General features: G+C 43.2%; 3 protein-coding genes across 4 annotated transcripts; all 3 read left to right on the forward strand.

Moving 5' to 3' along the window:
- The first annotated feature begins 6,641 nt into the window (after positions 1-6,641).
- LOC115117550 (oocyte zinc finger protein XlCOF6-like) lies at positions 6,642-25,530 on the forward strand. The gene is made up of 3 exons (XM_029646018.2): positions 6,642-6,912; positions 13,054-13,503; positions 19,973-25,530. The coding sequence occupies exons 1-3, from the start codon at positions 6,747-6,749 to the stop codon at positions 21,715-21,717; spliced, it is 2,361 nt and encodes a 786-aa protein (XP_029501878.1). The 5' UTR covers positions 6,642-6,746; the 3' UTR covers positions 21,718-25,530.
- On the forward strand, positions 25,504-41,253 carry LOC115117553 (zinc finger protein 892-like). Its single transcript, XM_029646023.2, has 4 exons — positions 25,504-25,682; positions 28,032-28,478; positions 36,366-37,121; positions 37,965-41,253. The coding sequence occupies exons 1-4, from the start codon at positions 25,517-25,519 to the stop codon at positions 38,405-38,407; spliced, it is 1,812 nt and encodes a 603-aa protein (XP_029501883.2). The 5' UTR covers positions 25,504-25,516; the 3' UTR covers positions 38,408-41,253.
- A 9,590-nt stretch (positions 41,254-50,843) lies between these two features.
- On the forward strand, positions 50,844-69,476 carry LOC115117555 (zinc finger protein OZF-like). 2 transcript variants are annotated; one of them, XM_065025229.1, is made up of 4 exons: positions 50,849-50,881; positions 51,015-51,104; positions 52,644-53,090; positions 66,451-69,476. In XM_065025229.1, the coding sequence occupies exons 3-4, from the start codon at positions 52,922-52,924 to the stop codon at positions 67,677-67,679; spliced, it is 1,398 nt and encodes a 465-aa protein (XP_064881301.1). In that variant the 5' UTR covers positions 50,849-50,881; positions 51,015-51,104; positions 52,644-52,921; the 3' UTR covers positions 67,680-69,476. The 2 variants fall into 2 exon arrangements, with proteins under 2 accessions (XP_064881300.1, XP_064881301.1); XM_065025228.1 differs by having other exon boundaries at positions 50,844-51,104.
- Positions 69,477-72,089: the final 2,613 nt, after the last annotated feature.

Consider the following 72,089-nt stretch of genomic DNA (forward strand, 5'->3'; position numbering starts at 1 on the left):
TACTGTGAGACACCAAAGACAGCGCTACAGGGAGACATGATGGACAGCTGATCGTCCTCGCAGTGGCAGACCATGTGTAGCAACACCTACACAGGATCGGTACATCCGAACATCACACCTGCAGGACAGGTACAGGATGGCGACAACAACTGCCTGAGTTACCAGGGATGCACAATCCCTCCATCAGTGCTCAGACTGTCCGCAATAGGCTGAGAGAGGCTGGACTGAGGGCTTGTAGATCTGTTGTAATGCAGATTCTCACCAGACATCACAACAACGTCGTCTATGGGCACAAACCCACCGTCGCTGGACCAGACAGGACTGGCAAAAAGTGCTCTTCACTGACGAGTCGCGGTTTTGTCTCACCAGGGGTGATGGTTGGTTTATTGTCGAAGGAATGAGCGTTACACCGAGGCCTGTACTCTGGAGCGGGATCGATTTGGTGTTGGAGAGTCTGTCATGGTTTGGGGCGGTGAGTTACAGCATCATCGGACTGAGATTGTTGTCATTGCAGGCAATCTCAACGCTGTGCATTACAGGGAAGACATCCACCTCCCTCATGTGGTGCCCTTCCTGCAGGCTCATCCTGACATGATCCTCCAGCATGACAATGCCACCAGCCATACTGCTCGTTATGTACGTGATTTCCTGCAAGACAGAAATGTCAGTGTTCTGCCATGGCCAGCAAAGAGCCCGGATCTCAATCCAATTGAGCACGTCTGGGACCTGTTGGATCGGAGGGTGAGGGCTAGGGCCATTCCCCCCAGAAATGTCCGGGAACTTGCAGGTGCCTTGGTGGGAGAGCAGCAAGAACTGGCAAATCTGGTGCAGTCCATGAGGAGGAGATGCACTGCAGTACTTAATGCAGCTGGTGGCCACACCAGATGCTGACTGTTACTTTTGCTTTTGACCCCCCTCCCTTTGTTCAGGGACACATTATTCAATTTCTGTTAGTCACATGTCTGTGGAACTTGTTCAGTTTATGTCTCAGTTGTTGAAAATTGTTATCTTCATACAAATATTTACACATGTTAAGTGCGCTGAAGATAAACGCAGTTGACAGTGAGAGGACGTTTATTTTGAGTTTATATTCGGAGAGCCTGTTTCTGTCCTGCCCTCGACTTTGGTGCAGGGCACGTGATATCCATAGCCTCTTCGTCGCAAAACTCCCTGATCTTCTCAAAAACATTGGGCGTGCAAAATTATTCAGCCCCCTTAAGTTAATACTTTGTAGCGCCACCTTTTGCTGCGATTACAGCTGTAAGTCGCTTGGGGTATGTCTCTATCAGTTTTGCACACCGAGAGACTGAATTTTTTCCCCATTCCTCCTTGCAAAACAGCTCGAGCTCAGTGAGGTTGGATGGAGAGCATTTGTGAACAGCAGTTTTCAGTTATTTCCACAGATTCTCGATTGGATTCAGGTCTGGACTTTGACTTGGCCATTCTAACACCTGGATATGTTTATTTTTGAACCATTCCATTGTAGATTTTGCTTTATGTTTTGGATCATTGTCTTGTTGGAAGACAAATCTCCGTCCCAGTCTCAGGTCTTTTGCAGACTCCATCAGGTTTTCTTCCAGAATAGTCCTGTATTTGGCTCCATCCATCTTCCCATCAATTTTACCCATCTTCCCTGTCCCTGCTGAAGAAAAGCAGGCCCAAACCATGATGCTGCCATCACCATGTTTGACAGTGGGGATGGTGTGTTCAGGGTGATGAGCTGTGTTGCTTTTACGCCAAACATAACGTTTTGCATTGTTGCCAAAAAGTTCAATTTTGGTTTCATCTGACCAGAGCACCTTCTTCCACATGTTTGGTGTGTCTCCCAGGTGGCTTGTGGCAAACTTTAAACGACACTTTTTATGGATGTCTTTAAGAAATGGCTTTCTTCTTGCCACTCTTCCATAAAGGCCAGATTTGTGCAATATACGACTGATTGTTGTCCTATGGACAGAGTCTCCCACCTCAGCTGTAGATCTCTGCAGTTCATCCAGAGTGATCATGGGCCTCTTGGCTGCATCTCTGATCAGTCTTCTCCTTGTATGAGCTGAAAGTTTAGAGGGACGGCCAGGTCTTGGTAGATTTGCAGTGGTCTGATACTCCTTCCATTTCAATATTATCGCTTGCACAGTGCTCCTTGGGATGTTTAAAACTTGGGAAATCTTTTTGTATCCAAATCCGGCTTTAAACTTCTTCACAACAGTATCTCGGACCTGCCTGGTGTGTTCCTGGTTCTTCATGATGCTCTCTGCACTTTTAACGGACCTCTGAGACTATCACAGTGCAGGTGCATTTATACGGAGACTTGATTACACACAGGTGGATTGTATTTATCATCATTAGTCATTTAGGTCAACATTGGATCATTCAGAGATCCTCACTGAACTTCTGGAGAGAGTTTGCTGCACTTTTATTTTTTTAAATTTTTATTCCACCTTTATTTAACCAGGTAGGCTAGTTGAGAACACCTTTATTTAACCAGGTAGGCTAGTTGAGAACACCTTTATTTAACCAGGTAGGCTAGTTGAGAACACCTTTATTTAACCAGGTAGGCTAGTTGAGAACACCTTTATTTAACCAGGTAGGCTAGTTGAGAACACCTTTATTTAACCAGGTAGGCTAGTTGAGAACACCTTTATTTAACCAGGTAGGCTAGTTGAGAACACCTTTATTTAACCAGGTAGGCTAGTTGAGAACACCTTTATTTAACCAGGTAGGCTAGTTGAGAACAAGTTCTCATTTGCAACTGCGACCTGGCCAAGATAAAGCATAGCAGTGTGAACAGACAACACAGAGTTACACATGGAGTAAACAATTAACAAGTCAATAACACAGTAGAAAATAAAAAAAGGGGGGAGTCTATATACAATGTGTGCAAAAGGCATGAGGTAGGCGAATAATTAAAATTTTGCAGATTAACACTGGAGTGATAAATGATCAGATGGTCATGTACAGGTAGAGATATTGGTGTGCAAAAGAGCAGAAAAGTAAATAAATAAAAACAGTATGGGGATGAGGTCGTGAAAATGGGTGGGCTATTTACCAATAGACTATGTACAGCTGCAGCGATCGGTTAGCTGCTCAGATAGCTGATGTTTGAAGTTGGTGAGGGAGATAAAAGTCTCCAACTTCAGCGATTTTTGCAATTCGTTCCAGTCACAGGCAGCAGAGTACTGGAACGAAAGGCGGCCGAATGAGGTGTTGGCTTTAGGGATGATCAATGAGATACACCTGCTGGAGCGCGTGCTACGGAAGGGTGTTGCCATCGTGACCAGTGAACTTAGATAAGGCGGAGCTTTACCTAGCATGGACTTGTAGATGACCTGGAGCCAGTGGGTCTGGCGACGAATATGTAGCGAGGGCCAGCCGACTAGAGCATACAAGTCGCAGTGGTGGGTGGTATAAGGTGCTTTAGTGACAAAGCGGATGGCACTGTGATAGACTGCATCCAGTTTGCTGAGTAGAGTGTTGGAAGCCATTTTGTAGATGACATCGCCGAAGTCGAGGATCGGTAGGATAGTCAGTTTTACTAGGGTAAGCTTGGCGGCGTGAGTGAAGGAGGCTTTGTTGCGGAATAGAAAGCCGACTCTTGATTTGATTTTCGATTGGAGATGTTTGATATGAGTCTGGAAGGAGAGTTTGCAGTCTAGCCAGACACCTAGGTACTTATAGATGTCCACATATTCAAGGTCGGAACCATCCAGGGTGGTGATGCTAGTCGGGCATGCGGGTGCAGGCAGCGATCGGTTGAAAAGCATGCATTTGGTTTTACTAGCGTTTAAGAGCAGTTGAAGGCCACGGAAGGAGTGTTGTATGGCATTGAAGCTCGTTTGGAGGTTAGATAGCACAGTGTCCAATGACGGGCCGAAAGTATATAGAATGGTATCGTCTGCGTAGAGGTGGATCAGGGAATCACCCGCAGCAAGAGCAACATCATTGATATATACAGAGAAAAGAGTCGGCCCGAGAATTGAACCCTGTGGCACCCCCACTGAAAGTAAAGGGGCTGAATAATTTTGCACGCCCAATTTTTCAGTTTTTGATTTGTTAAAAAAGTTTGAAATATCCAATAAATGTCGTTCCACTTCATGATTGTGTCCCACTTGTTGTTGATTTTTCACAAAAAAATACAGTTTTATATCTTTATGTTTGAAGCCTGAAATGTGGCAAAAGGTCGCAAAGTTCAAGGGGGCTGAATACATTCGCAAGGCACTGTATATCTGAAACTGTACCTAGATTCCAATTTGACAGAAAAGCCAGGTAGACGCTACACCATTCTCTGCCAGGAAGCACGAGGGGCTTATGTAACAGTGTAACTTTAGACCGTCCCCTCGCCCATACCTGGGCGCGAACCAGGGACCCTCTGCACACATCGTTACCCATCGCTCCACAAAAGCCACGGCCCTTGTAGAGCAAGGGGAACTACTACTTCAAAGTCTCAGAGAAGAGGGAGCAGGAGGAAGCAGGAGAGTCATTGTCACACTTGGATTATGGGGATGCAGTAAAGTCTATAGCTAGTTAGATTGCTCCTTTCCCCCAATTTAGCTATTCCGTTTATAATTAGACTTTAGCATGTTCCAAATGTTCTAATTTACACCAGCCAAGAGTTTGTCTCGTCAAAACTTTGACTCCTTTAACACAATTTAGTTATAGTCACGGCCGTCATTAATGCCTTTAATGACCTAAACGATCTTTCTTAACCTTTCCTCTTTAGTAACTCCCTCTGTTTAAGAAGTGCAATTACATTTCTTATCACATATTGTGATAAAAGCACTGAAAAGTTTTGCCACGAGGTAGTGGTTATTGATACATTAAAAAAAATATATACTTTCCTGAAAATGTCCTTCCATCTTTCAGAGTATTTCTCATCCATTTTGTCTTAATGCTGCTCATGTAACGGATGTGAAATGGCTAGCTAGTTAGCGGTGATGCACGCTACTAGTATTTCAATCGGTGACGTCACTTGCTCTGAGACCTAGAAGTAGTGGTTCCCCTTGCTCTGCAAGGGCCACGGCTTTTGTGGAGCGATGGGTAACGATGCTTCAAGGGTGACTGTTGATGTGTGCAGAGCGTCCCTGGTTCGAGCCCGGGTCGGGGCGAAGGGACGGACTTAAAGTCTATACTGTTACACTCATTCATGATATTGTCAGAACAACATTCTTTATCATTTTTCTTGATAACTGCATTCTTTGGTTTTAGTGCAAGCTGTCACATCAGTCCCAAGCGGTTACAGTTGTCAGAAATCACCATTGTTACAATGTTTTGTCTTTTAATTTAGTTTATACACAAAATTATCATTGTAGATCACCATGTGGTTTATTAGAACTGTTTCTCTCATTGTACACTGAACAAAAATATAAACGCAACATATAAAGTGTTGGTCCTGTGATTCATGAACTTAAATAAAAGATCCCAGAAATGTTCCATATGCACAAAAATCTTATTTCTCTCTAATTTTGCGCACAAATTTGTTTACATCCCTGTTAGTGAGCATTTCTGCTTTGCCAAAATAACAGTTGTGGCATATCAAGAAGCTGACTAAACAGCATGATTGTTACACAGGTGCACCTTGTGCTGGGGACAATAAAAGGCCACTCTAAAATGTGCAGTTTTGTTACACAATGCCACAGATGTCTCATGTTTTGAGGGAGCGTGCAATTGGCATGCTGACTGCAGGAACATCCACCAGAACTGTTTCCAGATAATTTAATGTTAATTTCTCTACCATAAAGCAGTCTCCAACATTGTTTTAGAGAATTTGACAGTACGTCCAACCGGCCTCAACAGCAAACTATGTGTATGGTGTCGTGTGGGCAAGTGGTTTTCTGACGTCAACGTTGTGAACCGAGTGCGCCATGGTGGCGGTGTGGTTATGGTATGGGTAGGCAAAAGCTACGGACAACAAACACAATTGTGTTTTATCGATGGCAATTTGAACGCACTGGGGTACCGTGACAAGGACCTGATGCCCATTGTCGTGCCATTCATCTGCCGCCATCACCTCATGTTTCAGCATGATCATGCACAGCCCCATGTCACAAGGATCTGTACACTATTCCTGGAAACGGAAAATGTCCCAGTTCTTCCATGACCTGTATACTCACCAGACATGTAACCCATTGAGCATGTTTGGGATGCTCTGGATCGACGTGTACGACAGCGTGTTCCAGTTCCCGCCAATATCCAGCAACTTCGCACAGCCATTGAAGAGGAGTGGGACAACATTCCACAGTCCACAATCAACAGCCTGATCAACTCTATGCGAAGGAGATGTGTCGTTCTGCATGAGGTTCATGGTGGTCACACCAGATACTGACTGGTTTTCTGATCCACGCCCCTACCTTTTTTAAAGGTACACCACATGGGATATTTTGTTTCAGCTCAAGAAACATGGGACCAACACTTTACATGTTGCATTTTTATTTACTGTTTGTCAAATTATAATTATTGTATTCATTTGTTGTATTCAAGTTGTATTCAAGTTATATAACAACATTCTAACCTTCTTGACAATTATCTAGTGCAAATATGGCATTATTTCACTATTTGTATCCGTTTGGATGAGTTTCAATTGGGGACTTTTATTTTGAATGCGAACCGGAAATTCCACTATTGTGGTTCATCCTTATTGTGGCTAGCTTCCGGATTGGAGGTGAATGTTTTGATTTCAAACACCCTTTTTTTGTGGAGTAAACAAAGACGTACTGACTGACCTAAATAGGCTAACCAACTCTGTCGTCTAAAATATGTCTAAACTACAGTCGTTGCGTGTGTTTTTAAATGAGCGTTTAACGGCTGCTGCTGTGGAGATTTTCGGGGCAGTTGAGAAAACGGTAGTGGAGTACCAGGAGGAGAATGATCGGCTACGGAGACTGCTGCGGAGGACACCGGTCATACCTCTATGTAGAATAGGTTCGTATTTAGATATACTGGTAGCTAGCTATAGTTATACTGAATTAATAAACTGGTTAGACAAAATCACAATTTTAACCATTTTTAAAACGTATTTAAATGTTTTACTTTTGATTATTTACCTACCTATCTGGATGGCTGGCTAGCTACTGTAGCTAATAATTGTTCTCTCCATGTTTTTCTATTGGTCTATACATCAATTACGCTTTTAGCTGCGAATGTGTAGCCTACCAGATGTAATAAACCATTGAAACAATTAACAATTGTTATGTATGATTCAATAGTTGTCTGCATATTTGATTACTTATCTAAAGATAGAGATACAGCCAGGCACAGACCCACAGATCGGTCTGATTGATTCAATTGATTGATAACCAGGAAGGGAAGGCTGTCTCTCTCTGTACTCTATTAGCCAAACGGCTCATATTGAAATTTTGGAAATAGGAAACTACCTTCCTTTTGAAATGGGATTTAGGGAATGTTATACATGTGGAGAAGATACGATACAATACCTCAATAGAAGTCCAATGTTTTACAAAATATGTCAGCCGATACTGGATAAATGGTCTAGTCCCTCTTCATAACTGGGTTGACGATCTGCTGCCACTCTGTGCTGTACTCCATTCTATATGCTTAACTACATTGCTTTGAATTTATTTTGGGGGTAACTGACATGTACAATGTGGACCCATAGGATATCACTTTAAAAGTATTAAATTAAAACGCTTGTTTCCTGAAGTGGTCCTCAATGGTAAAAACAATAAAACACACAATGATTCAAAAAGGCAAGACAAAATGACAAACAACCATAAATACATTCATTTATATTGGCATCCTAAAAAAGGGGCACCTTCTCACTGCACCTTAAAAATCAACCATATTCATTTCACATTAAAACAATCCATTAATTGCACATACCTATCGTACCTATATAGAAAATGGCTCTGATAGATAGGGCAGCCGTGCATCTAGCCCTTAGGCAACTTTGCAGTAATTTATAAAAATAAAAAAAGTGTTATACAGGCATTGTGGGTCTCTCTCTGTTGCGCTACACCCGTGATAACATTTACGTGACCAATCAAATGTGACTTGATTGAAGTAAATACACCTGACCAGCAGTAGGAGTCACTAGGGGCAGTGGAATGTTTTCTCTTCGACAACCTTGTCCAAATGAAAACCTTTTCCTACATTTTAAAGATATTTCTACTTTGTCTTTGCTCGATCTCCAAGGGGAGGCTATTCCATAGACACATGCCTGTATAGGAAAACATCCTCCTCGCAGGACTGTTTACTCTTGGGATTTTACAAGACATGACACAATAGCTCTGGTATTGTGACTGTGTTGGTTATAGACCATATCAATGTGGTTTTTCATGTAACCTGGGGAACGATCATTTAAGATGTCAAACATATGATTGAGTTTAAGTTGGTCCACTCTGGACTCCACAGGCAACTAGCCCACCTCCCGGATCTCCTGTACCCCTATGTGGGTCCTGGGGGAACATTCAGCATATACCTGATAACATTATGTGGATCCTAGGGGGAACATTCAGCATATACCTGATAGCATTATGTGGGTCCTGGGGGGGGGGACATTCAACATATACCTGATAACATTATGTGGATCCTAGGGGGAACATTCAGCATATACCTGATAACATTATGTGGGTCCTAGGGGGGGGGGGGCATTCAGCATATACTGTTATCAGTATAAAAGACACCTGTCCACAACCTCAAACAGTCACACTCCAAACTCCACTATGGCCAAAACCAAAGAGCTGTCAAAGAGCTGTCAAAAATTGTAGACCTGCACCAGGCTGGGAAGACTGAATCTGCAATAGGTAAGCAGCTTGGTTTGAAGAAATCAACTGTGGGAGCAATTATTAGGAAATGGAAGACATACAAGACCACTGATAATCTCCCTCAATCTGGGGCTCCACGCAAGATCTCACCCCGTGGGGTCAAACTGATCACAAGAACGGTGAGCAAAAATACCAGAACCACACGGGGGGACCTAGTGAATGACCTGCAGAGAGCTGGGACCAAAGTAACAAAGCCTACCATCAGTAACACACTACGCCGCCAGGGACTCAAATCCTGCAGTGCCAGACGTGTCCCCCTGCTTAAGCCAGTACATGTCCAGGCCCATCTGAATTTTGCTAGAGAGCATTTGGATGATCCAGAAGAAGATTGGGAGAATGTCATATGCTCAGATGAAACCAAAATATAACTTTTTGGTAAAAACTCAACTCGTCATGTTTGGAGGACAAAGAATACTGAGTTGCATCAAAAGAACACCATACCTACTGTGAAGTATGGGGGTGGAAACATCATGCTTTGGGGCTGTTTTTCTGCAATGGGACCAGGACGACTGATCCGTGTAAAGGAAAGAATGAATGGGGCCATGTATCATGAGATTTTTAGTGAAAACCTCCTTCCATCAGCAAGGGCATTTTTATTTTTCCTTTATTTAACTAGGCAAGTCAGTTAAGAACAAATTCTTACTTTCAATGACGGCCTAGGAACAGTGGGTTAACTACCTATTCAGGGGTAGAATGACAAATTTGTACCTTGTCAGCTCGGGGATATGAACTTGCAACCTTTCAGTTACTAGTCCAACACTCTAACCACTAGGCTACCCTGCCGCCCCAGATGATGAAACGTGGCTGGGTCTTTCAGCATGACAATGATCCCAAACACACCGCCCAGGCAACGAAGGAGTGGCTTCGTAAGAAGCATTTCAAGGTCCTGGAGTGGCCTAGCCAGTCTCCAGATCTCAACCCCATAGAAAATCTTTGGAGGGAGCTTTTTAGTCCGTGTTGCCCAGCAACAGCCCCAAAACATCACTGCTCTAGAGGAGATCTGCATGGGCCAAAATACCAGCAACAGCGTGTGAAAACCTTGTGAAGACTTACAGAAAACTTTTGACCTCTGTCATTGCCAACAAAATACTTTTTTGCCCCACTGTGTATATATAATTTCATGGTATCCAATTGTTTTAGTAGCTACTATCTTGTCTCATCACTGCCGTACAGGCACGGGAGAGACGAAGGTTGAAAGTCATGCGTCCTCTGATACACAACCCAATCAAGCCGCACTGCTTCTTAACACAGCGCGCATCCAACCTGGAAGCCAGCTGCACCAATGTGTCGGAGGAAACACCATGCACCTGGCAACCTTGGTTAGCGCGCATTGCGCCCGGCCCGCCACAGGAGTCGCTAGTGCGCGATGAGACAAGGACATCCCTTCCCGGCCAAGCCCTCTCTAACCCGGACGACACTAGGCCAATTGTGCGTTGCCCCACGGACCTCCTGGTCGCGGCCGGTTACGACAGAGCCTGGGCACGAACCCAGAGTCTCTGATGGCACCCGGGAGGCCCTATATATATATATTTGAATAACTTTCCTATATGAAAAAAAAAACATTGACATTCACTGTAGTGTTGAATGGAATCACAAATGTAGAGAAACAAAACATCACATATTCAGAAAAAAAAAAATCCTACTAGTATTACTAGGTGGTCCATATTAAAGGTCGACGGATTAATCGGCATGGCCAATTAATTAGGGCCGATTAATTAGGGCCGATTTCAAGTTTTCATAACAATCGATAATTATCATTTTTGGACGCCGATTATATATGTTTTAAAAAATCTGCATATTTAAAAGAAATTCATGTTAGCAGGCAATATTAACTAGGGAAATTGTGTCACTTCTCTTGCGTTCTGTGCAACAGAGTCGGGGTATATGCAGCAGTTTGGGCCGCCTGGCTCGTTGAGAACTGTGTGAAGACTATTTCTTCCTAACAAAGACCGTAACTAATTCGCCAGAATTTTACATAATTATGACATAACAATGAAGGTTGTAAAATGTAAGATCAATATTTAGACTGATGGATGCCACCCGTTCGATAAAATATCGGAATGGTTCTGTATATCACTGAAAAAATAAACGTTAAAAATGATAGTTTCTGGATTTGACCCTATTAATGACCTAAGGCTCGTATTTCTCTGTGTATTATATTATAATTAAGTCTATGATTTGATATTTGATAGAGCAGTCTGACTGAGCGGTGGTAGGCAGCAGCAGGCTCGTAAGCATTCATTCAAACAGCACTTTCCTGCGTTTGCCAGCATCTATTCGCAATGCTTGAAGCACAGCGCTGTTTATGACTTCAAGCCTATCAACTCCTGAGATTAGGCTGGCAATACTATAGTGCCTATAAGAACATTCAATAGTCAAAGATATATGAAATACAAATGGTATAGAGAGAAATAGTCCTATAATTTCTATAATAACTACAACCTAAAACTTATTCATTGGGAATATTGAAGTCTCATGTTAAAAGGAACCACCAGCTTTCATATGTTCTCATGTTCTGAGCAAGGAACTGAAACGTTAGCTTTCTTACATGGCACATATTGCACTTTTACTTTCTTCTCCAACACTTTGTTTTGGGGCGGCAGGGTAGCCTAGTGGTTAGAGCGTTGGACTAGTAACCGGAAGGTTGCAAGTTCAAACCCCCGAGCTGACAAGGTACAAATCTGTCGTTCTGCCCCTGAACAGGCAGTTAACCCGCTGTTCCTAGGCCGTCATTGAAAATAAGAATTTGTTCTTAACTGACTTGCCTGGTTAAAAAAATTAAAAAATTGCATTATTTAAACCAAATTGAACATGTTTCATTATTTATTTGAGACTAAATATATTTTTATTTATGTATTATATTAAGTTAAAATACAAGGGTTCATTCAGTATTGTTGTAATTGTCATTATTACAAATACCTGTATATATATTTATATTACCCCGTGTATATAAATCGTCCGATTAAGTGGTATGTTTTTTTTGTTGGTATCGGCGTTGAAAAATCATAGTCGGTTGACCTCTAGTTATAAACAGTCAGCTGATCGTCATAAAGCCACATTGACTCAGTACTGGTACCCTGTGTATAGAGCTATACTGGTACCCTGTGTATACAGCCATACTGGTACACTGTGTATACAGCCATACTGGTACCCTGTGTATACAGCCATACTGGTACACTGTGTATACAGCCATACTGGTACACTGTGTATATAGCTATACTGGTACCCTGTGTATATAGCTATACTGGTACCCTGTGTATAGAGCTATACTGGTACCCTGTGTATACAGCCATACTGGTACACTGTGTATACAGCCATACTGGTACACTGTGTATATAGCTATACTGGTACCCTGTGTATATAGCTGTACTGGTACCCTGTGTATACAGCCATACTGGTCACTGTGTATATAGCTATACTGGTACCCTGTGTATACAGCCATACTGGTACGCTGTGTATATAGCTATACTGGTACCCTGTGTATAGAGCTATACTGGTACCCTGTGTATATAGCTATACTGGTACCCTGTGTATATAGCTATACTGGTACCCTGTGTATAGAGCCATACTGGTACACTGTGTATATAGCTATACTGGTACCCTGTGTATAGAGCTATACTGGTACCCTGTGTATATAGCTATACTGGTACCCTGTGTATATAGCTATACTGGTACCCTGCGTATAGAGCTATACTGGTACCCTGTGTATATAGCTATACTGGTACCCTGTGTATAGAGCTATACTGGTACCCTGTGTATGCAGCCATACTGGTACACTGTGTATAGAGCTATACTGGTACCCTGTGTATAGAGCTATACTGGTACCCTGTGTATACAGCCATACTGGTACCCTGTGTATAGAGCTATACTGGTACCCTGTGTATACAGCCATACTGGTACCCTGTGTATATAGCTATACTGGTACCCTGTGTATATGTGAGAGCCAGAAATCTTGCTTGTTTGTAGGTGACCAAATACTTATTTTCCACCATAATTTGCAAATAAATTCATAAAAAATCCTACAATGTGATTTTCTGGATTTTTTTTCTAATTTTGTCTGTCATAGTTGAAGTGTACCTATGATGAAAATTACAGGCCTCTCTCATCTTTTTAAGTGGGAGAACTTGCACAATTGGTGGCTGACTAAATACTTTTTTGCCCCACTGTATATAAAAAAAATGTCTGAGTCAACAAAAGCATTTTGAAATGGCGTTGTGCACTCAAGCATGTCTAAAGGCTGTATATAGGTAACCTCTGCTCCTCCTCTCCTTCCCTCCAGACTCCCTGCAGCTCTCTGTCTCTGAAGAGGAGGTTCCCCCTGAGCAGCAGCACTGTGAGCTGGAGTGGAGCCCCAGTCTGGGACAGGAGGACCCAGAGACCAAACAGATTAAAGAGGAACAGGAGGAAGTCAGGACCAGTCAGGAGGAAGAGCAGCTTCAAGGGCTCTTTGATACCAAAGACACCATATTCACTCCTTCCTGTGTGAAAAGTGAATGTGATCTGGAGAACCCATGTCAAGAAGCCGTAGTAGCTGAACACCCAACTCTCAGTCCACTGAAAACGTCTAAACTACAGTTGTTGAGTGTGTTGTTAAATGAATGTTTAACGGCGTCTGCTGCTGTGGAGATTTTTGGTGCGATTGAGGAAACAGTAGCAGAGTACCAGGAGGAGAATGATCGGCTACGGAGACTGCTGCGGATCACACCGGAGATAAAACTATGTAGAACAGGTTTGTACATAGATCTACTGATAGTTAGCAATAGTTATTAATAAACTGTTTAGGCTTTGTGATCACCATTTTTAAAAAATGTAAGCATTTTAATTTATTTTTAATTTTTTATGCTGAATGGATGATAATAGCCACGACATGTCAATGCTTGGACAACCTAGGGGGGGGGGGGGGGGGTTACTGGAAAGATATGTCCAGGTTTAGGGGGGACTTAGACAGCAGCTTCCAATTTGTCCAATTACAAAAATCTATATGTCCCCTGACTGTCACGAATGTTGAGTAAAATTATATTTGAACTTTCCCGGAAAGTTGGTCTTTATTTTGCTTATTTTAATTTAATATTTTAATTATTTATTTCTAACTGCAGTGCTACATGGGAGATATTCAACATCCCTTTTGATAGCTGAGGATGATTTGGTGAAGTGTTAAACATTTTTAATCGACAAACAAGTTGATCCTTGATTGTGATAGTTTTGTAAACCTTGAACACTCAACTTAATTATCATCCAAAAATAACTTTACAAATTGCAAAAGATACACTTACTGTTAGCTGTTTAAAAAAAACAGATTTCCACAGAGTTTCTTCTTTGTATTCTCTCCCGAGTTTCCATTAGCGCAGGAAGCGTCGTAATTCAGGGTAACGTGCAACTCAAAACACCTCTGTGGTAATGTGTTATATTTGTCCAATTATTTTGCGGTGCACAGGAGGATGGTGGCACCTTAATTGGGGAGGATGGTAATGGCTGAAGTGGAATTAGTGGAATAAATCATGGTCTTCATGGTGTTTGATGCCATTCCATGTGCTCCGTTCCGGACATTATTATGAGCCGTCCTCCCCTCAACCACCTCCTGTGGTACGGTGATATGAAAGTTAAGTTTCTAAGGTTTTTAAAATAGTTGTTATTAAAAACAGCCAGTTTCAGTCAGCTGATTCTAGTTATTCCTTCTGGTTAGTTCTAGTCAAGCAGCTGACGAGCCCGGGCGCGCACTTGTGTCCTAGTGCACCATCGTGCGCACGTTGATTTTTGTCTATCCACATCAGACGCGATCAGGACATGCAGGTTGAAATATAAAAATGAACTCTGAACCAACTGTATTAATTTGGGAACAGGTCGAAACACATGAAACATTCATGGACATTTAGCTAGCTAGCTAGCTTACTGTTTCTAGCTAATTTGTCCTATTTAGCTAGCTTACGGTTTCTAGCTAATTTGTCCTATTTAGCTAGCTTACGGTTTCTAGCTAATTTGTCCTATTTAGCTAGCTTACGGTTTCTAGCTAATTTGTCCTATTTAGCTAGCTTACGGTTTCTATCTAATTTGTCCTATTTAGCTAGCTTACGGTTTCTAGCTAATTTGTCCTATTTAGCTAGCTTACTGTTTCTAGCTAATTTGTCCTATTTAGCTAGCTACTGTTTCTAGCTAATTTGTCCTGGGATATAAACATTGGGTTGTTATTTTACCTGAAATGCACAAGGTCCTTTTTTTTCTGGATCTTTGTAGAATTTTGACCCATTTTGAGTCACACAAAATCGTGTGTTTCTCTACTCTGACAATTAATCCACAGATAAAAGGGGAAAGCTAATTAGTTTCTAGTTTCTCTCCTCCTTCAGGCTTCTAGTAATCTCTCCTCCTTCAGGCTTCTAGTAATCTCTCCTCCTTCAGTCTTCTTCGTCTGTGTACTTTTGGCGGTTGGCAACCAACTTTAACGTGTGTTACCATCACCAACTGGACTGGAATGTGGGCCTCAGTTCATCTTTCACTCTCTGACGTGGGTATATGCTCTTAAAAACCAACGAGGAGATGGGAGAGGCGGGACTTGGAGTGCGTGAAGCGTAAAATATAACCAAGTTATATTGTAGCGCCTGGCTACGCAGATGCGCGAGAGCAGTTTGGATGAAATGATTGAATAACATGTATGTGCACACAACGTGGGCAGTGTGGTCATCATGTTAGTCTCCCGTAAGAAGACCACCAATTTCATTAAGGTCTTATTGGTCAAGGTCACACCAGTCAGTATTATGTAAGCCTATCAGCAGTCAATATTCCCAGGATGTTCATTGTAGGACCCCAGCAAGAGCATACCAAAAACAGTACAGTATGAAGATAGGCAGAAACTGCTTCTCCAATAGAAATCCCCGATCACACTTGTAGGGGACGTTGGCTAGCTAAGCTCATGCGTAGGGGACGTTGGCTAGCTAAGCTCATGCGTAGGGGACGTTGGCTAGCTAAGCTCATGCGTAGGGGACGTTGGCTAGCTAAGCTCATGCGTAGGGGACGTTGGCTAGCTAAGCTCATGCGTAGACCCAATGACGTGTTTCTAACGGTCATCTCGTGACGAACTGTGTCGGCCGGCAAATCAAAAGGCACTCCTTCGATATAAAGTTGTTTTTGACGAAAATTAAAACGTGTCAGTTAGTCACTTTCACGAGGTTGGAGTAATAACATGTTCAACTATTTAAGACATTGGCTCAAATCTAGGTTGTGCCTTTAATATTTCAAGAAAATTAACAGCTAAGGAAGAATTTTTCACTTCTCTCATTGCCTTCTCAAACCCCTGCTTGGTTTGTTTTGCAAGCGTTCCCAGAAGTCTTGTCATGTTGGGTCTCTGGGTTTAGAAACTCTGTGAGCATATCACAGACAGAAAGAGAAACCCAGACTAGTCGTTGGGCCTGTCCGGGGGTATCGTCGGACGGGGCCACAGTGTCCCCCGACCCATCCCTGTCTCATTCTCCAGTATCTATGCTAAAATAGTCTATGTGCCTAGGGGGCTAGGGTCAGTCTGTTATATCTGGTGTAATTCTCCTGTCTTATCTGGTATCCTGTGTGAATTTAAGTATGCTCCCTCTAATTCTCTCTCCCTCTCCCTCCTGGAGGACCTGAGCCCTAGGGTCATGCCTCAGGACTACCTGGCCTGATGACTCCTGGATGTCCCAGTCCACCTGGTTGTGCTGCTGCTCCAGTTTCAATTGTTCTGCCTGTGGCTAGGGAACCCTGACCTGTTCACCGGATGTGCTACCCTGTCTCAGACGTGCTGTTTTCGACTCTCGCACCGCACCTGCTGTCTCAACCTCTGAATGCTTGGCTATGAAAAGCCAACTGACATTTACTCCTGAGGTTGACCTGTTGCACCCTCAACAATCACTGGGATTATTATTTGACCCTGGTGGTCACCAGTGAACGTTTGAACATCTTGAAGAACAATCTGGCCTTAAATGGCCATGTACTCTTATAATCTCCACCTGACACAGCCAGAAGAGAACTGGCCTCCCCTCAGAGCCTGGTTCCTCTCTAGATTTCTTCCTAGGTTCCTGCCTTTCTAGGGAATTTTTCCTAGACACTGTGCTACTACAGCTGCATGCTGTTTGTGGTTTTAGGCTGGGTTTCTGTATCAGCACTTTGTGACATCTGCTGATGTAAAAAGGGCTTTAAAAATAAATTTGATTGATTGACTTCACAGAGGAGGCGTTCCCTAACGGAAATATGCAAATACATTCTACCACGCGCCAATAGGATCTCGCTAGCTCGTGCTTGGCTCTGCCCCCCTGCTTGCTTGTTCTGACCCTATGCTTAATTTGCTCCCACTAGTGATGAGGAAACGAAGCATCCTTAAGGTTTTCCAGCCAATTGTGCCGAAAATAGGTAAATTATTCGAGGCTTTGATCAACCGTGTACAGTAGTGGCACCTGCTGGTGATTTTTTTTTAGAGCAGCCAAATTATATAAAAAAATTGTTACCCCTTTTTCTCCCCAATTTCGTGGTATCCAATTGGTAGTTAGTCTTGTCCCATCGCTGCAACTCACATACGGACTTGGTAGAGGCGAAATCAAGTCGCACTGCTTTTTGACACAATGCTTAACCCGGAAGCCAGCGGAGGACCTGTGCACTGCGCCCGGCCCGCCACAGGAGTCGCTAATGCGCGATGGGACAAGGACATCCGATGCTGGGCGAATTGTGCACCGCCCCATGGATCTCCCGGTCGCGGTCTGCTGCGACAGAGCCTGGACTTGAACCAGGATCTCCAGTGACACAGCTAGCACTGCGATGGACCACTGTGCCACTAGGGAGGCCTGAGCAGCCAAATTATTATCTATGACGTCCCCGTAAGGCATTCGCTGCGTAGCCTTTTTTTTCTTCTACCAAACCAATCAGGTGGTTGTTCGACGAAACGAAGCTTCGGACGTCATTGATCACGTGCTTCTGATAAAGTGATACAAGCATGTGCACACCGCTTCGAAGTACACCGCTTATGTCTCAATCACACCTCAGCGTCATCGCGCAAAATGTTACGCAGCATAATCTGGATATGTATGCAGCAAAAAGTTCAACATTCACCTTCTGCTGCCATTTCTGTCAAGCCATCTACGGCATACTATTTGATGGATATGTTCGATAAATCCAACGTGTTCAGAGCGCACTGCAACTGCCTCTTCAACGCAATGCTGCAAGGCAAACGCAGCGTTTCAGTGGAAATGAATGTACATCTGGTGTACCAAAACGGCAATGAAGCTGTCGGTGTGATCGAGGGCGTTTGACTTCGGCATCAAACGTAACATCACTAGCTCCCACTGTAAACGACACAGGTGAACTATCTTAGGGTTAGTTAGTTAGTTAGTTAGAATTATCTTTGAGCAGAGCAGATATGAGAAATGTGCTTTCTGGAAAGGGAGGGATACCTAGTCAGTTGTACAACTAAATAGGATTCAACTGAAATGTGTTTTCCCCTTTCTATTTCTCTCCCGACGGCTACTACATGTTCCCTCTCCTGCTACTACTTGTCCTTCTGATGTCACAGACCTCTGCTGTTGATTTTTTAAGCAGCTTAACTTCAGTTCCAAGAGATATTTTGTCTTGTGGGTTTGGAGCCAAGGAGCATCTGTTGTAAATAATTATACTGTGTTGAGCTCGTTGTCGGCCCTGCTACACTACAGACATTGAGGGAATGCTTCCTTTGACATCAATGGGATTATGCTGAGCCGTGGGGTATCAGTCAAAGGCCCACATGTCTTGGTTCGAAAGCGGGGAGGGAGGAGATCCCTTCTTTTTTTACCATCAAATAAATGTTTTGAATTTTCTTAGTATTTTCCATTTTTGAAGAAAGATAAATCGTTTTTAATCAAAAACCAATCCCTTCTGCATGGTAAAACACAGAATCCTGCTAATTACTACACGTGCTTAATTACATCATGTTTGTTTTGAGCCAATTTAGCCATGGAATTTGAACAGGGACCCTGGCTCAACCCAAGGAGGAAGCCCGGTTCCAAATCGAATGCGTTCAACTTTCTGCCGAAGAAAAACACGCCTACACGGGCGCCCGGGCAGGATTAATCAAACCCCTCAATGAAAGATGATGAAAGCTAATGTTGCGTCACGCCACGCCCAACGGCAGTATCCAAACGGAAGAATCGATGAGGTTCCCATTTTGGAAGGCTGACAGGCACCTTCATTCTATCTTGTAAATTGAAATAATGAGAAATAAAGTTAATTTAGGTTGCATTATGGTCTCCACTAGACACCACTGGCTATTTTACTAAACTTGATAGAAGTCAAGAAGATACTAACTAGTAGAAACTCAACTAGTAGAAACTCTAGATTACGTTGACAATGTTCACAATGTAAACAAAAGAAACGTGTAATTAGAGGATTATTTAGTACAGGGATCATCAACTAGATTAATCCGCGGGCTGATCTTTTTCTTGAGCAGATGGGAGCCGGAACATAATTGCAAATAATAACCCCAAACAGATATCATATTAGACTTAAAACATAATCATTTCAGATTTAGCTTACATTTGTATATGATCGCCTGTCTTTATGTTATGAGTTGGACATACTTGGGAACAGATTTGAATCACTTGGAGCTGATTTCCTGGTATTTTTACAGTCTTCAATGTCCAACAAATAATTTACACAAAAAAATTGAAAACTTGGGGGGGTCAAATAAAAACCACTAAATTCGACACAGTGGGCTGCCAGTTCGTGAACCCTGATTTAGTACAACCACTAGCAACAATATAAGAGTGCTTGCTAAAAACTGGACCAAAACTATTGTACTGACACATAACGGATGATTATGGTACAGTAGAGGGAATTAGAATAGCAACGTTTTCCCCCTCGTTCTCAAAACAACACGCTCTGTGTCGCTGGTAGAACGCGATGTTGCTGGCATTGTAACGCGACGCTTATAGTGGATCTAAAGCGTTAGCTAGCTCACACACTCCCGTTAGCGTTAACATTTGTATTAAGAATGAATGGACAGTTTGTAACGCTGGTTAGCAATGTTAGCCGTTTCCTTTAATTAAACCCCCGTAACCAGGACATCTCTTCCCATTAAACCCTCCTTAACCCGGACATCCACCTCATCCCTGTTCTGATCAGACATTAAATTAAAAGTCATAGAGATCTATAATTCATGATTGATTCCAAATTCTGTTATAAATAACATCTGTTCCTCCTCTCCTTCCCTCTAGACTCCCTGCAGCTCTCTGTCTCTGAAGAGGAGGTTCCCCCTGAGCAGCAGCACTGTGAGCAGGAGTGGAGCCCCAGTCTGGGACAGAAGGACCCAGAGACCAAACAGATTAAAGAGGAACAGGAGGAAGTCAGGACCAGTCAGGAGGAAGAGCAGCTTCAAGATCTGGAGCCTGATATCATAGAGTTCAATTTCACTCCTTCCTGTGTGACAAGTGAATGTGATCAGGAGGACCCACTTTGGTCCTTGACTCTTCCCCAAACCCAGACTGTGGAGAACAGAGAGAGTGACTCTAAACCAGTGGATCTCAAATCTTTTGTCCATGTGACCCATTTAAATGGTCTTGACCTTCCAGATAATGACAGCAATACCTCAAGCCACAGTACAGCCGTAAGCAGCGACACAGTGGGACTTGACAGCGGCCCACCATTGGAGAAACACTGTTCCAAACTCAGCACCACGTCTAGAAGAACTCACCACTGCCGTGACTGTGGTGCAACGTTTCCTCTGAAAGCTGACCTGCAGAAACATGTGACTCTCACCAAGAAGAGACTCAGTGAATGTAGATTCTGCAGAAAACGCTACAACTCCACCTGTAAACTGAAGGCCCATGTCCGACGCTGTCACAGTGGGAAACACTGCACATGCCCTGTTTGTGGAAAGACCTTCAAATACAAAGGCTATCTTTCCAAGCACTTAAGGATTCACACAGGAGAGAAACCATTCAACTGTGGTGACTGTGGGAAAAGCTTCACTCAGAAGGGGAACCTAACCGAACATGTACTGACTCACACAGGAGAGAAACCTTTTAGCTGTGGTGACTGTGGGAAAAGCTTCAGTCTCAAGAAGACACTAACGGATCATATACGAACTCACACAGGAGAGAAACCATTCAACTGTGGTGACTGTGGGAAAAGCTTCAATAAGAAGGGACACCTTTCCGTGCATCAACTGACTCACACAGGAGAGAAACCTTTTAGCTGTGGTGACTGTGGGAAAAGCTTCAGTCAGAAGGGGAATCTAAGCATTCATAAACTGACTCACATAGGAGAGAAACCTTTTACCTGTGGAGACTGCGGGAAAAGCTTTGGGCTCAAGCGACACCTAACCATGCATAAACTGACTCACACAGGGGAGAAACCATTTAGCTGTGAAGACTGTGGGAAAAGCTTTAATCGCAAGGAGGTCTTAACCATGCATATACGGACTCACACAGGAGAGAAACCATTTATCTGTGGTGACTGTGGGAGGAGCTTCAGGCATAAAGGGTCCCTTAAGATACATATATTGTCTCACACAGGAGAGAAACCATTTAGCTGTGGTGACTGTGGGAAAAGCTTCAATCAAAGGGGTAACCTTAACATGCATATACGGACTCACACCAGAGATAATTCATTTTGCTGTGGAGAATGTGGGAAAAGCTTCAATCAGAGGGGGAACTTAACCACACATATACGGACTCACACCAGAGATAATTCCTTTCGATGTGGTGACTGTGGGCAAAGCTTCAATGAGAAGGGACACCTAACTGAACATATACGGACTCACACAGGGGAGAAACCATACAGGTGTGGTGACTGTGGGAAAAGCTTCATTCAGAAGGCGGACCTAAGGAGGCATATACTGACTCACACAGGAGAGAAACCACATGGCTGCTCCGTCTGTGGTAAAGGATTCACTCAGAAGTCTCATCTGCTGAGGCATGTGGATAAAATCCACAAAGGAAGAAAACAGGACAGAAACTGAAAGAGGAAAGAACATTCGGACAAAGAGATTATCTGTCAGGTTAGTGAATAGAAAGGCAGGATGTGGACAAATCTCTTAGGAAGCAACAGTGATGTGGCCTCATCAAATATGCAGATGACATGGCTCTGGTTGCTTGCCTGGAGGTCAAGTCCATCTCCACATACTCCCAGTCCATTGACTGCCTCTTGACGTGGTTTGACAATATCTTAGGAGCTCAGTCTGGGTCTCAACTTACTATTAAGACTCAGAATAGTAGAATACACCAGGTCCAATTTAGACATTTGGTTGTGCATCAGCAGTTTGTTTGTCACTGACAGTCACTCAATTAGCGATTTTAGATTGGAAGTTAGTCTAGCCAGCTATCTAACCTTAGTAGTAATCACTGCTGAATACCGACCAGGCAGGGAATGTGCCCAGGGGCCCATATTAACATGGAATAAGTCATTACTGCAGGGGGGTGGCAGGTAGCCTTGGGCCAGTAACCGAAAGGTTGCTAGATCGAATCCCTGAGCTGACAAGGCAGTTAACCCACTGTTCCTAGGCCGTAAATGCAAATAAGAATTTGTTCTTAACCGACTAACCTTAAATAAATGTTAAATTAAATGTTAAATTAAAAATTACAAAATGTGTAGAATAGCAGGAAATTATTTTTAAAACATACATTTCTCTTCACCATCAGAGGGGTACTCAAATGTTTCACCACGAGGTGGGGGGCACCCCAACCAAATCTCTCAGGGCCCCAAAAGGCGGGAGCCGGCCTTGGATTTACTTTTGTAAAACACATTTATTTGGTTTGAATGATGATCAAACACTACAGATTAAGATTCCTTTACTGTCCAATTGTACAAATTCAACTCCTGCTTCCATGTCCACCCCTCCTAAAGAGACGCATTCAGAAAGTATTCAGACCCCTTAACCTTTTACTTATCAATCTCCCCTACACACGATACCCCATAATGACAAAGCAAAAAAAATATATATATATATATATTTTTTTAACTTAAATATTATAATTATTTTTGCAAATTCATTAAAAATAAAAAAACAGATACCGTATTTACATAAGTATTCAGACCCTTTGCTATGAGGAGACTCGAAATTGAGCTCAGGTGCATCCTGTTTCAATTGATCATCCTTGAGATGTTACTACAACTTTGATTGGAGTCCAACTGTGGTAAATTCAATTGATTGGACACGATTTGGAAAGGCACACACCTGTCTATTTAAGGTCCCACAGATGACAGTGCATGTCAGAGCAAAAACCAAGCCATGAGGTCGAAGGAATTGTCCGTAGAGCTCCGAGAAAGGATTGTGTCAAGGCACAGATCTGGGGAAGGGTACAAAAACAAGTAGCAGCATTGAAGGTCCCCAAGAACACAGTGGCCTCCATCATTCTTAAATGGAATAAGTTTGGAACCACCAAGACTCTTCCTAGAGCTGGCCCCCTGGCCAGACTGAGAAATCGGGGGAGAAGGACCTTGGTCAGGGAGGTGACCAAGAACCCGATGGTCACTCTGACAGAGCTCCAGAGTTCCTCTGTGGAGATGGGAGAACCTACTAGAAGGACAACCATCTCTGCAGCACTCCACCAATCAGGCCTTTATGGTAAAGTGGCCAGACGGAAGCCACTCCTCAGTAAAAGGCACATGACGGCCCGCTTGGAGTTTGCCAAAGGGCACCTAAAGGACTCTCAAACCATGAGAAACAAGATTCTCTGGTCTGATGAAACAGATATTGAACTCTTTGGCATGAATGTCAAGCGTCACGTCTGGAGGAAACCTGGAACCATCGCTACGGTGAAGCATGGTGGTGGCAGCATCATGCTGTGGGGATGTTTTTCAGAGGCAGCGACTGGGATCAAGGATCAACGGAAAGATGAACGGAGAAAAATACAGAGAGATCCTTGATGAAAACTTAATCCAGAACGCTCACAATCTCAGACTGAGATCTTTAAACAGCTGCATATTTTCAAGATATTAAAGTGTCCACTACAAAAAGGAAATCAATTTGCATATAACAAATGCAGCACATGGCATTCATTTTTCACATGTAAAATCACACTTTTCAGTAGTGCTGAAAGCAGGCCATTCCATGAGGGCAGCATTTTCTTTTTCAACTCGAATCAATGAGCCCAATCAGTCCCCCATGACAACAAAATCATAAACAGCAGAGTAAGGCTGGCTAATAAGTCCTTAGTTGTGGGGGTTATGCTCAGGTAAAACCATTTGGATAATCTATTCTTCCATATTTCCAAGTCCTGTTCTTGAAGATCAAGGGGTATAACATCTATAGGAATGACTGGAATTCTGACAGACTTTGGTTTTTAATATAAAGATATAATTGAATCATATTATTATACGTAGTAGAAAGTAATGGGCTAGAGGAAGCCTATATAACCAACCCATAAAGTAAAATTTAACATCCATATATATATATATATATATATATACAGTGCCTTGCGAAAGTATTCGGCCCCCTTGAACTTTGCGACCTTTTGCCACATTTCAGGCTTCAAACATAAATATATAAAACTGTATTTTTTTGTGAAGAATCAACAACAAGTGGGACACAATCATGAAGTGGAACGACATTTATTGGATATTTCAAACTTTTTTAACAAATCAAAAACTGAAAAATTGGGCGTGCAAAATTATTCAGCCACTTTACTTTCAGTGCAGCAAACTCTCTCCAGAAGTTCAGTGAGGATCTCTGAATGATCCAATGTTGACCTAAATGACTAATGATGATAAATACAATCCACCAGCTATGTAAACTTTAACATTGATTGATCTTGCAATAAATGTCATTCAATTAGTAACATACATGTTTTTGTATTGTTCTAATGCCTCTTAAGGGGGAAGTAATCTAAAAAGTAACTAAATGTAATCAGATTACATTACTGAGTTTGGGGTAATCCAAAAGTTACATTACTGATTACAATTTTGGACAGGTAACTAGTAACTGTAACGGATTACATTTAGAAGGGAACCCACCCAACTCTGAGCTTACAGTATAGATAATATCCACAAAGAGAGAAAAACAGACCACAGAAATAACACCTTCAGTCAGAAGAATAAAAAGACAATGTGAACAACACTCTTAGGAAAGGAGAGTAACTCCAGACCATTCATACTGTGGGTCTCAGATAAATACATATACTGTACCATGGACTTAATGTTGTAAAACAATATATGTAAATAAAGTTTGATTTGATTTGAATGACGAGGTAATGATCAAACAGCACAGAGTATTTGAGGAAATTCACAGTTCTGCTGTTCAAAGTCTGTTGATTTTTTTCCCTTCATTAGAAACAGCTGGTCATTTGATTTAGGTCAGGCTGATGTAATTGATACATGAAATGTAAAACAATTCCAGAAAAGGTATCCTTGCATTTATCCAAGAGTATTTCCAATAGTATTTCTCATAAATTCTGACCTAATGCTGCTCATTCATCATGTTGATTTAATCTTGTATGGAGTAATGATAAACTGTTGACTCCTGAGGAAGAATAGATTCTCCCAGATCATCCTATACTTATGATAACCACTATTTGTCTACATGTAGTCGTCGTTTTCCTTTACTACTGGTCTGTAGGCTGCCTTGCACAGTAAACTCCCATCCAGCTGTCGGCGCTGTTGTGTTTCTGGGTTCGTCACCAACTAGAACAAAGAACGTCCCAAGATTCCTTGACTAAAACACGGAAGTAGGATTGGAAACGAGTTTTTATTTTTCCTTGTGTGCAGTAAAGAAATACATACTTACTAAACTAAATAGGCTACCCATCTCTAATTTTATTAAAATGTCTAAACTACAGATGTTGTGTGTGTTTTTAAATGATCGTTTATCGGCGGCTGCTGGGGATATTTTTGGGGCCGTTGAGAAAACGGTAGGAGAGTACCAGGAGGAGAATGATCGGCTACGGAGACTGCTGCGGAGGACACCAGAGATACAACTATGTCGAATAGGTTCGTAAATAGATATTGATAGCTAGCTATAGTTCTACTTTATTGATAAACTGTTAACTGATCACCACTTCATACACGTTTAAGAAGTTGTTTTTAAACCTACCGTGCATGGATAAAAACATTGTCATAAAAACAGGAAGTGATTTTAATTTATAAATAAAAAAATTATAGCTTCGCTTCAATTACTGAGAAGTAATTGAAAATGGATTCTAGTTTTTAATGATTGAATTGGCATTATAGTTAACCTAGTCTTGAATTTACTGTCTTAAATTCAAATAATTGACCCTAACCCTGATGTCTAAAGCCTGTATAGAGTCCCACAGTGGGGGTGTAATAATACCCATAAAACCTAGCGCTCAAACAGGGTTCCAATTGTTTTCCCACCATTCATTTTTCCCATAGGGGATTTTAGAACACTTAAAATGTGTACTGCGTTTCATGTTGGCTTGCCCCGGTGTGACGGTTTGATAACCATGTATATCTCTCTCAGAAAAGGTGACTTTTAGCAATGTTTTCTTCAGTGGCGGTCGGTGCTGTTTTTTTTATGAGCACGGCCTTATTTCTATTAGCATATTGGATGACTGTCATTCATATTCCATTCGCCAAGCTCAATGTAACATCGATAGGTTTAGGTTACTACATGATACTCACATTTTCCCTATAGGCATCATGAGGTCGCTACAACATAGCCTAGCCTATGAATGATAGTATACAAAACAGGTGCACAGGTTGAGAAGAATTTGTGTAATCAAGGTGACAGACAGCGAGACATTTTAATTCCACCTTGCACACTCTTGCCTGCATCTAGCTGATCTAAGGTGTAATCATTTGTCCAACAGTTGCAAACAAGAGTTTCTATTGGACAAATTCAGGTATGTTTATCCCTGTTCTGTTTGCTTCTGTTTAATAAAGTTTTTTTTCAACAGAATCTGTGAATGTACAACAAAGTGGAAGTGAAATATAGCTTTCTCTCGCTCTTCATTTAAAAATTGAATTTGTTCAAAAGTGATCAACTATTGTCTTTCTCTCTTTAAGTCAACTACTCACCACATGTTATGCAGTGCAGTGCTAGCTAGCTGTAGCTTATGCTTTCAGTACTAGTTTAATTCTCGGATCCTATGATTGTGTGGACAACATGTCAGTTCATGCTGCAAGAGCTCTGATAGGTTGGATGATGTCGTCTCGAAGTTTTCATAATTACTGTGTAAGTCTATAGAAGGTGGGGGGGGGGGGGAGAACCATGAGCCTCCTATGTTTTGTATTGAAGTCAATGTACTCTGAGGAGGATGGAAGCTAGCTGTCCTCCAGCTACACCATGGTGCTACCCTACAGAGTGCTGTTGAGGCTACTGGAGACCTTCATTGCAAAACAGTGTTTTAATCAATTATTTGGTGACGTCAATATATTTAGTATAGTTTTATCTAAGAAGGATAACTTACAAAAAAAAAAAATGAAATTCACTGTGGAGGATGGGCCTCCCCTTCCACTGATTTTTGGCTTTATTTACTCCGATTCGAAAATGCTAATTAGCATCAAAATAAGACATCATGGGAAACTACAAATCCCTGCTCATCATCTCTAGCAGACACATTTGCTAACAGGTATTTTGTAAATTAAACATTTAAAGAAATGTAGCCAATTTATTCATTACTACATTTTTAGATAACATTAGATAGTTAATCCAGAGATTCTTACTTGATTCTGCAGTCTCATGCAGATCATCATGGCATTTGTAGTTCTTTTTGATAGCCACATTAGCAGCTAATTAGGATTTCATTTTGGGGGGGGGGGGGGGGGTAAATACAGGCGAATATATTGATAGAAGTCACCTTGTCCTGGAGAGATTTACACGGTTATCAAAACGTCATTCCAGGCTTAGCCTCCTTATTTTAAGTCATTGTAAAATCCCCTATGGGAAATGGTTGAAAAAAGATTAGACCCATTTCCCTGTTTGACCATTTTATGGTTATGACTTATACTGTGGTAATTTATTAGGATTCCCATTAGCTGTTGCAAAAGCAGCAGCTACTCTTCCTGGGGTTTACGCAAAATATGACATCATCCAGAACATTAATAGACAAGAACAGCTCAAGGACAGAACTACAGAATTGTTTTTTTTTAAAGGCACACGTAGCCTACATCAATATATCAATACATACACACAAAATGATCTAGGTCAAGTAGGGGAGAGGTGTTGTTTTCTAAAACAGGTTTGCTGTTCACTTGAGCAATTTGCGATGGAACAGAGTTCGATGCAACAATGGCTCTTTATAATACTGATCGCTTTCTTGAATTTGTTCTAGATTTGGGGACTGTGGTAACCTCTGCTCCTCTTCTCTGTCCCTCCAGAACCCCTGCAGCCCTCTGTCTCTGAAGAGGAGGTTCCCCCTGAGCAGCAGCACTGTGAGCAGGAGTGGAGCCCCAGTCTGGGACAGAAGGACCCAGAGACCAAACAGATTAAAGAGGAACAGGAGGAAGTCAGGACCAGTCAGGAGGAAGAGCAGCTTCAAGGGGTGGAGCCTGATATCATACAGTTCATATTTACTCCTCCTTGTGTGAAAAGTGAATGTGATCTGGAGGACCCACGTCAAGATCCCATACGTGCTGAACACCCAACTCTCCTGAAAATGTCTAAACTACAGTCGTTTCAAGAGTTTTTAAATGAGCGTTTAACGGCGTTTGCTGCTGTGGAGATTTCCGGGGCATTTGCGAAAGCAGTAGCAGAGTACCAGGAAGAGAATGATCGGCTACGGAGACTGCTGCGGATCACACCAGAGATAAAACTATGTAGAATAGGTTCGTATGGACATCTACTAGGTTCGTATGTAGATCTACTAGGTTCGTATGGACATCTACTAGGTTCGTATGGACATCTACTAGGTTAGTATGTAGATCTACTAGGTTCGTATGGACATCTACTAGGTTAGTATGTAGATCTACTAGGTTAGTATGGACATCTACTAGGTTAGTATGGACATCTACTAGGTTTGTATGGACATCTACTAGGTTCGTATGGACATCTACTAGGTTAGTATGGACATCTACTAGGTTCGTATGGACATCTACTAGGTTAGTATGTAGATCTACTAGGTTAGTATGTAGATCTACTAGGTTAGTATGTAGATCTACTAGGTTCGTATGTAGACGTACTGACAGCTAGCTGTCCCCCATTGGTATTTTGACCAATCATATATCTTTTCACTCCAGATCATTTTCAGTGCTGATCTGATTGGTCAATTAATGGGAAAGAGATTAGACTTGGGCAGCCAGAGATAATTACAGACACCTGTGGTAATCTAAACTAACCCAAAGGGCCACTCGATGTCATATCAGATAGAACAGAACATAGAGATGTAATTCTACAAATACAAAATGAGGTGTTTGTATCAGGAACCCATAATCTCAGACAGAACAATACAGACGACAATCTGCAACAAAATGAAAGACGAGGTAAACACACAACACCTCGGTGCTTTCAGGAAATATTCAGACCGCTTGACTTTTTGTTACGTTACAGCCTTATTCTAAAATGGATTAAATAGTTTTTCCCTCATCAATCTACACAAAATACCCCATAATGACATCACAATACCCTATAATGACATCACAATACCCCATAATGACATCACAATACCCCATAATGACATCACAATACCCCATAATGACAAAGCAGAAAGAGGTTTTTAGATTATTTTTGCATATCCCATTTACATAAGTATTCAGACCCTTTACTCAGTACTTCGTTGAAGCACCTTTGGCAGCGATTACAGCCCGAGTCTTCTTGGGTATGACGCTACAAGCTTGTCACACTTGTATTTGGGGAGTTTCTCCCATTCTTCTCTGCAGATCCTCTCAAGCTCTGTCTGGTTGGATGGTTGAGCGTTGCTGCACAGCTATTTTCAGGTCTCTCCAGAGATGTTAGATTGGGTTCAAGTCCGGGCTCTGGTTGGGCCACTCAAGGACATTCAGAGACTTGTCCTGAAGCCACTCCTGCATTGTCTTGGTTGTGTGCTTAGGGTCGTAGTCCTGTTAAAACCTTCGCCCCCTTTCTGAGGTTCTGAGCGCTCTGGAGCAGGTTTTCATCAAGGATCTCACTGTACTTCAAATTAAATTGTATTGGTCACATACACATTTAGCAGATGTTATTGCGAGTGTATTGAAATGCTTGTGTTCCGAGCTCCAACAGTGCAGTAATATCTAACAATTCACAACAGAACATACATCTAAAAAGTAAAAGAATGGAATTAAGAAATATATAAATATTATGACGAGCGATGTTGGAGTGGCATTGAGTAAAATACAGAATAATATAATACAGTATATACACATGAGATGAGTAAAACAGTATGTAAACACTATTAAAGTGACTAGTGCTCCATTATTAAAGTGACCAGTGTTCCATTATTAAAGTGGCCAGTGCTCCATTATTAAAGTAACCAGTGTTCCATTATTAGTGACCAGTGTTCCATTATTAAAGTGACCAGTGAGTCCATGACTATGTACACAGGGCAGCATCCTCTAAGGTGCAGGGTTGAGTAACCGGGTGGTAGCCGGCTAGTGATGGCTATTTAACAGTCTGATGGCCTTGAGATAGAAGATGTTTTGTTGAGTAACTCCCGAGTGACGATAAACGTGAATCCGACCATTACCCCTGGTGAGACAAAACCATGACTTGTCAGTGAAGAGCACTTTTTGCCAGTCCTGTCTGGTCCAGCGACGGTGGGTTTGTGCCCATAGGAGACGTTGCTGGTGACGTCTGGTGAGGATCTGCTTTACAACAGGCCTACAAGCCCTCAGTCCAGCCTCTCTCAGCCTATTGCGGACAGTCTGAGCACTGATGGAGGGGTTGTGGGTTCCTGGTGTAACTCGGGTAGTTGTTGTTGCCATCTTGAACCTGTCCCGCAGGTGTGATGTTCGGATGTACCGATCCTGTGCAGGTGTTGTTACGTGGTCTGCCACTGCTAGGACGATCAGCTGTCCGTCCTGTCTCCCTGTAGCGCTGTCTTAGGCGTCTGGCCACATCTGCAGTCCTCATGCCTCCTTGTAGCATGCCTAAGGCACGTTCACGCAGATGAGCAGGGACCCAGAGCATCTTTATTTTGGTGTTTTTCAGAGTCAGTAGGAATGCCTCTTTAGTGTCCTAAGTTTTCATAACTGTGACCTTGATTACCTACCGTCTGTAAGCTGTTAGTGTCTTAATGACCGTTCCACAGGTGCATGTTCATTCATTGTTTATGGTTCATTGGGAAACCGTATTTAAACCCTTTACAATGGATCGGATTTTTACGAATTACCTTTGAAAGATAAAGGAACATTATTTATATATAGTTTTTAAATAATTTGGTTGTAGCTGGGTAGTGATGGCTATTTAACAGTCTGATAGCCTTGAGATAGAAGCTGTTTTTCAGCTTCTCGGTCCCAGCTTTGATGCACCTGTACTGACCTCGCCTTCTGGATGATAGCGGGGAGACCAGGCAGTGGCTCGGGTGGTTGTTGTCCTTGATCATCTTCCTGGGACATCGGGTGCTGTAGGTGTCCTGGAGGGCAGGCATTGTGCCCCCGGGGATGTGTTTGGCATACCGCTTCACCCTCTGGAGAGCACTGAGGTTGCGGGCGGTGCAGTTGCCGTACCAGGCGGTGATACAGCCTGACAGGATGCTCTCGATTGTACATCTGTCAAAGTTTCTGAGGGTCTTAGGGGCCAAGCCCCCCGTTGCGCCTTCGTCACCACGCTGTCTGTGTGGGTGGACCATTTCAGTTTGTCAGTGATGTATACGCCGAGGAACTTGAAGCTTTCCACCTTCTCCACTACTATCCCGTCGATGTGGATTGGGGCTCCCTCTGCTGTCTCCTAAAGTCCACGATCAGCTTCGTTTTGTTGACGTTGAGGGAAGGTTATTTTCCTGACACCACTCCACCAGGGCCCTCACCTCCTCCACCAGGGCCCTCACCTCCTCCACCAGGGCCCTCACCTCCTCCCTGTAGTCTGTCTCGTCGTTGTTGGTAATCAGGCCAACCACCGCTGTGTCGTCTGCAAACTTGATGATTGAGTTGGAGGCGTAAAGTATATATCCAGAAGGGTTGTCGTCTTGGTGAAACTTCCACCTGGAATTGAAGAGAAGACACGCTGTTAGAGCACCGGACAAAGAGACGAGCAACAAGGTTATTTTCATCCTTGCTTCAACTCGGTTTCAAGCATCTGGATGTCTGGCCCACGTACATGTTGTCACAAACACAGCGTAGGATGGAAATCACATGTCATGTGACCAGTCCTTAACACAACCTCTGTTCCAGACCAGGGACCTCAACATACAATACATCCTCATTCAGTCCTAACAGCCTGGATACAGAGGTTTTTACCAGGGACCTCAACATACAATACATCCTCATTCAGTCCTAACAGCCTGGATACAGAGGTTTTTACCAGGGACCTCAACATACAATACATCCTCATTCAGTCCTAACAGCCTGGATACAGAGGTTTTTACCAGGGACCTCAACATACAATACATCCTCATTCAGTCCTAACAGCCTGGATACAGAGGTTTTTACCAGGGACCTCAACATACAATACATCCTCATTCAGTCCTAACGGTCTGGATACAGAGGTTTTTACCAGGGACCTCAACATACAATACATCCTCATTCAGTCCTAACAGCCTGGATACAGAGGTTTTTACCAGGGACCTCAACATACAATACATCCTCATTCAGTCCTAACAGCCTGGATACAGAGGTTTTTACCAGGGACCTCAACATACAATACATCCTCATTCAGTCCTAACAGCCTGGATACAGAGGTTTTTACCAGGGACCTCAACATACAATACATCCTCATTCAGTCCTAACAGCCTGGATACAGAGGTTTTTACCAGGGACCTCACCATACAATACATCCTCATTCAGTCCTAACAGCCTGGATACAGAGGTTTTTACCAGGGACCTCAACATACAATACATCCTCATTCAGTCCTAACAGCCTGGATACAGAGGTTTTTACCAGGGACCTCAACATACAATACATCCTCATTCAGTCCTAACAGCCTGGATACAGAGATTTTTACCAGGGACCTCAACATACAATACATCCTCATTCAGTCCTAACAGCCTGAATACAGAGGTTTTTACCAGGGACCTCAACATACAATACATCCTCATTCAGTCCTAACAGCCTGGATACAGAGGTTTTTACCAGGGACCTCAACATACAATACATCCTCATTCAGTCCTAACAGCCTGGATACAGAGGTTTTTACCAGGAACCTCAACATACAATACATCCTCATTCAGTCCTAACGGCTGCAGGGTATCAAGTAGAGCTGGGCGATATGGCCTAAAAAATACATTTTAGATTTTTTTCAGAGGTTTGGATGATTCAGAATCAATTTCGATTTCTTTTTTTTCTGCAAACAAATAAAAAAGGTCAAGACATTCTTCATTGAATTGTCTTTATTAAAATAAAAATGAGCGCTCAGGGCCTATTTGTGCAAAACAAATGAACACACCCACACGTCTATTCTATTGTCTAGGAATGTTTGACCACTAGCTGTTTGAATATGTCGTTTATAGATAATCATTTTGATTGAAAATGTATTAATTTAGTTAATTTGTTGTTATAATTCAAACAGCCTGTGGTTCTTTGTTATTGGATTGGCAGAACGACACAACTACTAACACATTAGCCTACAGCTGGCCTGAACATCACTATTTGTTATTGGATTGGCAGAACAACACAACTACTAACACATTAGCCTACAGCTGGCCTGAACATCACTATTTGTTATTGGATTGGCAGAACAACACAACTACTAACACATTAGCCTACAGCTGGCCTGAACATCACTATTTGTTATTGGATTGGCAGAACGACACAAATACTAACACATTAGCCTACAGCTGGCCTGAACATCACTATTTGTTATTGGATTGGCAGAATGACACAACTACTAACACATTAGCCTACAGCTGGCCTGAACATCACTATTTGTTATTGTATTGGCAGAATGACACAACTACTAACACATTAGCCTACAGCTGGCCTGAACATCACTATTTGTTATTGTATTGGCAGAATGACACAACTACTAACACATTAGCCTACAGCTGGCCTGAACATCACTATTTGTTATTGGATTGGCAGAACGACACAACTACTAACACATTAGCCTACAGCTGGCCTGAACATCACTATTTGTTATTGGATTGGCAGAATGACACAACTACTAACAAATTAGCCTACAGCTGGCCTGAACATCACTATTTGTTATTGGATTGGCAGAACGACACAACTACTAACACATTAGCCTACAGCTGGCCTGAACATCACTATTTGTTATTGGATTGGCAGAACGACACAACTACTAACACATTAGCCTACAGCTGGCCTGAACATCACTATTTGTTATTGGATTGGCAGAACAACACAACTACTAACACATTAGCCTACAGCTGGCCTGAAAATCACTATTTGTTATTGGATTGGCAGAACGACACAACTACTAACACATTAGCCTACAGCTGGCCTGAACATCACTATTTTGAATACACTTTAATTATCCAATGTCACACATACCGATGTCGAGGTGAAGCCTGTGGCCAAAGCACTGCAGGCCGGTCCAGTTGTTCAAGCGCAATGCTTTTATCATGTTGCTCCCGCTGTCAGGCTCATCTTCCACGATGCCAGAGAATCTTTGAGACCCGGGGCTATTACTTCACCCGTAGGATCATCGGGGAAGAAAGACGTCTGGAGACATTTAGCAATTTCCAGTAGTCATTTATGTAGTGGACTGTCAAACTTAGGTACAGAGTTTCTGACGTTCTGCTCGACCGTAGATCGGCTGAGGTGGAAAAATAAGAAACACTAGCCAGCTTCTCTGTCACTCTTTTGCGGGTAGCACAGTATAATCACAGCAGGGCTTCTTCAGTGAAATTGTCATGATTGGGCTGACAGAGAAGAGACCGTGAGATGCTGCATTTGCAAAACGTTACAACATTACAACAGAACCTCGATTCTTGCGATACAGGCATGTTACATATCACGCTAAAATATATTTCAACAACTCGATATAGCCCAGCCCTAGTATCAAGACTGTATAGCTAACCAGGCTGTATAACTGGGTAACCTCTGTATCCAGGCTGTATAGCAGGGTAACCTCTGTATCCGGGCTGTATAGCTGGGTAACCTCTGTATCCGGGCTGTATAGCTGGGTAACCTCTGTATCCGGGCTGTATAGCAGGGTAACCTCTGTATCCAGGCTGTATAGCAGGGTAACCTCTGTATCCAGGCTGTATAGCAGGGTAACCTCTGTATCCAGGCTGTATAGCAGGGTAACCTCTGTATCCAGGCTGTATAACAGGGTAACCTCTGTATCCAGGCTGTATAGCAGGGTAACCTCTGTATCCAGGCTGTATAGCAGGGTAACCTCTGTATCCAGGCTGTATAGCAGGGTAACCTCTGTATCCAGGCTGTATAGCAGGGTAACCTCTGTATCCAGGCTGTATAGCTGGGTAACCTCTGTATCCAGGCTGTATAGCAGGGTAACCTCTGTATCCAGGCTGTATAGCAGGGTAACCTCTGTATCCAGGCTGTATAGCAGGGTAACCTCTGTATCCAGGCTGTATAGCTGGGTAACCTCTGTATCCAGGCTGTATAGCTGGGTCACCTCTGTATCCAGGCTGTATAGCTGGGTCACCTCTGTATCCAGGCTGTATAGCTGGGTCACCTCTGTATCCAGGCTGTATAGCTGGGTCACCTCTGTATCCAGGCTGTATAGCTGGGTCACCTCTGTATCCAGGCTGTATAGCTGGGTCACCTCTGTATCCAGGCTGTATAGCAGGGTAACCTCTGTATCCAGGCTGTATAGCTGGGTAACCTCTGTATCCAGGCTGTATAGCTGGGTCACCTCTGTATCCAGGCTGTATAGCTGGGTCACCTCTGTATCCAGGCTGTATAGCTGGGTCACCTCTGTATCCAGGCTGTATAGCTGGGTCACCTCTGTATCCAGGCTGTATAGCAGGGTAACCTCTGTATCCAGGCTGTATAGGTAACCTCTGTATCCAGGCTGTATAGCAGGGTAACCTCTGTATCCAGGCTGTATAGGTAACCTCTGTATCCAGGCTGTATAGGTGACCTCTGTATCCAGGCTGTATAGGTAACCTCTGTATCCAGGCTGTATAGGTGACCTCTGTATCCAGGCTGTATAGCAGGGTAGCCTCTGTATCCAGGCTGTATAGGTAACCTCTGTATCCAGGCTGTATAGGTGACCTCTGTATCCAGGCTGTATAGCAGGGTAACCTCTGTATCCAGGCTGTATAGGTAACCTCTGTATCCAGGCTGTATAGGTGACCTCTGTATCCAGGTTGTATAGCAGGGTAGCCTCTGTATCCAGGCTGTATAGGTAACCTCTGTATCCAGGCTGTATAGGTGACCTCTGTATCCAGGCTGTATAGCAGGGTAGCCTCTGTATCCAGGCTGTATAGCAGGGTAACCTCTGTATCCAGGCTGTATAGCAGGGTAACCTCTGTATCCAGGCTGTATAGCAGGGTAAACTCTGTATCCAGGCTGTATAGCAGGGTAACCTCTGTATCCAGGCTGTATAGGTAACCTCTGTATCCAGGCTGTATAGGTAACCTCTGTATCCAGGCTGTATAGGTAAACTCTGCTCCTCCTCTCCTTCCCTCCAGACTCCCTGCAGCTCTCTGTCTCTGAAGAGGAGGTTCCCCCTGAGCAGCAGCACTGTGAGCAGGAGTGGAGCCCCAGTCTGGGACAGAAGGACCCAGAGACCAAACAGATTAAAGAGGAACAGGAGGAAGTCAGGACCAGTCAGGAGGAAGAGCAGCTTCAAGGTCTTGAGCCTGATATCATAGAGTTCAAATTCACGCCTTCCTGTGTGAAAAGTGAATGTGATCAGGAGGACCCACTTTGGTCCTTGACTCTTCCCCAAATCCAGACTGTGGAGAACAGAGAGAGAGACTCTAAACCAGTGGATCTCACACCTTTTGGAACTGTGACCCACATTAAGGGTCTCAACATTCCCTGTGACCCTCCAGATAATCAAAACAATGCCTCCAGCCACAGTTCAGCTGTAAGCAGCTACACAGTAGGACTTGACAGCAGCCCACCATTGGATCCCAGTCCACCATTTGAAAAACACTGTTCTAAACCCAGCACCACATCTAGAAAAACTCACAGCTGTCGTGACTGTGGTGAAACATTTGCTAAAAAAGCTGACCTGAAGAGACATGTGACTCTCACCAAGAACAGACCCAGTGAATGTCGGTTCTGCAAGAAAAGTTTCAACTCCACTTGTAAACTGAAGGCCCATGTCCGACTCTGTCACTGTGGTAAACCCTGCACCTGCCCTGTTTGTGGAATGACCTTCAAACAAAAAGGAGCCCTGTCCAATCACATGAGGATTCACACAGGAGAGAAACCTTTTAGCTGCGTTGACTGTGGGAAAAGCTTCAATCGGAAGATGAGCCTAACTGAACATAAACTGACTCACACAGGAGAGAAACCATTTAGCTGTGGTGACTGTGGGAAAAGCTTCAATCGGATGGGGCACCTAAACATGCACAAAGTGACTCACACAGGAGAGAAACCATTTAGCTGTATTGACATCGGATTTGCACAAAGTGACTGAAACCATTTAGCTGTATTGACTGCGGGAAAAGCTTCAATCGAAAGGGGCACCTTACCATGCACAAACTGATTCACACAGGAGAGAAACCTTTTACCTGTGATGACTGCGGGAAAAGCTTCAATCGGAAGGGGCACCTAACCATGCACAATCTGACTCACACAGGAGAGAAACCATTTACCTGTGGTGACTGTGGGAAAAGCTTCAATCGGAAGGGGCACCTAACCATGCACAAAGTGACTCACACAGGAGAGAAAGCATTTAGCTGTGTTGACTGTGGGAAAAGCTTCAATCAGAAAGGGGACCTAAGGAGGCACAAACTGATTCACACAGGGGAGAAACAACATGGCTGCTCAGTCTGTGGTAAAAGATTCACTCAGAAGACGAATCTGCTGAGGCATGTGGATAAAATTCACAAAGTAAGAAAACAGGACAGAAACTGAAAGATGAAAGGACATTAGGACAAAGAGATTGTCTGTCAGGCTGTATCACAACCGGCCGTGATTGGGAGTCCCATAGGGCTGCGCACAATTGGCCCAGCGTTGTCCGGGAGTGGCCGGTGTAGGTAAGAATTGGTTTTTAACTGACTTGCCTAGTTTAAAAAAGGTGTGGGAACTTAACCACACATATACAAACTCCAGAGATAATTCATTTCCATGTGGTGACTGTGGGCAAAGCTTCAATGAGAAGGGACACCTAACTGAACATATACGGACTCACACAGGGGAGAAACCATACAGGTGTGGTGACTGTGGGAAAAGCTTCATTCAGAAGGCGGACCTAAGGAGGCATATACTGACTCACACAGGGGAGAAACCATACAGGTGTGGTGACTGTGGGCAAAGCTTCATTCAGAAGGCGGACCTAAGGAGGCATATATGGACTCACACAGGGGAGAAACCATACAGGTGTGGTGACTGTGGGCAAAGCTTCAATGAGAAGGGGCACCTAACTGAACATATACGGACTCACACAGGGGAGAAACCACATGGCTGCTCCGTCTGTGGTAAAGGATTCACTCAGAAGTCTCATCTGCTGAGGCATGTGGATAAAATCCACAAAGGAAGAAAACAGGACAGAAACTGAAAGAGGAAAGAACATTCGGACAAAGAGATTGTTGGTCAGGTTAGTGAATAAAAAGGTGTGTGGATAAAGTCCACAAAGGAAGAAAACAGGACAGAAACTGAAAGATGAAAGAACATTCGGACAAAGAGATTGTCTGTCAGGTTAGTGAATAGAAAGGCAGGATGTGGACAAATCTCTTAGGAAGCAACAGTGATGTGACCCTCATCAAATATGCAGACGACATGGCTGTGGTTGCTTGCCTGGAGGTCAAGTCCATCTCCAGATACTCCCAGTCCATTGACTGCCTCTTGGCGTGGTTTGACAATATCTTAGGAGCTCAGTCTGGGTCTCAACTTACTATTAAGACTCAGAATAGTAGAATACACCAGGTCCAATTTAGACATTTGGTTGTGCATCAGCAGGTTGTCACTGACAGTCACTCAATTAGCGATGTCAGACCAAGCAAAAACAAGTCTTCAGAAATGTTTGCAATTGTATAAAAAAATGTAACCTTCTTTACTTAACTATTCAGGTACATCCTGTTTCCATTGATAATCCTTGATGTTTCTACAACTTGATTGGAGTCCACCTGTAAACTCAAATGATTGGATATGATCTGGAAAGGCACACAACTGTCTATATAAGGTCCCACAGATGACAGTGCATGTCAGAGCAAAAACCAAGGACCATGAGTTCGAAGGAATTGTCCTTAGAGCTCCGAGACAGGATTGTGTCAAGGCACAGATCTGGGGAAGGGTACCAAAAAAATTCTGCAGCATTGAAGGTCCCCAAGAACACAGTGGCCTCAATCATTCTTAAATGGAAGAAGGTTGGAATCACCAAGACTCTTCCGAGAGCTGGTTTCCCGGCCAAACTGAGCAATCGGGGGAGAAGGGCCTTGTTCAGGGAGGTGACCAAGAACCCAATGGTCTGTCTGACAGCGCTCCAGAGTTCCTATGTGGAGATGGGAGAACCTTCCAGAAGGACAACCATCTCTGCAGCACTCCACCAATCAGGCCTTTATGGTAGAGTAGCCAGACGGAAGCCACTGCTCAGTAAAAGGTACATTTAAAAAAAAAAAAATTGTTTAACCTTTATTTAACTAGGCAAGTCAGTTAAGAACACATTCTTATTTTCAATGACGGCCTGGGAACAGTGGGTTAACTGCCTGTTCAGGGGCAGAACGACAGATTTGTACCTTGTCAGCTCGGGGGTTTGAACTCGCAACCTTCCGGTTACTAGTCCAACGCTCTAACCACTAGGCTACGCTGCCGCGCCACATGACAGCCCACTTGGAGTTTGCCAAAAGGTACCTAAAGGACTCTGACCAGGAGAAACAAGATTCTCTGGTCTGATGAAACCAAGATCTAAATCTTTGGCCTGAATATCAAGCGACACGTCTAGAGGAAACCTGGCACCATCCCTACGGTGAAGCATGGTGGTGGCAGCATCATGCTATGGGGATGTTTTTAGTGGCAGGGACTGGGAGACACTAGTCAGGATCAAGGGAAAGATGAACAGAGAAAAATACAGAGATCCTTGATGAAAACCTGCTCCAGAGTGCTCAGGACCTCAGACTAGGGCAAAGGTTCACCTTCTAACAGGACAAAGACCCTAAGCACACAGCCAAGACAATGCAGGAGTGGCTTCAGGACAAGTCTCTGAATGTTCATGTGTGGCCCAGCGAGCGCCCAGACTTGAACCCGATCCAACATCTCTGGAGAGACCTGAAAATATCTGTGCAGCGATGCTACCCACCCAACCTGACAGAGCTTGAGAGGATCTGCAGAGAAGAATGGGAGAAACTCCCCAAATACAAGGTGTGCCAAGCTTGTAGCGTCATACTCAAGAAGTCTCAAGGCTATAATCGCTCCCAAAGGTGCTTCAACAAAGTACTGAGTAAAGGGTCTGAATACTTATGTAGATGTGATATTTTAGTTTATTTGTCATCAATTTGCTACAATTTCTAAAAAAAAAATCAGTTTTTGCTTTTTCATTTTGGGGTATTGAGTGTAGATTGATGAGAAAAACCAAATGTAATGTTAGAATATGGCTGTAAAGTAACGATGTGGAAAAGTTGAGGTGTCTGAATATTTTCTGAATGTACCGTGTATATAGAGGTTGGAGCTGCCATACTAAAGCTCCTGTGAACCAGTTGTGGGGGGTTAAGTGCCTTGCTCAAGGGCAGAACAGCAGGTATGGCATCTAGGATTTGATACCAGCAACCACTCACTTGTCCAGTGGGATTGGACCCCTCCGCTTGCGGTCTTGCCTCTCTTAACCACTAGACTGGTCTTGTCTCTCTTAAACTACGGTCTTGTCTCTCTTAACCACTAGACTACGGTCTTGCCTCTCTTAACCACTAGACTACGGTCTTGTCTCTCTTAACCACTAGACTACGGTCTTGTCTCTCTTAACCACTAGACTACGGTCTTGTCTCTCTTAACCACTAGACTAGTCTTGCCTCTCTTAACCACTAGACTGGTCTTGTCTCTCTTAACCACTAGACTACGGTCTTGCCTCTCTTAACCACTAGACTGGTCTTGTCTCTCTTAACCACTAGACTACGGTCTTGCCTCTCTTAACCACTAGACTACGGTCTTGCCTCTCTTAACCACTAGACTGGTCTTGTCTCTCTTAACCACTCGACTACCTTACCACCTGTTGGAGGAAAGTATTGGAGGAAACTCACAGGTCCCCTGTTCAAAGTCTCTTGATGTTTTAAAAACTGAAATTCCTGATTGTTTGTTTTGATGAGAGAATGGTCAGTCTGATGTTATTGATACATAAAAAATATCTCCTTCCAACTGTCCAAGAGTATTTATCATAGATTGTCCTAATACTGCTAATAAATTATATACAGTTGACTCCTGATGAGTGCATTTTGTACAAGTGTAAACTCTGTTTTATGTGAACTACAGTGTTCTTCCAGCCCCAATTCAACAACATTCTATATAACTGCATTCTCTGGTTTAGTGCACGCTGTCCCATCAGTAGCAGCTGTCACCTATCTTACAATTAGTTCAGTCTTTTTATTAAATGATCGTCCTATATCACCACCCTGTTACTCATTACAACTACTTCCCCTCATTGTAGTTATCCATAATCACTGGGCTGTAGAAAAGGCCGTCCTGCTCCCCTCCTCTCTACCCAACTTCCCCTCCCAGTAAGTGGTCATGGGTAACTGCATATGGAGGACCAAACCTGGAATTAGAATTCAATAAATACATGCACACACAAATAGGAAATTGAAGATGAAATCCATGATATGCTGCCGTGCCGCACACACACACACACACACACACCATAAAACACACAAGAAGAACAGATGGAACATGGTCCAGGCTTGATGCAGAAACAGGTGAACAGTTATGGAACACTGAGCCATTGACTGCCTGCCTGCACCAGGTGGCTGTGTTACAAGTGGGCACTGGACTACAGCCATATATACTGAACCATTGACTGACTGCCTTGCACCAGGTGGCTGTGTTACAAGTGGGCACTGGACTGACTGAACCACCAGGTGGCTGTGTTACAAGTGGGCACTGGACTACAGCCATATATACTGAACCATTGACTGACTGCACCAGGTGGCTGTGTTACAAGTGGGCACTGGACTACAGCCATATATACTGAACCATTGACTGACTGCACCAGGTGGCTGTGTTACAAGTGGGCACTGGACTACAGCCATATATACTGAGCCATTGACTGACTGCCTGCACCAGGTGGCTGTGTTACAAGTGAGCACTGGACTACAGCCATATATACTGAACCATTGACTGACTGCCTGCACCAGGTGGCTGTGTTACAAGTGGGCACTGGACTACAGCCATATATACTGAACCATTGACTGACTGCCTGCACCAGGTGGCTGTGTTACAAGTGGGCACTGGACTACAGCCATATATACTGAACCATTGACTGACTGCCTGCACCAGGTGGCTGTGTTACAAGTGGGCACTGGACTACAGCCATATATACTGAACCATTGACTGCCTGCACCAGGTGGCTGTGTTACAAGTAGGCACTGGACTACAGCCATATATACTGAACCATTGACTGACTGCCTGCCTGCCTGCACCAGGTGGCTGTGTTACAAGTGGGCACTGGACTACAGCCATATATACTGAACCATTGACTGACTGCACCAGGTGGCTGTGTTACAAGTGGGCACTGGACTACAGCCATATATACTGAACCATTGACTGACTGCACCAGGTGGCTGTGTTACAAGTGGGCACTGGACTACAGCCATATATACTGAACCATTGACTGACTGCACCAGGTGGCTGTGTTACAAGTGGGCACTGGACTACAGCCATATATACTGAGCCATTGACTGACTGCCTGCACCAGGTGGCTGTGTTACAAGTGAGCACTGGACTACAGCCATATATACTGAACCATTGACTGACTGCCTGCACCAGGTGGCTGTGTTACAAGTGGGCACTGGACTACAGCCATATATACTGAACCATTGACTGACTGCCTGCACCAGGTGGCTGTGTTACAAGTGGGCACTGGACTACAGCCATATATACTGAACCATTGACTGACTGCCTGCACCAGGTGGCTGTGTTACAAGTGGGCACTGGACTACAGCCATATATACTGAACCATTGACTGCCTGCACCAGGTGGCTGTGTTACAAGTGGGCACTGGACTACAGCCATATATACTGAACCATTGACTGACTGCCTCCACCAGGTGGCTGTGTTACAAGTGAGCACTGGACTACAGCCATATATACTGAACCATTGACTGACTGCCTGCACCAGGTGGCTGTGTTACAAGTGGGCACTGGACTACAGCCATATATACTGAACCATTGACTGACTGCCTGCCTGCACCAGATGGCTGTGTTACAAGTGGGCACTGGACTACAGCCATATATACTGAACCATTGACTGCCTGCACCAGGTGGCTGTGTTACAAGTGAGCACTGGACTACAGCCATATATACTGAACCATTGACTGACTGCCTGCACCAGGTGGCTGTGTTACAAGTGAGCACTGGACTACAGCCATATATACTGAACCATTGACTGACTGCCTGCACCAGGTGGCTGTGTTACAAGTGGGCACTGGACTACAGCCATATACAGTGGCAAGAACAAGTATGTGAACCCTTTAGAAATACCTGGATTTCTACATAAATTGCTCATCAAATTTGATCTGATCTTCATCTAAGTCACAACAATAGACAAAACAGTCTGCTTAAACTAATAACACACAAACAATTATACATGTTCGTGTCTTTATTGAACACACCGTGTCAACATTCACAGTGCAGGGTGGGAAAACTATGTGAACCCTTGGATATAATAACTACTTGACCCTTCTTTGGAGGCAATAACCTCAACCAAAAGTTTTCTGTAGTTGCGGATCAGACCTGCACAACGGTCAGGAGGAATTTTGGACCATTCCTCTTTACAAAATTGTTTCAGTTCAGCAATATTCTTGGGATGTCTGGTGTGAAGTGCTCCCTTGAGGCCATGCCACAGCATCTCAATCCAGTTGAGGTCAGGACTCTGACTGGGTCACTCCAGAGGGCGTTATGTTGAAGCCGTTCTGTTGTTGATTTACTTCTGTGTTTTAGGTCGTTGTCCTGTTGCATCACCCATCTTCTGTTGAGCTTCAATTGGCAGAAAATCTAACATTCTCCTGCAAAATGTATTGATAAACTTGGGAATTTATTTTTCTGTTGATGATAGCAAGCTGTCCAGACCATGAGACCGCAAAGCAGCCCCAAACCGTGATGCTCCATCCACCAGACTTTACAGTTTGGATGAGGTTTTGATGTTAATGTGCTGTGCCTTTTTCTCCCACAGTGCTGTGTGTTCCTTCCAAACAACTCAACTGTAGTTTCATCTGTCCACAGAATATTTTGCCAGTAGCGCTGTGGAACATCCAGGTGCACTTTTGCAAACTTCAGACGTGCAGCAATGTTTTTTGGACAGTGGTGTCCTCCCATGAACACCATTCTTGTTTAGTGTTTTACGTATCGTAGACTCGTCAACAGAGATGTTAGCATGTTCCAGAAATTTCTGTAAGTCTTTAGCTGACACTCTAGGATTCTTCTTAACCTCATTGAACATTCTGCTCTGTGCTCTTGCAGTCATCTTTGCAGGACGGCCACTCCTAGGGAGAGTAGCAACAGTGCTGAACTTTCTCCATTTATAGACAATGTGTCTTACTGTGGACTGATGAACATGAAGGCTTTTAGAGATACTTTTGTAACCCTTTCCAGCTTTATGCAAGTCAACAATTCTCAATCTTAGGTCTTCTGCGAGCTCTTTTGTTTGAGGCATGGTTCACATCAGGCATTTTTGTGAGTTTGTTATAGGGCAAGGCAGCTCTAACCAACATCTCCAATCTCGTCTCATTGATTGGACTCCAGGTTAAGCTGACTCCTGACTCCAATGAGCTTTTGGAGAAGTTATTAGCCTTGTGGGGGTTCACATACTTTTTACAACCTACACTGTGAATGTTTAAAATATGTATTCAATATAGACAAGAAAAATACAATAATTTGTGTTATTAGATTAGGCAGCCTGTTTATCTATCTTTGTGAAGATCAGATCAAATTTGAATACTAATTTATGCAGAAATCCAGGTAATTCCAAAGGGTTCACATACTTTTTCTTGCCACTGTATACTGAACACAAATATAAATGCAGTGTTGGTCCTGCACTGAAATAAAAGATCCCAGAAAATGTTCAATATGCACAATAAGCTTATTTCTCTCAAATATTGTGCACTATTTTGTTTGAGGCGGCAGGGTAGCCTAGTGGTTAGAGCGTTGGACTAGTAACCTGAAGGTAGCCTAGTGGTTAGAGCGTTGGACTAGTAACCGGAAGGTAGCCTAGTGGTTAGAGCGTTGGACTAGTAACCTGAAGGTAGCCTAGTGGTTAGAGCGTTGGACTAGTAACCTGAAGGTAGCCTAGTGGTTAGAGCGTTGGACTAGTAACCTGAAGGTAGCCTAGTGGTTAGAGCGTTGGACTAGTAACCGGAAGGTAGCCTAGTGGTTAGAGCGTTGGACTAGTAACCTGAAGGTAGCCTAGTGGTTAGAGCGTTGGACTAGTAACCTGATGGTAGCCTAGTGGTTAGAGCGTTGGACTAGTAACCTGAAGGTAGCCTAGTGGTTAGAGCGTTGGACTAGTAACCTGAAGGTAGCCTAGTGGTTAGAGCGTTGGACTAGTAACCTGAAGGTAGCCTAGTGGTTAGAGCGTTGGACTAGTAACCTGAAGGTAGCCTAGTGGTTAGAGCGTTGGACTAGTAACCTGAAGGTAGCCTAGTGGTTAGAGCGTTGGACTAGTAACCTGAAGGTAGCCTAGTGGTTAGAGCGTTGGACTAGTAACCGGAAGGTTGCCTAGTGGTTAGAGCGTTGGACTAGTAACCTGAAGGTAGCCTAGTGGTTAGAGCGTTGGACTAGTAACCGGAAGGTAGCCTAGTGGTTAGAGCGTTGGACTAGTAACCTGAAGGTTGCCTAGTGGTTAGAGCGTTGGACTAGTAACCTGAAGGTAGCCTAGTGGTTAGAGCGTTGGACTAGTAACCTGAAGGTAGCCTAGTGGTTAGAGCGTTGGACTAGTAACCGGAAGGTAGCCTAGTGGTTAGAGCGTTGGACTAGTAACCTGAAGGTAGCCTAGTGGTTAGAGCGTTGGACTAGTAACCTGAAGGTAGCCTAGTGGTTAGAGCGTTGGACTAGTAACCTGAAGGTAGCCTAGTGGTTAGAGCGTTGGACTAGTAACCTGAAGGTAGCCTAGTGGTTAGAGCGTTGGACTAGTAACCTGAAGGTAGCCTAGTGGTTAGAGCGTTGGACTAGTAACCTGAAGGTAGCCTAGTGGTTAGAGCGTTGGACTAGTAACCTGAAGGTAGCCTAGTGGTTAGAGCGTTGGACTAGTAACCGGAAGGTAGCCTAGTGGTTAGAGCGTTGGACTAGTAACCTGAAGGTAGCCTAGTGGTTAGAGCGTTGGACTAGTAACCTGATGGTAGCCTAGTGGTTAGAGCGTTGGACTAGTAACCTGAAGGTAGCCTAGTGGTTAGAGCGTTGGACTAGTAACCTGAAGGTAGCCTAGTGGTTAGAGCGTTGGACTAGTAACCTGAAGGTAGCCTAGTGGTTAGAGCGTTGGACTAGTAACCTGAAGGTAGCCTAGTGGTTAGAGCGTTGGACTAGTAACCTGAAGGTAGCCTAGTGGTTAGAGCGTTGGACTAGTAACCTGAAGGTAGCCTAGTGGTTAGAGCGTTGGACTAGTAACCGGAAGGTTGCCTAGTGGTTAGAGCGTTGGACTAGTAACCTGAAGGTAGCCTAGTGGTTAGAGCGTTGGACTAGTAACCGGAAGGTAGCCTAGTGGTTAGAGCGTTGGACTAGTAACCTGAAGGTTGCCTAGTGGTTAGAGCGTTGGACTAGTAACCTGAAGGTAGCCTAGTGGTTAGAGCGTTGGACTAGTAACCTGAAGGTAGCCTAGTGGTTAGAGCGTTGGACTAGTAACCGGAAGGTAGCCTAGTGGTTAGAGCGTTGGACTAGTAACCTGAAGGTAGCCTAGTGGTTAGAGCGTTGGACTAGTAACCTGAAGGTAGCCTAGTGGTTAGAGCGTTGGACTAGTAACCTGAAGGTAGCCTAGTGGTTAGAGCGTTGGACTAGTAACCTGAAGGTAGCCTAGTGGTTAGAGCGTTGGACTAGTAACCTGAAGGTAGCCTAGTGGTTAGAGCGTTGGACTAGTAACCTGAAGGTAGCCTAGTGGTTAGAGCGTTGGACTAGTAACCTGAAGGTAGCCTAGTGGTTAGAGCGTTGGACTAGTAACCGGAAGGTTGCCTAGTGGTTAGAGCGTTGGACTAGTAACCTGAAGGTAGCCTAGTGGTTAGAGCGTTGGACTAGTAACCTGAAGGTAGCCTAGTGGTTAGAGCGTTGGACTAGTAACCTGAAGGTAGCCTAGTGGTTAGAGCGTTGGACTAGTAACCTGAAGGTAGCCTAGTGGTTAGAGCGTTGGACTAGTAACCGGAAGGTAGCCTAGTGGTTAGAGCGTTGGACTAGTAACCTGAAGGTAGCCTAGTGGTTAGAGCGTTGGACTAGTAACCTGAAGGTAGCCTAGTGGTTAGAGCGTTGGACTAGTAACCGGAAGGTAGCCTAGTGGTTAGAGCGTTGGACTAGTAACCTGAAGGTAGCCTAGTGGTTAGAGCGTTGGACTAGTAACCTGAAGGTAGCCTAGTGGTTAGAGCGTTGGACTAGTAACCTGAAGGTAGCCTAGTGGTTAGAGCGTTGGACTAGTAACCGGAAGGTAGCCTAGTGGTTAGAGCGTTGGACTAGTAACCTGAAGGTAGCCTAGTGGTTAGAGCGTTGGACTAGTAACCTGAAGGTAGCCTAGTGGTTAGAGCGTTGGACTAGTAACCTGAAGGTAGCCTAGTGGTTAGAGTGTAGAGGCGGCAGGGTAGCCTAGTGGTTAGAGTGTTGGACTAGTAACCTGAAGGTAGCCTAGTGGTTAGAGCGTTGGACTAGTAACCGGAAGGTAGCCTAGTGGTTAGAGCGTTGGACTAGTAACCGGAAGGTAGCCTAGTGGTTAGAGCGTTGGACTAGTAACCTGAAGGTAGCCTAGTGGTTAGAGCGTTGGACTAGTAACCGGAAGGTAGCCTAGTGGTTAGAGCGTTGGACTAGTAACCTGAAGGTAGCCTAGTGGTTAGAGCGTTGGACTAGTAACCTGAAGGTAGCCTAGTGGTTAGAGCGTTGGACTAGTAACCGGAAGGTAGCCTAGTGGTTAGAGCGTTGGACTAGTAACCTGAAGGTAGCCTAGTGGTTAGAGCGTTGGACTAGTAACCTGAAGGTAGCCTAGTGGTTAGAGCGTTGGACTAGTAACCTGAAGGTTGCCTAGTGGTTAGAGCGTTGGACTAGTAACCTGAAGGTAGCCTAGTGGTTAGAGCGTTGGACTAGTAACCTGAAGGTTGCAAGTTCAAACCCCTGAGCTGACAAGGTACAAATCTGTCGTTCTGCCCCTGAACAGGCAGTTAACCCACTGTTCCTAGGCCGTCATTGTAAATATGAATTTGTTCTTAACTGACTTGCCTAGTTAAATAAAGGTATAAAAAAATAAAAAAGACAAGGGTTAAAAAAGATTTGCCAGTAGATTGTCGACGTGATTCATGATGATTGTCTAGCTTGCTAGCTAAAATTTTGAAAGTATGTTGTTGACATGACCAGTCCAATCAAAGATAAGGTAGATATCACGTGATCTGATGTCATTTTATCTGTGACCAATGATCTTGAGCCTTCTTGGATGGGCACTTCTAATGTAACTGTATTGCAGCACCCAATGGGCTTGAATTTTTGAACTCTCCCCATAGATTTTGCGGTGACGTAGTGTTCCCATGACTGACAGAACACTGAGCCAATCGTGGCGCAACTAGAAAACATTACCAACCTCTAAACTCCGTATTTTCCTCTGGCAGCCCCACCACCACAGAAAGCAGCTGAGCTAGACTGAAACACCTGCATTTTGGAGCTGCCTCACTCAAGAAAGCCAAAGAGACCACGGTTGTATGCGGCTTTAGTAACTCAATTATTATTATTATTTTTAACATTGTTTGCAGACTGATATATGACACGTATTAATGCCAAAATAACAGAACAAAACAGGCAAACATTTATTTTTTTTTGCTAAACAGGGGGGGCTCAAACCCCACTTGCCCTGAATGGTGTGTTGGCACTGGCCAGGGGGAAATGAAATCCACATAACAAATATCAGTCCAAGCTTTTTTCAAAAGTTGCCAGCCCTGGTGTAACAACCGAAGTTCTTCGTAGATGTATACTAGCTTTTTATTGCTGTCTAACATTAAAGTGGCTACTCAAGAAGGCAAAGGTAACTGAACTTAATGACTACCGCTATCCAGTAGCACTCACCTCTGTCATCATGAAGTGCTTTGAGAGATTAGTCAAGGATCATATCACCTCCACCTTACCTGACACCCTAGACCCACTTCAATTTGCTTTCCGCCCCAATAGATCCACAGACGATGCAATCGCCATCACTCTGCACACTGCCCATCCCATCTGGACAAGAGGAATACCTATGTAAGAATGCTGTTCATTGACTATAGCTCAGCATTCAACACCACAGTACACTCCAAGCTCGTCATTAAGCTTGAGGCCCTGGGTCTGAACCCCGCCCTGTGCAACTGGGTCCTGGACTTCCTGACGGGCCGCCCCCAGGTGGTGAAGGTAGGACTTCCTGACGGGCCGCCCCCAGGTGGTGAAGGTAGGACTTCCTGACGGGCCGCCCCCAGGTGGTGAAGGTAGGAAACATCACCTCCACTCTGCTGATCCTCAACACTGGGGCCCCAAAAGGCTGCGTTCTCAGCCCTCTCCTGTACCACCACCTGTTACGGCAACTGCACCTCCCTCAACCGTAAGGCTCTCCAGAGGGTAGTGAGGTCTGCACAACGCATCACCGGGGGCAAACTACCTGCCCTCCAGGACACCTACAGCACCCGATGTCACAAGAAGGCCAAAAAGATCATCAAGGACAACAACCACCCGAGCCACTGCCTGTTCACCTCGCTCTCATGCAGAAGGCGAGGTCAGTACAGGTGCATCAAAGCTGGGACCGAGAGACTGAAAAACAGCTTCTATCTCAAGGCCATCAGACTGTTAAACAGCAATCACTAACATTGAGTGGCTGCTGCCAACACACTGTCATTGACACTGACCCAACTCCAGCCACTTTAAAAAGGGGAATTGATGGGAAATGATGTAAATATATCACTAGCCACTTTAAACAATGCTACCTTATATAATGTTACTTACCCTACACTATTCATCTCATATGCATATGTATATACTGTACTCTAGATCATCGACTGCATTCTTATGTCACTAGCCACTTTAACTATGCCACTTTGTTTACTTTGTCTACATACTCATCTCATATGTATATACTGTACTCGATACCATCTACTGTATGCTGCTCTGTACCATCACTCATTCATATATCCTTATGTACATATTCCTTATCCCCTTACACTGTGTATAAGACAGTAGTTTTGGAATTGTTAGTTAGATTACTTGTTGGTTATCACTGCATTGTCGGAACTAGAAGCACAAGCATTTCGCTACACTCGCATTAACATCTGCTAACCATGTGTGTATGTGACAAATAAAATTTGATTTGATTTGATTTACAATGTGTGTATAAGGTAGTCGTGAATTTGTTAGATTACTTGTTAGATATTACTGCACTGCCGGAACTAGAAACGCAGGCATTTAGCTACATTCGCATTAACATCTGCTAACCATGCGCATGTGACCAATAAAATTTGATTTGATGTTGCCGTTTTCCTTTACTACTGGTCTGTAGGCTGCCTTGCACAGTAAACTCCCATCCAGCTGCCGGCGCTGTTGTGTTTCTGGGTTCGTCACCAACTAGAACAAAGAACGTCCCAAGATTCCTTGACTAAAACACGGAAGTAGGATTGGAAACGAGTTGTTATTGTTCCTTGTCTGCAGTAAATAAATACATACTTACTAAACTAAATAGGCTACCCATCTCTAATTTTATTAAAATGTCTAAACTACAGATGTTGTGTGTGTTTTTAAATGAGCGTTTAACGACGGCTGCTGTGGATATTTTTGGTGCAGTTGAGAAAACGGTAGTGGAGTACCAGGAGGAGAATGATCGGCTACGGGGACTGCTGCGGAGGACACCGGTGATACCGCTACGTCAAATAGGTTCGTATTTGTATTAAATTCACAATAGAGGATGGTCCTCCCCTTCCTCGGAGGAGCCTCTACCAATATTCAGCTCGATTTACTCTCAGTTTCGAAAATGCTAATTTGCATCAAAGTAGACATGTAAACAAATCCCCGCAAGCGCCTGCACGTCATCTGTAGCTGACACCTTTGCTAACAGAATGTTCCATTTAAAGAAATTAAGCCAATTTATTCATTACTACATTTTAGATAACATTAGATAGTTATTCCAGAGATTTGTTTAACCTTTGCCTCGATGCAGCAGTCCCGTCCAGATCATTATGGTGTTTGTAGTTCTTTATGTTTATAGTACTTTGTTAGCCACATTAGGAGAATTTCATTTTGAGGGGGTAAATACAGGGGGGGTATAATTTGTGGAATTTGTCCAACAGGAATCTGTTCCAAAAACTGAAGTACAAGGATGCCAACAAACAACGCATACAAACCTAGCTAACTAGCTGCCGAATAGGCATCAACTCACCACGTAGTTTATTCTTAATGTTTGTCCGTAGGCTACCAGAGTGAGGACAGACATTTTTCAGAATGAACGTGGTGAGTGAAAAACGCAATGAAATAGACCACTCCCTACCTGGTATCTTACTCTGCCGCTTTACAACTTTGTATGCGTTGTGTTTGCAACCTTGTTATTTACGAAGTTTTTGGATTCCTGTTGGAACGTTCCACAAATTATAAAATATAGGCGAATATATTAATAAAAGTCACCTTGTCCTAGAGAGATTTAAACGGTTATCAAAACGTCACGCCAGGGTAAGCCTACACGAAACACAGCCTTTTATTTTAAGTCATTGTAAAATCCCCTATGGGGAAAAATGAATGGTTGAAAAAAGATTAGACCCATTTCCCTGTTTGACCGTTTTATGGTTATGACTTATACTGTGGTAATTTGGTATTTTATTAGAGTCCCCATTAGCTGTTGCAAAAGCAGCAGCTACTCTTCCTGGGATTCACAAAAAACATGAAACATAATACAGAATGACATAATACAGAATGACATAATACAGAACATTCATAGATATAATATCAATATTTTTTAACCTTTATTTAACAGTCAAGTCAGTTAAGAACAAATTCTTATTTTCAATGACGGCCTAGGAACAGTGGGTTAACTGCCTGTTCAGGGGCAGAACGACAGATTTGTCAACTCAGGGGTTTGAACTTCTAACCACTAGGCTACCCTAGAAAACAGGCACACATGCACACATATCAACGCATACACACAAACTATCTAGGTCAAATAGGGGAGAGGTGTTGCTTTATCTGTTTTTTAAACAGGTTTGCTGTTCACTTGAGCAATTTCAGATGGAACGGAGTTCGATGCAACAATGGCTCTTCATAATACTGATCGCTTTCTTGAATTTGTTCTGGATTTGGGGACTGTGGTAAACTCTGTATCCAGGCTGTATAGCAGGGTAACCTCTGTATCCAGGCTGTATAGGTAACCTCTGTATCCAGGCTGTATAGCTGGGTAACCTCTGCTCCTCCTCTCCTTCCCTCCAGACTCCCTGCAGCCCTCTGTCTCTGAAGAGGAGGTTCCCCCTGAGCAGCAGCACTGTGAGCAGGAATGGAGCCCCAGTCTGGGACAGAAGGACCCAGAGACCAAACAGATTAAAGAGGAACAGGAGGAAGTCAGGACCAGTCAGGAGGAAGAGCAGCTTCAAGGGGTGGAGCCTGATATCATAGAGTTCATATTTACTCCTCCTTGTGTGAAAAGTGAATGTGATCAGGAGGAACCACGTCAAGATCCCATACTTGCTGAACACCCAACTCTCCTGAAAATGTCTAAACTACAGTCGTTTCAAGAGTTTTTAAATGAGCGTTTAACGGCGTTTGCTGCTGTGGAGATTTCCGGGGCATTTGCTAAAATGATAGTGGAGTACCAAGAGGAGAATGATCGGCTACGGAGACTGCTGCGGAGGACACCAGAGATACAACTATGTAGAATAGGTTAGTACATAGATCTACTGATAGTTAGTTATAGTTCTACTCAATGAAAATGTTTTTATTAACTTCTATTGTACATGGATAAAAACATGTCTGTGTCACGAAAACCAGGAAGTTATTTGAAAGTATGAAAATAGGTTCTAGAATTGACTGACTTTAGAAACAGGAAAAAAATAAACAGATGCACATTTCTTACATTTTATCTTTCGGTCGTTCAACTTTCATCAGAGCAAATCTCCCCAAACAGTGGGACAGATGAGGCCACTAAGGCTGCGTTTATACAGGCAGACCAATTCTGCCCCCCCCCCCCCCCCCCACCAATCATATATCTTTTCATGACAGATAATTTTCAGTGCTGATCTGATTGGTCAATTAATGGGAAAGAGATTAGACTTGGGCAGCCAGAGATAATTACAGACACCTGTGGTAATCTAAAGTAACCCAAAGGGCCACTCGATGTCATATCAGATAGAACAGAACATAGAGATGTAATTCTACAAATACAAAATGAGGTGTTTGTATCAGGAACCCATAATCTCAGACAGAACAATACAGACGACAATCTGCAACAAAATGAAAGACGAGGTAAACACACAACACCTCGGTGCTTTCAGGAAATATTCAGAACGCATGACATTTTGTTACGTTACAGCCTTATTCTAAAATGGATTAAATGTTTTTTTCCTCATCAATCTACACACAATACCCCATAATGACATCACAATACCCCATAATGATATCACAATACCCCATAATGACATCACAATACCCCATAATGACATCACAATACACCATAATGACCCAATATTGACAAAGCAGAAAGATTTTTTTTTTTTTTTTTCAGATTTCATTTACATAAGTATTCAGACCCTTTACTCAGTACTTCGTTGAAGCACCTTTGGCAGCGATTACAGCCTCGAGTCTTCTTAGGTATGACGCTACAAGCTTGTCACACTTGTATTTGGGGAGTGTATCCCATTCCTCTCTGCAGATCCTCTCAAGCTCTGTCTGGTTGGATGGGGAGTGTTGCTGCACAGGTATTTTCAGGTCTCTCCAGAGATGTTAGATCGGGTTCAAGTCCGGGCTCTGGTTGGGCCACTCAAGGACATTCAGAGACTTGTCCTGAAGCCACTCCTGCATTGTCTTGGTTGTGTGCTTAGGGTCGTAGTCCTGTTAAAACCTTCGCCCCCTTTCTGAGGTTCTGAGCGCTCTGGAGCAGGTTTTCATCAAGGATCTCACTGTACTTCAAATTAAATTGGTCACATACACATTTAGCAGATGTTATTGCGAGTGTATTGAAATGCTTGTGTTCCGAGCTCCAACAGTGCAGTAATATCTAACAATTCACAAATCTAAAAAGTAAAAGAATGGAATTCAGAAATATATCAATATTGTGACGAGCGATGTTGGAGTGGCATTGACTAAAATACAGAATAATATAATATATATATATTTACCTTTTTTTAACTAGGCAAGTCAGTTAAGAACAAATTCTTATTTTCAATGAGGGCTTGAAACAAACTTTAGTTTTGGCAAGTCGGTTAGGACATCTACTTTGTGCATGACACAGGTAATTTTTCCAACAATTGTTTACAGACAGATTATTTTACTTATAATTCACTGTATCACAATTCCAGTGGGTCAGAAGTTTACATACACTAAGTTGACTGTGCCTTTAAACAGCTTGGAAAATTCCAGAAGATGATGTCATGGCTTTAGAAGCTTCTGATAGGCTAATTGACATAATTTGAGTCAATTGCAGGTGTACCTGTGGATTTATTTCAAGAACTACCTTCAAACTCAGTCCCTCTTTGCTTGACATCATGGGAAAATCCAAATAAATCAGCCAAGACTTCAGAAAAAAAATTGTAGACCTCCACAAGTCTGGTTCATCCTTGGGAACAATTTCCAAAATCCTGAAGGTACCACGTTCATCTGTAAAAACAATAGTACGCAAGTATAAACACCATAAAACCACGCAGCCGTCATACCGCTCAGGAAGGAGACACGTTCTATCTCCTAGAGATGAACGTCTTTGGTGTGGAAAGTGCAAATCAATCCCAGAACAACAGCAAAGGACCTTGTGAAGATGCTGGAGGAAACAGGTACAAAAGTATATGTATTCACAGTAAAATGAGTCCTATATCGACATAACCTGAAAGACCTCTCAGCAAGGAAGAAGCCACTGCTCCAAAACCACCATAAACAATCCCGACTATGTGCCTTTTTACTGAGTAGTGGCTTCCGTCTGGCCACTACCAAAAAGGCCTGTTTGGTGGAGTGCTGCAGAGAGGGTTGTCCTTCTGGAAGGTTCTCCCATCTTCACAGAGGAACTCTGGAGCTCTGTCAGAGTGACCATCAGGTTCTTGGTCACTTCCCTGACCAAGGCCCTTCTCCCCCGATTGCTCAGTTTGGCCGGGCCGCCAGCTGTAGGAAGAGTCTTAGTGGTTCCAAACTTCTTCCATTCAATTTTGAGTGTCATAGAACAGGGTCTGAATACTGTCAATAATAATAATCAATAATAATAATAATGTCAATAATAATTCAAACAAATTTTGAATACATTTGCAAAAATGTCTTAACTGTTTTTTGCTTTGTCATTATGGGGTATTGTGTGTAGATTTTTTTATTTTATCTTTATTTAACTAGACAAGTCAGTTAAGAACCAATTCTTATTTTCAATGACGGCCTAGGAACAGTGGGTTAACTGCCTGTTCGACAGATTTGTACCTTGTCAGCTCAGGGGTTTGAACTTGCAACCTTCCGGTTACTAGTCCAACGCTCTAACCACTAGGCTACCCTGAGGAATTGTTTTCATTGAGTCCGTTTTAGAATAAGGCTTTAACGTAACAAAAGGTAGAAAAGGGAAGGGGTCTGAATGCTCTGTATACATTGTCCTCTGTAATTATATGGCACAGTGAAGCATTTCCTTCGTCTCTTGGCTCTGTACCAATGAGTAGGAGGTTACAGTATAGTTTCTCAGCTTTTATTTGAGAGTATTTGTACCATTTTTAGAAATGACAATGCTTTTTATACCTCGAGGTTCCTACTTCAAGTATTTGGACAATTGGCTCGACAGGTGTTTCTGGTTAGTCAGGTCAAATCAAATCACATTTTATTTGTCTCGTACACATGGTTAGCAGATGTTAATGCAAGTGTAGCGAAATGCTTGTGCTTCTAGTTCCGACAATGCAGTAATAACCAACAAGTAATCTAGCTAACAATTCCAAAACTACTGTCTTATACACAGTGTAAGGGGATAAAGAATATGTACATAAAGATATATGAATGAGTGATGGTACAGAGCGGCATAGGCAAGATACAGTAGATGGTATCGAGTACAGTATATACATATGAGATGAGTATGTAAACAAAGTGGCATAGTTAAAGTGGCTAGTGATACATGTATTACATAAGGATGCAGTAGATGATATAGAGTACAGTATATATGTATACATATGAGATGAATAATGTAGGGTATGTAAACATTCTATTAGGTAGCATTGTTTAAAGTGGCTAGTGATACATGTATTACATAAGGATGCAGTAGATGATATAGAGTACAGTATATACGTATACATATGAGATGAATAATGTAGGGTATGTAAACATTCTATTAGGTAGCATTGTTTAAAGTGGCTAGTGATACATGTATTACATAAGGATGCAGTAGATGATATAGAGTACAGTATATACATATGAGATGAGTATGTAAACAAAGTGGCATAGTTAAAGTGACTAGTGATACATGTATTACATAAAGATGCAGTAGATGATATAGAGTACAGTATATACGTATACATATGAGATGAATAATGTAGGGTATGTAAACATTATATTAGGTAGCATTGTTTAAAGTGGCTAGTGATACATGTATTACATAAAGATGCAGTAGATGATATAGAGTACAGTATATACATATGAGATGAATAATGTAGGGTATGTAAACATTATATTAGGTAGCATTGTTTAAAAGTGGCTAGTGATACATGTATTACATAAGGATGCAGTAGATGATATAGAGTACAGTATATACGTATACATATGAGATGAGTAATGTAGGGTATGTAAACATTATATTAGGTAGCATTGTTTAAAGTGGCTAGTGATATATTTTACATCATTTCCCATCAATTCCCAGGTGTGTTCCGGCACATAATGTGTGCAGGCATACGAGAGCTGTCAATGTGTAGTCTTGTGTCTAGGCTTTGCATATGCCTTTTGGAGCCTGCTTTTGTGGTGTTAACACCAGTAGCAGAAAGAGGCCCAAAGAAGTGTCAATGAAAGTCAATGAAGCCATTTATGAGGCTGAAACATCGGACAAAATTGATCAGAAACATAGGCAAAATCTTAGGCTTACCAAAAAAAAAAAAAAAAAAAAAAAACATCATTCAAAATGAAGAAAGCACTTGTGAGCTCAGCAATCGCAAATGGCCTGGTAGGCCAGGGAAGACCGTTACCAAAGATGGCCGAAGAATGTCAGACACATTGGGAACACTCCAGGAGGTGGGGTTGGACATGTCAGTCACTACCATCTACAGAAGACTAGTCTCATAGACTAGCCTGGTCTCATATACTAGACGTAACATAGTAAACGTAAATCCGGGACACTCTAATTAGTACGAAATTAAAAACTTTTCATCTACTTACTACTTAAAAAAAAAAAAAAATCTACTTTGCAACTACTTAGCTACTTAGCATGTTGGCTAACCCTTCCCCTAACCTTAACCCTTTTCACTAACCTTTCTCCTAACTATTTTAGTTAACCGTTACCTTAACTATAACTCCTAACCTTAACCATATATCCTAGCCTAACTAAAGTTAGCCAGCTAGCTAATGTTAGCCACCTAGCTAGAATTGAAAATTTAAAAAAATGTGTAACATATTGTAAGAAATGGGTGATGGACATCCACAAATTGAATACACACCATACTAAATGGTGTGTCAGGGATGTACCTACATAATAATACGAAATGCTCTGAGACCAGGTTGGAACTACAGAGGTCACACTGTGAGGTGCCACTGCTTCAGAAACAGGATGGGCAGGTTAGTTTGCTTAAAAGAGCCTGCAGAGTTCTGGGGGGAGGGGGGGATTGTGGACTGATTAAAACAAAGATTAACATTAATGATTAACACCAGAATGATGGCAAGAGGAAAGTGTGGGGTGGGGGAAGAACCTGCCCGGGAGGGGGGCTGTTATGGCTTGGGCATGAATGTCTGCCCCTGGAACTGGCTCACCTTCTTTACTCTCCATTGATGATGTCACTGCTGTCACCGCTCCATTGATGATGTCACTGCTCCATTGATGATGTCACTACTGTCACTGCTCCATTGATGTCACTACTGTCACTGCTCCATTGATGATGTCACTGCTGTCACTGCTCCATTGATGATGTCACTGCTCCATTGATGATGTCACTACTGTCACTGCTCCATTGATGATGTCACTGCTGTCACTGCTCCATTGATGATGTCATTGCTGTCACTGCTCCATTGATGATGTCACTGCTGTCACTGCTCCATTGATGATGTCACTGCTGTCACTGCTCCATTGATGATGTCACTGCTGTCACTGCTCCATTGATGATGTCACTGCTGTCACTGCTCCATTGATGATGTCACTGCTCCATTGATGATGTCACTACTGTCACTGCTCCATTGATGATGTCACTGCTGTCACTGCTCCATTGATGATGTCACTGCTGTCACTGCTCCATTGATGATGTCACTGCTGTCACTGCTCCATTGATGATGTCACTGCTCCATTGATGATGTCACTGCTCCATTGATGATGTCACTGCTGTCACTGCTCCATTGATGATGTCACTGCTCCATTGATGATGTCACCACATTAATTCTGAAGTGTACAGAAACCTATTGTCCGCTAACGTATACTGTCTGCTAAAGAACAAGCAAAATGCCTCCAAACTCATTGGGCGGCGCTTCGTCATTACAGCAAGACAATGACCCCGAACATATAACCATAGCAACTAGGGAGTTTTTTCAGCGCCCCCCCCCCAAAAAAAAGTAAAATTCTTTACTGGGCGAAGTCGATCTCCAGATTTACATCCAATTGAACATGCATTTCATTTGTTGAAGATGAGACATAAAGGGAAACAATATTTCAAAACAACAACAAAAAACTAGTGGCTGCAGTACAGACCTGGCAGGGCGTCACCAGAGAAGATATTGTCTTGGTCAATGGGTTGCAGACTTCAGTCAGTTATTGGATGCAAAGGAGCAAATACTAAACAGTGCTTCATTTGGACTTTATATGAATCGTTTGCACATTATATGAATCATTTGCACATTACATGAATCATTTGGATCTTTTATATGAATCATTTGCACCTTATACTAATCATTTGAACCTTATATGAATCATTTGGACTTTATATGAATCATTTGGACCTTTTATATGAATCATTTGGACCTTATATGAATCATTTGGACATTGCAACATGTAAAGTGTTGGTCCCATGTTTCATGAGCTGAAATAAAAGTTCCCAGAAATGTTCCATACACACAAACATCTTATTTCTCTCAAATTTTGTTGACAAATTAGTTTACATTCCTGTTAGTGAACATTTCTCCTTTGCCAAGATTATCCATCCACCTGGCAGGTGTGGCATATCAAGAGGCTGATTAAACAGCATGATTATTACACAGGTGCACCTTGTGCTGGGGACAATAAAAGGCCACTCTAAAATGTGCAGTTTTGTTACACAACACAATGCCACAGATGTCTGCATACTCACCAGACATGTCACCCATTGAGCATGTTTGGGATGCTCTGGATTGATGTGTACGACAGCGTGTTCCAGTTCAACTTCACTCAGCCAATTGAAGAGGAGTGGGACAACATTTTCAAAGGCTACAGACAACAGCCTGATCAACTCTATGCGAAGGAGATGTGTCGTTCTGTATGAGATGTGTCGTACTGTATGAGATGTGTCGTACTGTATGAGATGTATCGTACTGTATGAGATGTGTCGTACTGTATGAGATGTGTCGTACTGTATGAGATGTGTCGTACGGTATGAGATGTGTCGTACTGTATGAGATGTGTCGTACTGTATGAGATGTATCGTACTGTATGAGATGTGTCGTACTGTATGAGGTGTGTCGTACTGTATGAGGTGTATCGTACTGTATGAGATGTGTCGTACTGTATGAGGTGCATCATACTGTATGAGATGTATCGTACTGTATGAGATGTATCATACTGTATGAGGTATATCGTACTGTATGAGGTGTATCGTACTGTATGAGGTGTATCGTACTGTATGAGGTGTGTCGTACTGTATAAGGTGTGTTGCACTGTATGAGACGTATCGTACTGTATGAGATGTGTTGTACTGTATGAGGTGTGTCGTACTGTATGAGATGTGTCGTACTGTATGAGATGTGTCGTACTGTATGAGGTGTATCGTACTGTATGAGGTGTATCGTACTGTATGAGATGTGTCGTACTGTATGAGGTGTATCGTAATGTATGAGGTGTATCGTACTGTATGAGGTATATCGTACTGTATGAGATGTATCGTACTGTATGAGGTGTGTCGTACTGTATGAGGTGTATCGTACTGTATGAGGTGTATCGTACTGTATGAGATGTATCGTACTGTATGAGATGTGTCGTACTGTATGAGATGTGTCGTACTGTATGAGGTGTGTCGTAATGTATGAGGTGTGTCGTACTGTATGAGGTGTATCGTACTGTATGAGGTGTATCGTACTGTATGAGATGTATCGTACTGTATGAGATGTATCGTACTGTATGAGATGTATCGTACTGTACGAGGTGTATCGTACTGTATGAGGTGTATCGTACTGTATGAGGTGTGTCGTACTGTATGAGGTGTATCGTACTGTATGAGGTGTATCGTACTGTATGAGGTGTGTTGTAATGTATGAGGTGTGTCGTAATGTATGAGGTACACGGTACTGTATGAGGTACATGGTACTGAATGAGGTACATGGTACTGTATGAGGTACATGGTGCTGTATGGGGTACATGGTGCTGTATGAGGTACATGGTGCTGTATGAGGTACATGGTACTGTATGAGATGTATCGTACTGTATGAGGTACATGGTACTGTATGAGGTACATGGTACTGTATGAGGTGTGTCGTACTGTATGAGGTACATGGTACTGTATGAGGTACATGGTACTGTATGAGGTACATGGTACTGAATGAGATGTGTCGTACTGTATGAGGTGTGTTGTACTGTATGAGGTACAAGGTAATATATGAGGTACATGGTACTGTATGAGATGTGTCGTAATGTATGAGATGTGTCGTAATGTATGAGGTACATGGTACTGTATGAGGTACATGGTACTGTATGAGGTGTGTTGTAATGTATGAGGTACATGGTACTGTATGAGGTGTGTTGTAATGTATGAGGTACATGGTAATGTATGAGGTGTGTTGTACTGTATGAGGTACATGGTACTGTATGAGGTGTGTTGTAATGTATGAGGTACATGGTAATGTATGAGGTACATGGTACTGTATGAGGTGTGTTGTACTGTATGAGGTACATGGTGCTGTATGAGGTACATGGTGCTGTATGAGGTACATGGTACTGTATGAGGTACATGGTGCTGTATGAGGTACATGGTGTAATGTATGAGGTACATGGTACTGTATGAGGTACATGGTGCTGTATGAGGTACATGGTGCTGTATGAGGTACATGGTACTGTATGAGGTACATAGTACTGTATGAGGTACATGGTACAGTATGAGGTACATGGTACTGTATGAGGTGTGTTGTACTGTATGGGGTACATGGTACTGTATGAGGTGTGTTGTACTGTATGGGGTACATGGTACTGTATGAGGTGTGTTGTACTGTATGAGGTACATGGTACTGTATGAGGTGTGTTGTACTGTATGGGGTACATGGTACTGTATGTGGTGTGTTGTACTGTATGGGGTACATGGTACTGTATGAGGTGTGTTGTACTGTATGAGGTACATGGTACTGTATGAGGTGTGTTGTACTGTATGAGGTACATGGTACTGTATGAGGTGTGTTGTACTGTATGGGGTACATGGTACTGTATGAGGTGTGTTGTAATGTATGAGGTACATGGTACTGTATGAGGTACATGGTACTGTATGAGGTGTGTTGTAATGTATGAGGTACATGTTACTGTATGAGGTACATGGTGCTGTATGAGGTACATGGTACTGTATGAGGTGTGTTGTAATGTATGAGGTGTGTTGTAATGTATGAGGTACATGGTGCTGTATGAGGTACATGGTGGTGTATGAGGTACATGGTACTGTATGAGGTACATGGTGTAATGTATGAGGTACATGGTGCTGTATGAGGTACATGGTGTAATGTATGATGTACATGGTGCTGTATGAGGTACATGGTACTGTATGAGGTACATGGTACTGTATGAGGTACATGGTGTAATGTATGAGGTACATGGTGTAATGTATGAGGTACATGGTGCTGTATGAGGTACATGGTGCTGTATGAGGTACATGGTGGTGTATGAGGTACATGGTACTATATGAGGTACATGGTACAGTATGAGGTGCATGGTACTGTATGAGGTACATGGTGTAATGTATGAGGTACATGGTACTGTATGAGGTACATGGTACTGTATGAGGTACATGGTACTGTATGGGGTACATGGTACTGTATGAGGTACATGGTACTGTATGAGGTACATGGTACTGTATGAGGTACACGGTACTGTATGGGGTACATGGTACTGTATGGGGTACATGGTACTGTATGAGGTACATGGTACTGTATGAGGTACATGGTCTGTATGGGGTACATGGTACTGTATGCGGTACATGGTACTGTATGAGGTACATGGTACTGTATGAGGTACATGGTCTGTATGGGGTACATGGTACTGTATGAGGTACATGGTACTGTATGAGGTACATGGTACTGTATGAGGTACATGGTACTGTATGAGGTACATGGTACTGTATGAGGTACATGGTCTGTATGGGGTACATGGTACTGTATGAGGTGCATGGTACTGTATGAGGTACATGGTACTGTATGAGGTACATGGTACTGTATGAGGTGTGTTGTAATGTATGAGGTACATGGTGGTGTATGAGGTACATGGTACTGTATGAGGTACATGGTGTAATGTATGAGGTACATGGTGCTGTATGAGGTAGATGGTGTAATGTATGATGTACATGGTGCTGTATGAGGTACATGGTACTGTATGAGGTACATGGTACTGTATGAGGTACATGGTGTAATGTATGAGGTACATGGTGTAATGTATGAGGTACATGGTACTGTATGAGGTACATGGTGTAATGTATGAGGTACATGGTGCTGTATGAGGTGTGTCATACTGTATGAGGTACATGGTGCTGTATGAGGTACATGGTGCTGTATGAGGTACATGGTGGTGTATGAGGTACATGGTACTATATGAGGTACATGGTACAGTATGAGGTGCATGGTACTGTATGAGGTACATGGTGTAATGTATGAGGTACATGGTACTGTATGAGGTACATGGTACTGTATGAGGTACATGGTACTGTATGGGGTACATGGTACTGTATGAGGTACATGGTACTGTATGAGGTACATGGTCTGTATGGGGTACATGTTACTGTATGAGGTACATGGTACTGTATGAGGTACATGGTACTGTATGAGGTACATGGTACTGTATGGGGTACATGGTACTGTATGGGGTACATGGTACTGTATGAGGTACATGGTACTGTATGAGGTACATGGTCTGTATGGGGTACATGGTACTGTATGAGGTACATGGTCTGTATGGGGTACATGGTACTGTATGACGTACATGGTACTGTATGCGGTACATGGTACTGTATGGGGTACATGGTACTGTATGAGGTACATGGTACTGTATGAGGTACATGGTCTGTATGGGGTACATGGTACTGTATGAGGTACATGGTACTGTATGAGGTACATGGTACTGTATGAGGTACATGGTACTGTATGAGGTACATGGTACTGTATGGGGTACATGGTACTGTATGAGGTACATGGTACTGTATGAGGTACATGGTGTAATGTATGAGGTACATGGTGCTGTATGAGGTACATGGTACTGTATGAGGTACATGGTACTGTATGAGGTACATGGTGTAATGTATGAGGTACATGGTGTAATGTATGAGGTACATGGTGCTGTATGAGGTACATGGTGCTGTATGAGGTACATGGTGCTGTATGAGGTACATGGTGGTGTATGAGGTACATGGTGCTATATGAGGTACATGGTACAGTATGAGGTGCATGGTACTGTATGAGGTACATGGTACTGTATGAGGTACATGGTACTGTATGAGGTACATGGTACTGTATGGGGTACATGGTACTGTATGAGGTACATGGTACTGTATGAGGTACATGGTCTGTATGGGGTACATGTTACTGTATGAGGTACATGGTACTGTATGAGGTACATGGTATTGTATGAGGTACATGGTACTGTATGGGGTACATGGTACTGTATGGGGTACATGGTACTGTATGAGGTACATGGTCTGTATGGGGTACATGGTACTGTATGAGGTACATGGTACTGTATGGGGTACATGGTACTGTATGAGGTACATGGTACTGTATGAGGTACATGGTCTGTATGGGGTACATGGTACTGTATGAGGTACATGGTACTGTATGAGGTACATGGTACTGTATGAGGTACATGGTACTGAATGAGGTACATGGTACTGTATGGGGTACATGGTACTGTATGAGGTACATGGTACTGTATGAGGTACATGGTCTGTATGGGGTACATGGTACTGTATGAGGTACATGGTACTGTATGAGGTGTGTTGTAATGTATGAGGTACATGGTGGTGTATGAGGTACATGGTACTGTATGAGGTACATGGTGTAATGTATGAGGTACATGGTGCTGTATGAGGTACATGGTGTAATGTATGATGTACATGGTGCTGTATGAGGTACATGGTACTGTATGAGGTACATGGTACTGTATGAGGTACATGGTGTAATGTATGAGGTACATGGTGTAATGTATGAGGTACATGGTACTGTATGAGGTACATGGTGTAATGTATGAGGTACATGGTGCTGTATGAGGTGTGTCATACTGTATGAGGTACATGGTGCTGTATGAGGTACATGGTGCTGTATGAGGTACATGGTGGTGTATGAGGTACATGGTACTATATGAGGTACATGGTACAGTATGAGGTGCATGGTACTGTATGAGGTACATGGTGTAATGTATGAGGTACATGGTACTGTATGAGGTACATGGTACTGTATGAGGTACATGGTACTGTATGGGGTACATGGTACTGTATGAGGTACATGGTACTGTATGAGGTACATGGTCTGTATGGGGTACATGTTACTGTATGAGGTACATGGTACTGTATGAGGTACATGGTACTGTATGGGGTACATGGTACTGTATGGGGTACATGGTACTGTATGAGGTACACGGTACTGTATGAGGTACATGGTCTGTATGGGGTACATGGTACTGTATGAGGTACATGGTCTGTATGGGGTACATGGTACTGTATGAGGTACATGGTACTGTATGCGGTACATGGTACTGTATGGGGTACATGGTACTGTATGAGGTACATGGTACTGTATGAGGTACATGGTCTGTATGGGGTACATGGTACTGTATGAGGTACATGGTACTGTATGAGGTACATGGTACTGTATGAGGTACATGGTACGGTATGAGGTACATGGTACTGTATGAGGTACATGGTACTGTATGAGGTACATGGTACTGTATGGGGTACATGGTACTGTATGAGGTACATGGTACTGTATGAGGTACATTGTACTGTATGAGGTACATGGTACTGAATGAGGTACATGGTGTAATGTATGAGGTACATGGTACTGTATGAGGTACATGGTGTAATGTATGAGGTACATGGTGTAATGTATGAGGTACATGGTGTAATGTATGAGGTACATGGTGTAATGTATGAGGTACATGGTACTGTATGAGGTACATGGTGTAATGTATGAGGTACATCACACCAGATCCTGACTGGTTTTCTGGTCCACGTCTTTATTTATTTGTAGTTGTTTATCTGACCAACAGATGCAGATCCAGTCGTGTTAAATCCATAATATGATTATTATTATTTATTTTTTTACTGATTTATATACCTACAGTACCAGTCAAAGGTTTGGACTCACCCATTCCAGGGTTTCTTAAAGGTACAAACAATGTAAAAACCCACCAAAATAACTGATGGTTAGGAGCATGTAAAACATCAGCCATTCCCTCCCGCACCATTCTACATCTGTCTAAAGGCTGTATATAGGTAACCTCTGACCCTCCTCTCCTTCCCTCCAGACTCCCTGCAGCTCTCTGTCTCTGAAGAGGAGGTTCCCCCTGAGCAGCAGCACTGTGAGCAGGAGTGGAGCCCCAGTCTGGGGCAGGAGGACCCAGAGACCAAACAGATTAAAGAGGAACAGGAGGAAGTCAGGACCAGTCAGGAGGAAGAGCAGCTTCAAGGGGTGGAGCCTGATATCATAGGGTTCATTTTCTCTCCTTCCTGTGTGAAAAGTGAATGTGATCAGGAGGACCAAACCCAGACTGTGGAGAACAGAGAGAGAGACTCTAAACTAGTGGATCTCAAACCTTCTGGCACTGTGACCCACCTAAAGGGTCTCTACATTCCCTGTGACCCTCCAGATAATCAAAACAATGCCTCCAGCCGCAGCTCAGCCGTAAGCAGCGACGCAGTAGGACTTGACAACAGTCCACCATTGGAGCCCAGCCCAACATTGGGGGAACACTGTTCCAATCCCAGCACCATGCCTAGAAAAACTCACAGCTGCCGTGACTGTGGTGAAACATTTGCTCTGAAAGCTGATCTGCAGAGACATTTGACTCTCACCAAGAAGAGACCCAGTGAATGTCGATTCTGCAAGAAACGCTACAACTCCACCTGTAAACTGAAGGCCCATGTCCGACTCTGTCACAGTGGGAAACCCTGTGTCTGCCCTGTTTGTGGAAAGATCTTCAAACAAAAAGGGCATCTGTCCAGGCACATGAGGATTCACACAGGAGAGAAACCATTCAGTTGTGGTGACTGTGGGAAAAGCTTCCGTCTGAAGGGGCATCTAACCAGGCACAAACTGATTCACACAGGGGAGAATCCATTTAGCTGTGGTGATTGTGGGAAAAGATTCAGTCTCAAGCAGCATCTAACCAGGCACAAACTGATTCACACAGGAGAGAAACCTTTTAGCTGTGGCGACTGCGGGAAAAGCTTCAATCTCAAGAAGACACTAACTGAACATATACGGACTCACACAGGAGAGAAACCTTTTAGCTGTGGTGACTGTGGGAAAAGCTTCAGTGTCAAGAAGACACTAATTGAACATATACGGACTCACACAGGAGAGAAACCATATAGCTGTGGTGACTGTGGGAAAAGCTTCAGTGTCAATAGGAACCTAACTAAGCACAAACTGACTCACACAGGAGAGAAACAACATGGCTGCTCAGTCTGTGGTAAAAGATTCATTCAGAAGACTAATCTGCTGAGGCATGTCAAAAACAACCACAAAGAATGAAAACAAGACAAAGGAACAAAGAAAGTAAATGAGGACATAGACGCAGAGAGTGGACTAAGAGAGTATTGAGATACACCCAAGATCCCCTGTGGACCAACTGAGGACATAGACACAGAGAGGGGACTAAGAGAGTATTGAGATACACCCAAGATCCCCTGTGGACCAACTCTAACTGGTTCTCCTGATCCTGCTCAGTCCAATGTCACAGTATTATATAATGGGACTGTTGTCTGAACCTAACAGGTAATGTTGCTACTCTTTGTGTAGGAAATGGACAATCTGCAGTTCAGACAACCACCAGTTTTTAGGTGAACAACTGAGGGATGGTGTTGGAGAGTTGTAAAAACACTCAAATTCATAGACTGATATCAAATTTGCCTGTTGCTACGTTGTTCCTTAAAGGAACCATCAGAGGTGTCCACTACAATGCAAGATTTAGTTAGCTAGATATTTAGTCAGCTAGAGATTTAGTCAGCTAGAGATTTAGTCAGCTAGAGATTTAGTTATCTAGAGATTTAGTCAGCTAGAGATTTAGTCAGCTAGAGATTTAGTCAGCTAGAGATTTAGTCAGCTAGAGATTTAGTTATCTAGAGATTTAGTCAGCTAGAGATTTAGTAAGCTAGAGATTTAGTTAGCTAGAGATTTAGTCAGCTAGAGATTTAGTCAGCTAGAGATTTAGTCAGCTAGAGATTTAGTTAGCTAGAGATTTAGTAAGCTAGAGATTTAGTTAGCTAGAGATTTAGTCAGCTAGAGATTTAGTCAGCTAGAGATTTAGTTATCTAGAGATTTAGTCAGCTAGAGATTTAGTCATCTAGAGATTTAGTCAGCTAGAGATTTAGTCAGCTAGAGATTTAGTTATCTAGAGATTTAGTTATCTAGAGATTTAGTCAGGTAGAGATTTAGTCAGCTAGAGATTTAGTTATCTAGAGATTTAGTCAGCTAGTTAACTAAATAAACTTTATATGGAGAAAGAGATAAACACCAAATGGGCGTGGTCTAATTGACTCAACGACCAAACAACATACGTAAGTGTAGATTTCTTAATGAACCAGAGGATCTCTAGGTATTTCTGGTTGATTGTCAAAGTGATCTGTTTCATTGACCCCCCCCTCCCCCTCTGCAGTTCAAATAAGAACAAAGTGGGAAACCTGCCACTGTTTTGGTAAACAACTGAGGGAACGGGTTGGAGAAATGTAAATATTCAGACACATCTTTGGATGCCATGAGATCAAAATAATAGTTTTAACCATATTATGTGGCTATGCAGTGTTTGGTTGACATTTTAGGTTCATATGTTTTGTGTTCTGATGGGGGTATGACTGTCCAAAGTCCAAAATTCGATGTACCAATCACAGATTGCCCCTTAAAACCCCCTAGAGTTGATTGACGCACCCATGACGTCACAGGGCGACGTCGTTTTGAATACAGAATATCTCCCTGTGTATTTATTATCGCTGCTCCCCTCTTTCCGGCGACATGAAGTGTGCAGCTATTCAATAACACGGGGCTCGTGAAAGAGGCCTTTTTCTACACGGGAGAAGCTCTGGACAAGAAAATATTCACAGAATCATGTGTTAATCCCAAACCGTGATGTCTGAACCTATGATGAAAACTAATGTCACCCATGTCGAAAGGAGAGACTTTGTTTGGCTCTATGACATCTACAAGTTTAAGTGCCCTCTGAACTCTGTCACGGACTACGTCATTTCCAAGAGGTGTCACAAAAACCGACCGACCAAACTGTTGGTGCTACAAACAAGTCTCACCAATATTCAGTAAAGTACTTCAAAGTATTAATTCAGTTGTTTTTTTGGGGGGGGATCTGTACTTAGATAAAAGTACTTCAAAGTATTAATTCAGTTGTTTTTTGGGGGTATCTGTACTTAGATAAAAGTACTTTAAAGTATTAATTCAGTTGTTTTTTGGGGGGTATCTGTACTTAGATAAAAGTACTTCAAAGTATTAATTCAGTTGTTTTTTGGGGGGTATCTGTACTTAGATAAAAGTACTTTAAAGTATTAATTCAGTTGTTTTTGGGGGGTATCTGTACTTAGATAAAAGTACTTTAAAGTATTAATTCAGATGTTTTTTTTGGGGGGGGTATCTGTACTTAGATAAAAGTACTTTAAAGTATTAATTCAGTTGTTTTTTGGGGGTTATCTGTACTTAGATAAAAGTACTTTAAAGTATTAATTCAGTTGTTTTTTGGGGGGGTATCTGTACTTAGATAAAAGTACTTTAAAGTATTAATTCAGTTGTTTTTAGGGGGGGGTATCTGTACTTAACTTTACTATTTATATTTTTTGACAACTTTTACTTCACTACATTCCTAATGAAAATAATGTTCAAATTCACGCACTTATCAAGAGAACACGTGGTCATCCCTACTGCCTCTGATCTGGTGGACTCACTAAACAGAGAACATCCGTGGTCATCCCTACTGCCTCTGATCTGGTGGACTCACTAAACAGAGAACATCCGTGGTCATCCCTACTGCCTTTGATCTGGTGGACTCACTAAACAGAGAACATCCCTGGTCATCCCTACTGCCTCTGATCTGGAGGACTCACTAAACAGAGAACACCTGGTCATCCCTACTGCCTCTGATCTGGAGGACTCACTAAACAGAGAACATCCCTGGTCATCCCTACTGCCTCTGATCTGGAGGACTCACTAAACAGAGAACATCCGTGGTCATCCCTACTGCCTCTGATCTGGTGGACTCACTAAACAGAGAACATCCCTGGTCATCCCTACTGCCTTTGATCTGGTGGACTCACTAAACAGAGAACATCCCTGGTCATCCCTACTGCCTCTGATCTGGCAGACTCACTAAACAGAGAACATCCCTGGTCATCCCTACTGCCTCTGATCTGGCAGACTCACTAAACAGAGAACACCTGGTCATCCCTACTGCCTCTGATCTGGAGGACTCACTAAACAGAGAACATCCCTGGTCATCCCTACTGCCTCTGATCTGGAGGACTCACTAAACAGAGAACATCCCTGGTCATCCCTACTGCCTCTGATCTGGAGGACTCACTAAACAGAGAACATCCCTGGTCCTCCCTACTGCCTCTGATCTGGAGAAATCACTAAACAGAGAACATCCCTGGTCATCCCTACTGCCTCTGATCTGGTGGACTCACGAAACAGAGAACATCCCTGGTCATCCCTACTGCCTCTGATCTGGAGGACTCACAAAACAGAGAACATCCCTGGTCATCCCTACTGCCTCTGATCTGGAGGACTCACTAAACAGAGAACATCCCTGGTCATCCCTACTGCCTCTGATCTGGAGGACTCACGAAACAGAGAACATCCCTGGTCATCCCTACTGCCTCTGATCTGGCAGACTCACTAAACAGAGAACATCCCTGGTCATCCCTACTGCCTCTGATCTGGAGGACTCACGAAACAGAGAACATCCCTGGTCATCCCTACAGCCTCTGATCTGGGGGACTCACTAAACAGAGAACATCCCTGGTCCTCCCTACTGCCTCTGATCTGGAGGAATCACTAAACAGAGAACATCCCTGGTCATCCCTACTGCCTCTGATCTGGCAGACTCACGAAACAGAGAACATCCCTGGTCATCCCTACTGCCTCTGATCTGGAGGACTAAACAGAGAACATCCCTAAACAGACTCACGAAACAGAGAACATCCCTGGTCATCCCTACTGCCTCTGATCTGGAGGACTCACTAAACAGAGAACATCCCTGGTCATCCCTACTGCCTCTGATCTGGCAGACTCACGAAACAGAGAACATCCCTGGTCATCCCTACTGCCTCTGATCTGGAGGACTCACTAAACAGAGAACATCCCTGGTCATCCCTACTGCCTCTGATCTGGCAGACTCACTAAACAGAGAACATCCCTGGTCATCCCTACTGCCTCTGATCTGGAGGACTCACTAAACAGAGAACATCCCTGGTCATCCCTACTGCCTCTGATCTGGCAGACTCACTAAACAGAGAACATCCCTGGTCATCCCTACTGCCTCTGATCTGGAGGACTCACTAAACAGAGAACATCCCTGGTCATCCCTACTGCCTCTGATCTGGAGGACTCACTAAACAGAGAACATCCCTGGTCATCCCTACTGCCTCTGATCTGGAGGACTCACTAAACAGAGAACATCCCTGGTCATCCCTACTGCCTCTGATCTGGAGGACTCACTAAACAGAGAACATCCCTGGTCATCCCTACTGCCTCTGATCTGGGGGACTCACTAAACAGAGAACATCCCTGGTCATCCCTACTGCCTCTGATCTGGAGGACTCACTAAACAGAGAACATCCCTGGTCATCCCTACTGCCTCTGATCTGGAGGACTCACTAAACAGAGAACATCCCTGGTCATCCCTACTTCCTCTGATCTGGAGGACTCACTAAACAGAGAACATCC

This window comes from Oncorhynchus nerka, linkage group LG12 (genome assembly GCF_034236695.1).
Source record: "Oncorhynchus nerka isolate Pitt River linkage group LG12, Oner_Uvic_2.0, whole genome shotgun sequence".
Taxonomy (NCBI): Eukaryota; Metazoa; Chordata; class Actinopteri; order Salmoniformes; family Salmonidae; genus Oncorhynchus; species Oncorhynchus nerka.

What these genes read in the sequence shown, in the direction of transcription:
- LOC115117550 (XM_029646018.2), top strand. Translation starts at nt 6,747, where the DNA reads ATGTCTAAACTACAGTCGTTGCGTGTGTTTTTAAATGAGCGTTTAACG. An exon ending in CATACCTCTATGTAGAATAG is followed by an intron (nt 6,913 to 13,053) that starts GTTCGTATTTAG and finishes CCTTCCCTCCAG; the next exon opens with ACTCCCTGCAGCTCTCTGTC. An exon ending in GATAAAACTATGTAGAACAG is followed by an intron (nt 13,504 to 19,972) that starts GTTTGTACATAG and finishes CCTTCCCTCTAG; the next exon opens with ACTCCCTGCAGCTCTCTGTC.
- LOC115117553 (XM_029646023.2), top strand. Translation starts at nt 25,517, where the DNA reads ATGTCTAAACTACAGATGTTGTGTGTGTTTTTAAATGATCGTTTATCG. An exon ending in GATAAAACTATGTAGAATAG is followed by an intron (nt 28,479 to 36,365) that starts GTTCGTATGGAC and finishes CCTTCCCTCCAG; the next exon opens with ACTCCCTGCAGCTCTCTGTC. An exon ending in CACAGGAGAGAAACCTTTTA is followed by an intron (nt 37,122 to 37,964) that starts GCTGCGTTGACT and finishes CAAACTCCAGAG; the next exon opens with ATAATTCATTTCCATGTGGT.
- LOC115117555 (XM_065025228.1), top strand. Translation starts at nt 50,939, where the DNA reads ATGTCTAAACTACAGATGTTGTGTGTGTTTTTAAATGAGCGTTTAACG. An exon ending in GATACCGCTACGTCAAATAG is followed by an intron (nt 51,105 to 52,643) that starts GTTCGTATTTGT and finishes CCTTCCCTCCAG; the next exon opens with ACTCCCTGCAGCCCTCTGTC. An exon ending in GATACAACTATGTAGAATAG is followed by an intron (nt 53,091 to 66,450) that starts GTTAGTACATAG and finishes CCTTCCCTCCAG; the next exon opens with ACTCCCTGCAGCTCTCTGTC.